The 72,089-nt window shown below is 38.9% G+C and overlaps 5 non-coding genes and 1 pseudogene across 5 annotated transcripts; all 6 read left to right on the top strand.

The window, feature by feature from the left end:
• Window positions 1–2,449: 2,449 nt before the first annotated feature.
• On the top strand, window positions 2,450–2,645 carry LOC131302158 (U2 spliceosomal RNA). The gene has a single exon (XR_009191632.1). It is a non-coding gene; the product is annotated as a U2 spliceosomal RNA (small nuclear RNA).
• A 19,872-nt stretch (window positions 2,646–22,517) lies between these two features.
• LOC131302170 (U2 spliceosomal RNA) lies at window positions 22,518–22,721 on the top strand. The gene has a single exon (XR_009191642.1). It is a non-coding gene; the product is annotated as a U2 spliceosomal RNA (small nuclear RNA).
• A 10,028-nt stretch (window positions 22,722–32,749) lies between these two features.
• LOC131302190 (U2 spliceosomal RNA) lies at window positions 32,750–32,943 on the top strand. The gene has a single exon (XR_009191659.1). It is a non-coding gene; the product is annotated as a U2 spliceosomal RNA (small nuclear RNA).
• Window positions 32,944–35,982: 3,039 nt separating this feature from the next.
• On the top strand, window positions 35,983–36,194 carry LOC131302193 (U2 spliceosomal RNA; annotated as a pseudogene).
• Window positions 36,195–51,159: 14,965 nt separating this feature from the next.
• Window positions 51,160–51,355, top strand: LOC131302187 (U2 spliceosomal RNA). The gene has a single exon (XR_009191657.1). It is a non-coding gene; the product is annotated as a U2 spliceosomal RNA (small nuclear RNA).
• A 16,613-nt stretch (window positions 51,356–67,968) lies between these two features.
• LOC131302182 (U2 spliceosomal RNA) lies at window positions 67,969–68,172 on the top strand. The gene has a single exon (XR_009191652.1). It is a non-coding gene; the product is annotated as a U2 spliceosomal RNA (small nuclear RNA).
• Window positions 68,173–72,089: the final 3,917 nt, after the last annotated feature.

Here is a 72,089-nt window from a genome sequence, read left to right as displayed (position 1 = left end):
GTGTCCCTCCCTTTTCAGCCCATCAACCCTGCGACGGTGTGAGCATTAGTACCACTAGCCAATTGAAGATAACCTACCAAGTGAAAAGAATGTTTGAGTTTGGAACAAAACCAAATACTGACAACGATTTATTCAATGAATTATTCTTGAAAAGAATGCCATGATTGATGAGAAATAATTTGATGATGAGTAATTTTACATTCTATATGAAATCCTCAATGAAGTAATTGATTCGAGATCAATCCAAGTTGTTCAATGAAATCTTCATGGATGGAACTCTTGGAAGCCCTTCGTACTGGCTTCATGTGTGTCTCTTTTGCTTGAAAAATCCTTATCAAAGGTTGGCCTTTCATAGTCTCCAGGTAACTAGGACTAAAAAAAACCACTGCAAAAAGATGCATCACATGCGCCTTAGGCGTGCATCCTGCTTTGCGCTCCTTTTGTAGGACACATTTAAGTTGCGCACCGGCTGGGCACACCCAAAATTTCTTTTTGGCCAGCCAGCTTTACAACTGTTGTTCCATAGGTTCAAGTTAATGTTTCTCAGGCGCAATTGAATTGCTCCCTGGGCACATCCTATTTTCCCTCTTTTTGTAATGCGCCTTGGGAGCATTCAGTTTTTCTTTTTTGATGTAATGAACAACTGAAACAGACATTCAATTTTTCAAAAAACAGCCAAGAGGCATAACTAATGCACCAATATTTCACATAGACATCAGTCATTCTGAATCAAAACACAGTTATAGTTGTTGCCAAACAATGTATCATTCTGATTAATTCATTCTTCCACAAAAAATACCAATCAGAAGCAAGAATATCGCTTGGTTTAATGTGGGGAAAGAGAAACTGTACATTCAACTCCCATTTATGGTTGGATTTCGCCATCATTTAGTACTTTAAAACACTAATTATTGATGAATAATGGGTCTTTATCCAATTTAAAATGAGAAACATACACGTGTTTTACCGGAATGAATCATATTTTGACCCATCGAGGGTAAAATGGTCACTTCAATTGATGTATAAATTATTTTTTTTATCCAAACTACTTGGGATAGAAAGTAAATTGGATAAGCTTTCTAACGGTTCAAACCACGCGCAAATTGGAGTTCGGGGGTGTCCGGGGCAAGTCCGCAAAGTTTGAGCAGCATTAATGCGTCTGAGGCGCAATATTCCGAGCCCAGGCGCATTTGAATGCGCCCCGGGCGCATCTTGAACTGGCACAACAAGTCCCAACTTTGCGGACTTGCCCTAGACACTCCCGAACTCCAATTCGCTCGTGGTTTGAACCATTAGAAAGCTTGTCCAATCTACTTTCCTACCGAATTGGTTTCGATGAAAAATAATTTGTACATCAAAATCCATGACCATTTTACCCACAATTGGTCGGGAAAAAATTATTTCAATAAAACGCTCATATTGTTTTCATTTTGAATCAAATTAAGACCAATTATATAATAATAAATATGGCTTTCACTGTATTAAAACATGATGGAAACAAACAATTAAAATAATGAAGATTGATTTATGTAAAGGTTGTCAAAAGGTGAGTGATTCAAAGATCATCAAAGCAACAAAGGCTAAAGTAGGTTTTCACGCTCATTTACACATTCTAAGTTCCATTTGATGCCCACATCCCTAGTTCTAGGGTATTCGTTCATTCTGTAAGAGTGCCCGGCCACTAGATTCATTGGGCTCACCACACTTCATTAAATAATCAAAAATCGTTTGATCATCAGGATTCACCCAGGGCAAGACTTGTGGTGAGGGTGAGAGATAACCTGAGGGAGCCGAGCTCAGAGGGGTGCTCCTCAAGAGAGTTTTTGGTATTGTTATTGCGTATGATCCTATAATAGTTGAGTTTCTCTCAATTTGTGTGTGAATGTTTGGTTTTGATCCTCGACGCACTACACGACCATGAGACATAAAGGATTTGATGTCAACAAGGTTTCTGCAGATTAGGCTCTCTATGTCTAGAGAATTTCCCTAGAAAATTATTTTGTTCCTCTCACACCACATGTGGTAGACGGTTACAGAAAGAGGTTACAGAAAGAGAAAACTTGAGAAAGTATTTAGCCATGGTCGAACACCTAGCCAGGCTTCTCATCCGAGGAATGATATAGCGCTCATTATCAAAGGAAGAAAGACGTTCAACCTTGACCCCTAATAATGGATGGGAAACCAGCTATCTATAGGGTTAATTTAGATGGGGAGTTTTATGCTAAGCAATCTGCTACTCAATAAATTCAGCAGTTACTACAATGTAATTGGGATACATAGATTCACAAGGTGCTCATAGGCTTCAAACAACCGAGTCGAACTGACGGCACAAACCAAGTAGTGCAAAACCTAGTTTGTAACTTCGGGGTTTGTTTCCCACATCGACTAAGCAGAAAAACGAGGAGAGAAAACGTGACTATAAATTAAGTAGCCCAAGAGAAAAGAAGACATACCTTTCTCGGCCTTCTGGCGAAGATCAAGTGTATTATCTGTTCTTATTAGTTTAATATCTAATATGTGGGCCATTGGCTCACTCTTTAATAAATTAATTTTTTTCAGGGGGAGGGCCCACTACTTTACGTCTAATTGGGTCTCTCATGCGTCGCCTTGGTGTTGCACTATTGTCTTGGCCTGGCGCACCCCACCCAAACCAAGTTCAACGGTTTCTGCTACTTCATGTCTAGAACCAAATAAGTTGGCTTGACATCTGCAGATGTGTCAACCATTTACTGTCTAAAACTCAGTAAAAAATAAATTAAAAATATTGGTTGCATCACGTGCGCCTCAGGTGCCATTCGAGTGTGACCAAGCGCATGTAAGTTGCGCCCGGTCTCATCAACATGTCATGTCCAATTTGGTTTTTTTTTTTTTTTTGTGTTGTTCTCAAAAGGAGATGAAGGAGCTATTTATTCTCAAAGTCGTTTTCTATTCCTTTTTCTCCTACTACACCACCATCACTTTATCAATGTCTTTATCCGTTGTGGCGGCACTAAAGATCATAGTAAAGATCATAGTTGTAATGTGGTGGCAGTAGAATGAAATAAAGAAAAATCCGTTAATCCTTTTCGGTGTTCTCGTTTGGAAATATTTTCAATTTTTGTTATGTTGGAAGTTAAAGCAAGACAACAAAATATGAATTTGAAAATATTTAAGCCCCGCGTTGAGAGAATGTCAGTGATGAAACGGTTTTTCCTACGCTTTGATGAAGTTTGGATACTCTATGAACACTGTGAAACACTTAAGCAAATAAGAAATTACTTTGAATAGTAACTTGATTACCAAATCGAACGTAGAACATGTTTTAGCCTTAGTGGCTTCGGTGATTTTTGTAGTTGTCTTGTTTCTATCCACTTTTCAGGAACGAAACGCAAATTTTTTTATGGCTGGATTCTGCCAACTTTAGTACATTAAAATCACTATTTATTCATAAACAATGGGCCTTGATCCAACTTAAAATGAGAAACATACACGCATTTTACCCGGAATGAATTATATTTTGACCCATCGAGGGTAACATGGTCACTTCCTTTGATGTACAAATTATTTTTTATCCACACTACTTTGGATAGAAAGTAAATTGGACAAGCTTTCCAATGGTTCAAACCATGCGCAAATTGGAGTTCGGGGGTGTCCGGAGCAAGTCTGCAAATTTTGAGCAGCATTAATGCGTCTCAGGCGCAATCCTTCGAGCCCACGCGCATTTAAATGCGCCCCGGGCGCATCTTGAATTGGCACAACAAGTCTCAACTTTGCGGACTTGCCCCAGACACTTCCGAACTCCAATTCGCTTGTGATTTGAACCGTTAGAAAGCTTGTCCAATCTAATTTCCTACCGATTTGGTTTCAGTGAAAATTAATTTGTACATCAAAATACATGACCATTTTACCCTCAATTGGTCGGGAAAAAAACTATTTTAATAAAACGCTCGTATTATTTTCATTTTTAATCGGATTAAGACCAATTATATAATAATAAATATGGCTTTCGCTGCATTAAAACAAGATGGAAACGAACAATTTAAATTATGAACTTTTAATTATGTAAAGTTGTTAGAAGGGAGAGTGATTCAAAGATCATCAGAGCGACAAAGGCTAAACTACGTTTTCGCGCTCACTTGCACATTCTAAGTTCCATTAGATGCCCACATCCCCTGTTCTAGGGTATTTCTTCATTCTGTAAGAGTGCCCGGCCACAAGATTCATTGGGCTCACCACACTTCCCCAAATAATCAAAAACCGTTTCATCATCAGGATTCACCCAGGGCAAGACTTGTGGTGAGGTTGAGAGATAACCTATGGGAGTTGAGCTCAGAGGGCTGCTCCTTAAGAGATTTTTTCGTAATGTTATTGCGTATGATCCTATAATAGTTAAGTTTCTCTCAATTTGTGTGTGAGGGTTTGGTTTTGATCATCAATGCACTACATGACCATGAGACATAGAGGATTTGATGTTAACATTGTTTTTGCAGGTTAGGCTCTCTATGTCTATAGACTTTCCATAGAAAATTGTTTTGTTCTTCTCACACAGTAGATGGTAACTGAAAGAGAGAACTTGAGAAAGTATTTAGCCATGGTCGAACACCTAGCCAGGCTTCTCATCCGAGGAATGATATTATCGAAATATCTTGATCATCATCTTTTAAGGGAAGGAAGAAAGACGTTCAACCTTCACCCCTATTAAAGGATGGGAAATCATCTATCTATTGGGCTAATTTAGAGGGGGTATTAACCTAAGCAATCTGATACTCAATCAATTCAGCAGTTACAACAATGTAATTGGGATACACGAATTCACGAGGTGCTCATAGGCTTCGACGATTTTTGTAATTGTCTTGTTGCTATCCACGCAAATTTTTTTATGGCTGGATTCTGCCATCTTTTAGTAGTCTAAAATCTCTATTTTTTATATACAATGGGTCTTGATCCAACTTAAAATGAGAAACATACACGCGTTTTACCGGAATGAATCAAATTTTGACCCATCGAGGGTAAAATGGTCACTTCATTTGATGTACAAATTATTTTTTTATCCAAACTACTTTGGATAGAAAGTAAATTGGACAAGCTTTCTAACGGTTTGAACCACGTGCAAATTCGAGTTCAGGGGTGTCCGGGGCAAGTTCGCAAAGTTTGAGCAGCATTAATGTGTCTCAGGAGCTAACCCAGGCGCATTTAAATGCGCCCCCGGCGCAGCTTGAAATGCCACAACAAGTCCCAACTTTGCGGAATTGCCCCGGACACTCCCGAACTCTAATTTGCTCGTGGTTTGAACCGTTTGAAAGCTTCTCCAATCTACTTTCCTACCAAATTTGTTTCGATGAAAATTAATTTGTACATCAAAATACATGATCATTTTACCCTCAATTAGTCTGGAAAAAAATTATTTCAATAAAACGCTCGTATTGTTTTCATTTTGAATTGGATTAAGACCATTTATATAACAATAAATAAGGCTTTCACTATATTAAAACATGATGGAAATGAACAATTAAAATAATGAAGTTTTATTTATGTAAAGGTTGTCAAAGGGAGAGTGATTCAAAAATCATCAGAGCGACAAAGGCTAAAGTACGTTTTCGCTCTCATTTACACATTCGTTTTCGCTCTACTTGGCTAATTTAGAGGGGGTGTTTATTCTAAGCAATCTGATACTCAATAAATTCAGCAGTTACTACAATGTAATTGGGATACATGGATTCACGAGGTGCTCATAGGCTTCGGCGATTTTTGTAGTTGTCTTGTTTCTATCCAATTTTCATGAAGGAAATGCAAATTTTTTTATGGCTGGATTCCGCCATCTATTAGTACTTTAAAATCTCTATTTATTCATATATAATGGGTCTTGATCCAACTGAAAATAAGAAACATACTCGCGTTTTACCGAAATGAATCATATTTTGACCCATCAAGAGTAAAATGGTCACTTCTTTTGATGTACAATTGATTTTTTTTATCCAAACTACTCTTGATAGAAAGTAATTGGACAAGTTTTCTAACGGTTCAAACCACGCGCAAATTGGAGTTCGGGAGTGTCCGGGGCAGGTCCGCAAAGTTTGAGTGGCATTAATGCGTCTCAGGCGCAATCCTTCTAGCCCAGGCGCATCTTGAAATGCCACAACAAGTCCCAACTTTACGGACTTGCCCCAAACACTCCAGAATTCCAATTCGCTCGTGGTTTGAACCGTTAGAAAGCTTGTCCAATCTACTTTCCTATTGAATTGGTCTCGATGAAAATTAATTTGTACATCAAAATGCATGACCATTTTACCCTCAATTGGTATGGAAAAAAATTATTTCAATAAAACGCTCGTATTATTTTCATTTTTAATCGTATTAAGTCTAATTATATAATAATAAATATGGCTTTCACTATATTAAAACATGATGGAAACCAACCATTAAAATAATGAAGTTTTATTTATGTAAAGTTTGTCGAACAGAGAGTGATTCAAAGATCATTAGAGCGACAAAGGCTAAAGTATGTTTTCGTGCCCATTTACACATTCTAATTTCCATTTGATGCCCACATCCCCAGTTCTAGGGTATTCGTTCATTCTGTAAGAGTGCCCGGACACAAGATTCATTGGCACACCACCCTTCATTAAATAATCAAAAACCGTTTCATCATCTGGATTCACCCAGGGCAAGACTTGTGGTGAGGGTGAAAGATAACCTGAGGGAGTCGAGCTTAGAGGGGTGCTCCTCAAGAGAGTTTTTCGTAATTTTATTGCATATGATCCCATAATAGTTAAGTTTCACTCAATTTGTATGTGAGTATTTAGTTTTGATCCTCGACGCACTACACAACCATGAGACATAGAGGATTTGATGTCAACACGGTTTCTGCAGGTTAGGCTCGCTATGTCTAGAGACTTTCTCTAGAAAATTATTTTGATCGTCTCACACCCCATGTGGTAGACGGTTACTGAAAGAGAGAACTAGAGAAACTATTTAGCCATGATTGAACACCTAGCTAGGCTTCTCATCCGAGGAATGATATTATCGAAATATCTTGATCATCATGTTTTAAGGGTAGGAAGAAAGACATTTAACCTTGACCCCTATTAAAGGATGAGAAATATCTACAGGGCTAATTTTGAGGGGGGGTTTTATCCTAAGCAATCTGATACTTAATAAATTCAACAGTTACTCCAATTTTTGTAGTTTTCTTGTTTCTATCACGCAAATTTTTTGATGGCTGGATTCCACCATCTTTTAGTACTTTAAAATCTCTATTTTTTCATATACAATGGGTCTTGATCCAACTTAAAATGAAAATCATGCACGCGTTTTACCAAAATGAATCATATTTTGATCCATCGAGGGTAAAATGGTCACTTCTTTTGATGTACTAATGATTTTTTTATCCAATCTACTTTGGATAGAAAGTAAATTGGACAAGCTTTCTAACGGTTCAAACCACGCGCAAATTGGAGTTCGGGTGTGTCCGGGGCAATTCCGCAAAGTTGGAGCAGCATTAATGCGTCTCAGACGCAAACCTTCAAGCAGGCGCATTTAAATGCGCCCCGGGCGCATCTTGAAATGCCACAACAAGTTCCAACTTTGTGGAATTGCCCCAGACACTCCTAAACTCCAACCAGCTATCTACATGGCTAATTTAGAGGGGTTTTTATTTTTATTTTATATTAAGCAATTTGACACTCAATAAATTCAGCAGTTAGACACACGGATTCACAAGGTGCTCAGAGGCTTCAAACTATCGAGTTGAGTTGACGGCACAAACCAAGCAAAATATGTGAAAAAGCAGAAAAAATTAGTGTGTTACTTTGGGGTTTGTTTCCCACATTGACTAAGCAGAAAAACGAGAAGAGAAAACATGACCATATACTGATATGTTATATGTGGGCTATCGGCTCACTCCTTATTAAATTAATTAATTTTTTGAGGGGGAGGACGCACTGCACTAGCAAGCTACTGGGGTCTCTCATGCGTTGCCTTGGTGTTGCACTATTGCCTTGACCTGGCGCATCCCACCCAAACCAAGTTCAAAAGCTTTTGCCACTTCGTGTCTAGAACCAAATTAGTTGACTTGACATATGCAAATGTGTGTAATTGTGAATCAATCGTTTAATTGCGGGGCTAAGGTCTCTTTCAAGTTGTGTACTCTATAGTTTTTGTAACTTGGGTTTGGTTTTCATGAATTTAACTTACCCAAAAAGTATACCATATTCGTCAGAGTGTACCTTATTCGTGTTGGAGTTAAAAACTTGTCAACCTGGCCCCTATAACTTTATGTGGGGTTCGAGTCATTTAATAGGCCATGCCCGAAATCTCAACCTCCAATTCTCATAGCATAAAAGACTCTACAGCCTTCAATTAGAAGGCCAGTGTTGCTACAAGCAAATAATAAGCTCAAGATCGAAGGTCATACTATTCGGCTCCATACCTTCTTCCACCATTTGACGAAAAATTTGCAGGGCTTCGAAACCTAGCCCATGTGCTCCACTGCCCTCGATTATCGATTTTCGTGTCACGAGTTCTTTATTTATCACCCTGTCACAACATAGTTTAGCATAAGAAATGCTTTAACATCGATCATGCGTACATGTTTAGGATAAGCATGGATAAACTGGGATGATTTGGGATTATCAGTAAAACTGAAACTGATTTAACAATCCTTATAAGGTTTGGAAACTATGGGGTCCATGATCTCCTACACAACTTGCAAAGCATTGAAGAACAAATTATGAATCATGTATACCTAAGAATCAAAAAGTATGTCAATGAAATCTTCATGGATGGAACTCATGGAATCACTTCGTATGGGCTTCTTGTCCCCTTCTTATGCGTTCACAATCCTTATAATGTTATAAGGATTGCCTCTCTTTTTTTAGCCTGCCAATTCAGAATAGAAAAACTCAGTAAGAAACAAATTAGAAACATTTGTTGCATCACATGCGGCCCAGGCACAATGTGCCCCCAGCGCATTTAAGTTGCGCCCGGGCGCATCCACATTTTCTCTCTTTTTGTAATGTGCCTCGGTGCGTCCTATTTTCTCTCATTTCATAATGCGCTGCAGGTGCATTTGAATTGCTTCTCGGGAGCATTTACTTTTTTCTCTTTTGATGTAATGAACCACTGAATAACAAGCCAACATGCTCGAAAGTGGCAAAATGTTTTAACTGTGAACTCCATAATTCTGGTTCCAAATACAAATTCACTTTGTGTCACTGGGGAAAGTCGTAAGTGGATCATTAATCAACTGATATTGTTGAAGAAAAAGATATCTGAAAGCATGACAATAAGTTTTAACACAGCGGCATTTGTAAACGAATCCTTCACATACAGTACCCAGTACCCTTCCTGCAATTTTTTTTTGGTTGCTTATCCACTTTTTCTTCCCCTCGATGTACCGTTATCGAGCTTTTACAAAATCATCTTTTGCCAAGCAAAAAAAGAACTATGCCAAACTATCAAATAAATTAATGCGTTTGAAATTGGAGAGAAGTCATGCAAGCAATGGTTGTGGCAAAATAGTTGCAGAGCTAGACAATGGCTAATGCAATATTTTTATTGCTTTCATGGGAAATCAAAAGTCACAATCCAACATGACAATTGGCAAACAATAGCTTAAGTGTAGTTAACATGATCTTGGAAACTTCTATAGTTACCATACATGTAGGTATTACCAAGTTTCAGATTTTCAGTGAAAAGAAACAAAAGGCTTAAAAAGCATCAAATGTAAACAACTTCTTGAACATTACTAAGTGTACTAGCAAGCATTATTGGGTTCCAAATCCAAGAGCCTTCAGCTGCATATTCCCCTTTTTTTTTTGTTCCTATTGAACTCTACAGGCTGCTAATAGCGCTTCCCAAATACTACCTCATAGAAAAGCCACTAGTTTCATAACCATACCGAAAGCCTCGTTGAGCTTCCCAGACCGACTCAACAAATCCACAATACAAGTGTAATGATTTAGATCAGGTTCCATTCCGAATCTCCATTTCATGGCATAAAAGACTCTACAACCTTCTGTATATTTTGGCCCTCCAATCTATATTTATTAGTCTTTTATTTTTGTTAACTGATTGTTATTATTTGTTGTTATGTATAAAGGTTGCTCGAGCTCGATTTTCAAGATTTTGGGTAAAGACGGAAGTTAGCAAAAGTTTTGGGTCAAAGCGCGAAGTAGATGAAATCCAAGGGCCTCTATGTGATTCTTCCTTTCAATTCCTATAAAAACAACTTTTTACCCTACTGAGGGGGGTAGGCAGCTTTGGTACGAAAGAAAAAAGAAGAAAAAAAAAGTTGCTGCCGCAGCACTGGAACGAACAGGGGCTGCCGAGATCTTTTTTGGATGCAAAAACCGGAACGGAGAACAGCGCTGCTGTTCCGAGGATTTATTCAGAGTTTTGTTTCTTTTTCCTTTGAAGTCTTTAAAGTTTTGTTCAAATCTCTGCATTCTGGTAAATCGTATTAATTTATGTTCTTTATTAAAATTATTCATTGGTATTCAATTAGTTGTTATCTTTTGTTTATTTTTTTAATCTCACATAATACAAGCATGTTTCAAGTTAGGGTTTCCTTTATTTTAAATGCAATGATTAGCGAGTAGTCATTTAGGTAGGGTTGCGGGGTAATTAGCACGCCGTGATCAGTTCGGGCATTGCTCCTATTTTCAAATGATGAAAAGAACGATTTTAGATTGAAAAATACTTCCCATGGACAAACTCGGGCATTGTCGGAGCCCTTGTGAACGGGAGACTGGGGGTCCAAAACCCATTCTTCGCTGCGCATGACTAAACAGCGACCATAAGGTTTCGCATCTTGCGGGGTATTTTTTCAATCCAAAATTGAACGTTTCTAAGAACACCAAATGGAGCAGGTTGATCTGGACTGGTTACGAGTGCTACGAACCCTACGACCAGACCTTCTTTTAATTATCTGAAAAGTTCAATTATTTTGTAAGTTTAGTTAATCTTAATCAAAACGACAAAGGGTGGCTACCTAAGAGCCATTTTAATCAGTAACAACCTGAGTTTTTAAGCAACACACATCACTGTCTCTGTGGATTCGACTCCGGACTTACCGGATATTGTGCTACGTCGGTCTCCGCCCTACGCTTGGGGCAACCCATTAATTTAGGATTAGAAAATTGTCAAGCATTTTTGGCGCCATTGCCGGGGACGGTAACATGTGTTAAAGAATTCGGGTAGTTAGTTTTATTTTTATTTTTATTTTTAGTTTTGTTTGAGTCATTATAGGTAGCGGTGCGCAATCCTCCATTGTAGGAAAGCAATCACCACTAAAGCCTAAGTACTATAGAGACAATACCAGGCGTCTCGTAGCCTTTGAGAGAGAGCCGAGAGTAATCGTGGAGGGAGAGTCTTTTAGTGGTGATTCTTTTGATATCGGTGGCCTTTTCACTGATTTAATAATTGAGCCACCAATAGCAGAGCCACCGATGTCGATGCGTGCACACATACATCCTGAGAGGACCACTCATCTCGGTCCAATAGTTCTACTGACCGAGACGGTGGAAGCACGTAATGCTTTCACCATAAAACCTGGTACGCACAATGCCCTTCCCCTATTTTATGGGAAGGAGAATGAGGATCCGTATGAGCACGTCCGTCATTTTGAGGGGTTGGTGCACACCCTGGCCACCACTACTCAGTGGGAGAATGCTTGCCTTAAGCTTTTCCCAGCCTCGCTCAGGGACAATGCGGATAAGTGGCTGCGGATGCAGAAGCCACAATCTCTCTGGACGTGGGCTGCTGTCCGAGATTTATTTTACAAGAAATATTTCTCAGAAAGTAAATCGAAGTACCTGACTCGCCAAGTCCAATCGTATAACCAGAAAGAGGGCGAGTCATTTTTAAGCTGCTGAGGATTTGCTGTTGTCCTTACTGCATCATGGTTTCGTGAAACACCAGTTGGTGTCATTTTTCTATTTGGGCTTGAATGTTGCTACGGTCCAACAAATGGAGTACCTCTATAAAGAGGAGGATTTTCTAGATAAGTCCGCGGACGATGCATGGGACTTTCTCGACGAATTGGCTGAGAAATACCGAAGTTGGGAACCTTCCGACCTCAGTGATAGGGCTATGGCTGCACAGGGACCCAGTGGTTCTAGCGTTTTTCCATCGAGTGTGCGAGAGCATAATGTCCAGTCTCAACTGGACAAAATGGCTGAGCAATTAGAGGATTTGAAACTTAAGCAAGTCCAACAAGTGAACGAGGTGAGAGTCGAGGAGGTGTGCGCATAGTGTGACTGTCCGGGGCATCCAGTCACTGCTTGCCCTGCATTTCCCATAGTTAAGAAAGCCTACCATAGCAATCAGGCTGAGGTAAATGCGATTAACCAACATTGGGACCCGTACTCAAATTCCTACAATTTAGGGTGGGCCCATAACTCACTTTTGGGTTGGAGGGATCAAAAAGTCCCGGTGCAACCCCAAGTACCACCTCAGCAGCAGATTCAGCAGTTCCGGCCTCCTCAAAGCCAAATGACCCAGTTCTGTTACCCCCCTCAGCAGCAGCAGGGGTTTGGTCCTTCATCTTTTGGACCACCCCCTAGCATTAACAATCCCCCGCGGGATAAGCAGATTGATGAGATGATGAAGGCTCTCATGCAGTCTCAAATTAGTTTTACTGAGCAAACCAAGCAGGCAATTGGTGACATAAGGACCCAATTGACCCAGTTGACGACGGCAGTTGGACAAGTCCAGCAGGAGAAGGGAAAGTTTCCTTCTCAACCTCTAGCTAATGCCACCGGTACTCATTATGTGGGCAATTCTTCTGGCCCAAGTAATCCGAATCTCAGTCTGGAAGAGGCTAAGGCGATCACCACTCTCAGAAGTGGGAAGGTGATCGACAAGAACTTACCCCCAAAGCATAAATTGGTGCCACCCTCGGTGCCGGTAGCTATTCCAGCAGTCATTCCAGACTTGGGAAATGTTCCTGAGGTAGAGAAAGACGCGAAGTCTCCTGAAGTGGTGGTGCCTGCTCATGCAGCACCCACGACTCCAATGCCACCCGTTGCTCCATATCCAAATCGCTTGGTGGCGAAACCTAAGGCCAATGTGAACTTCCAGATTCTTGAGTTATTCAAGAAAGTTCAATTTCCTATCTCGTTGATGGAAGCCATTGATGTCATTCCTCAGTTTGCAAAGGTTTTGAAGGATCTGTGCACTTCAAAATGAAAGACTAAGAGTCAGGACAAAGTGCTCCTGACGGAGCAGGTGAGCTCCATTTTCCAAGCCGATATCCTAACCAAGTGCAAAGACCCTGGTTGTCACACCATCCCTATAACTATCGCAGGCCAAAAATTTGATAAGGCTTTACTGGATTTAGGGGCGAGTGTCAACTTGCTCTCTTATTCAGTATACTTAAAGCTAGGCTTAGGCAATTTGAAAGCCACACCGGTCACGCTACAGTTGGTTGACCGGAGTATGAGAATTTCAAAAGGGGTGGTGGAAGATGTTTTAATTCAAGTGGGCAAGTTTCTTTTTCCAGTTGACTTCATTGTCCTGGATACATGCCCAATACCGGAGGTCTTCGAGAAGACCCCTATGATCCTTGGCCGTCCATTTTTAGCCACCTCCAGTGCTGTCATGGATTGCAAAACTGGACAAGTCCAATTGTCGTTTGGGGACTTGAAAATGGAGGTGAAAATGTTTAATGCAGATAGCCGAGTCAAGGATGATGAAGGAGTGTATGAGGTGAGTTTGATCCACACGCTGGTGCAAGAGCATGTCGATAATATTTTGTATAAGGATCTTCTGGAGATAGCCAAGGAGGCGTCATTCTTAGATTCTCCAGAATTACGGAGTTTGATAGAAATGCTTGCAATTGAGAATGTCTGTGGCACTATTTGGGACTCAGTTCTTGACCAGCTGGGTGCCCCATTGTCTTAAGTTTCGACGGGTAGCTTTTGCGTACCACTCTCTTCATTAAGAAGTGGACCCGGCTCCTAGCGATAGGGGTACCCATCATTGACTTGGGTTTTGGGTACAATCCTTGTTTACTTATTCTTTTATTTCTTGTTAATAAGTAAAATCCAAAAAAGAAAAAAACAAAAGGAAATTGGAAAAGTAAAAAAATTAGCATAATGGTCTGGTATAGCCGCCTGATCGAAGCTATGTATGTAGTACTTAGGAGGTTGGGTCTGACGGCAGGAGCGTAGTTAGCAGCGAGAATTCTGTCTGAACATGTGACTTTAATGTCCAAACTCTGTGGAGATTGCTTCACAAACAGAGTGGTGGGTAAGGAATCTGGAAGCCTCAGAGGGAGTGACAGCCTATTAGATGATGGCACCACTTCTCAAGATATCTTTGAATCCTATGCATACTGTCCTTCCAACAACTAAGGAACCACAGTCTTCGGCCAGGGAGAAAAGTAGTACTCGTATCTTTCGCGTGAAGAAAGTGGATGATTTTTTTTTGTTTTCCTTTTATTTCTTTTTTTATTTTTTTATTTTAGTTATTTTTCTTGCTGTTTTGGAGGCCAATATTTTGCAGGTTGTTCGATCCAAGTTGGGGGGTCTCCCTCTATCTATAGTTTACTCTGCTTAGCCCCTCTTTTTCGAGGTGATATCTATCCTTTCTTTTATATTTATGTCCTATCTTTATTTTTTTCATACTTTCAATGCGGACATTGAATAGTTCAAGTTGGGGGGAGAGATCACTTTGTTCTTTATTTTGTTAAAAAAAATTGAAAAAATAAAAAAAAATGGAGGAATTCTTTTTACATGAGACTGAAAGGGGTTGAGATTGGCTCTTCATTGATTGAGTTGGAGATGTGATAGTCATTGTTTGATTATATTGTGGTGGTATTGTAGTTCTTTTTGCTAGCTTGTCGCGAAGAATTGGTCATGGCATTTATTTTTAGCACATTTGCACTTCACGTCTGTTTGGGCTTTGGTTGCTTGTGAGCTGTGACTTGATTATTCTTGATGGCTAGTTTAGTGGAGGCTTATGCCCCATGTGAATTTAGAGCCTTATCTTTTCTTCAAGTGGTGTCAAATAAAATCTTATTGTCACAAAAGAGCAAATTCGTTGTTGATCTCATTATTTTTGTCATCGAGTGTTGGAAATATTTTCAATTGCCTACTTGTCTCTTGGGTTGGAAAAGTTGCATGGTTGTATTGCCCCTTTGAGAAGATTATAGGCCATCTTTGCTATTTTGAGCCGGTTCGTTTCTTTCATTCACACATTTATCTCCTATCAGCCAATTTGAGCCTCATGCATTACAGTCTTTTTCTTGTTGAACTCCACCATCTATATTGTGTCTTGAGAAGGGTTAGCTAATGATGTGAATGTGAATTATTGAGAAGGGATGAGTGAAATTGTGAATTGAGCTTTGATTGTTGGTGATCTTTTCCATTAAAAAAAAGAAAAAAAGAGGAAAAAAGAGAAAATGGAAGACACCAAATCATTATGGAAATGAGAAACATTTGTTTTTAATATAAGATTGTATTAAAGAGTTAGGAAGAGAGATATGGCGAAGTTGAAAAGAGAAAAAGGAAAAAAAAGAAAAAGAGGGCACGCATTGTTATATTTGCCTATATGATTTATTGTTGGCCTATTCTCGGACACTTGAATGTTTTACCCTAATCTTGAAATACTTTCCCTTACCTAACGTTATAACCGAAATGAAAGTCCTATTTGATCTTAGGGGCAATGGGTTGTGGATTGGTGGATAGAGAGAGTTTCTAATACTTGACATTCCGTTCATGAGATCGTGTATCCACTTTGTAGAGCTTTCTTTTTGTGTCAACTTGTGCAGAGTATTTTGCTTTCAGTTACATATTTCCGACTGCACATATTGAGAGTAATATGCACCTTGTTTCGAGTGATTTCATTTGTTGAGTGCATAAAACAGTGAGATTTGAAGTCGAGACTCAGTCCGGAGAGAACTTTTGGTTATTTTTCACTTGTGACCGAAGCCCTTGTTCACATACGCTGAGTATAGGTGCTGTGACTTATTTTTCTGACTTGATAGTATTTAGAACTGCTTATGCCTGTTATCTCTTTGTGATGGCTTCATATTCTTTGCTTGAGATATTATTGAGCGTCTTGCAAGTTTTGGGGTTTCATGTGAAAGGATTCTTGGTGTTTTGTGGGTGATCACTGCTGAAAACCCTCACGAGACTTCACTCATCCTACCGGGACCGCCTGGGGGTTTAAAAGAACTATCAGTTTCAATTTGTTTTCTTTAGCTGCATTTTTGTTTTCTTTGCTCAGGACTAGCAAAATGTAAGTTGGGAGGTGTGATAAGTGTCAAAATATGTATATTTTGGCCCTCCAATCTATATTTATTAGTCTTTTATTTTTGTTAATTGATTGTTATTATTTGTTGTTATGTATAAAGGTTGCTCGAGCTCGATTTTCAAGATTTTGGGTAAAGACAGAAGTTAGCAAAAGTTTTGGGTCAAAGCGCGAAGTAGATGAAACCCAAGGGCCTCTATGTGATTCTTCCTTTCAATTCCTATAAAAACAACTTTTTACCCTACTGAGGGGGTAGGCAGCTTTGGTATGAAAGAAAAAGAAGAAAAAAAAGCTGCTGCCGTAGCACTGCAACGAACGGGGGCTGCCGAGATCTTTTCTGGACGCAAAAACCGGAACAGAGAACAGCGCTGCTGTTCCGAGGATTTATTCAGAGCTTTGTTTCTTTTTCCTTTGAAGTCTTTAAAGTTTTGTTCAGATCTCTGTATTCTGGTAAATCGTATTAATTTATGTTCTTTATTAAAATTATTCATTGGTATTCAATTAGTTGTTATCTTTTGTTTATTTTTTTAATCTCACGTAATACAAGCATGTTTCAAGTTAGGGTTTCCTTTATTTTATATGCAATGATTAGTGAGTAGTCATTTAGGTAGGATCGCGAGGTAATTAGCACGCCGTGATCAGTTCGGGCACTGCTCCTATTTTCAAATGATGAAAAGAACGATTTTAGATTGAAAAATACTTCCCGTGGACAAACCCGGGCATTGTCGGAGCCCATGTGAATGGGAGACTGGGGTCCAAAACCCATTCTTCGCTGCGCATGAGTAAACGGCGACCATAAAGTTTCGCATCTTGCGGGGTATTTTTTCAATCCAAAATTGAACGTTTCTAAGAACACCAAAATGGAGCACATTGATTTGGACTGGTTAGGAGTGCTACGAACCCTACGACCAGACCTTCTTTTAATTATCTGAAAAAGTTCAATTATTTCATAAGTTTAGTTAATCTCAATGAAAACGACAAAGGGTGGCTACCTAAGAGCCATTTTAATCAGTAACAACCCGAGTTTTTAAGCAACACACATCACCGTCTCTGTGGATTCGACTCCGGACTTACCGGATATTGTGCTACGTCGGTCTCCGCCCTACGCTTGGGGCAACCCATTAATTTAGGATTAGGAAATCGTCAAGCACCTTCACTTAGAAGGAAGGCCAAGAGTGGCTACATGTAGATAATAAGCTCAAGAAGGTCAATACTTTTTTGCTCCAGTCCTTTTTCCACCATTTGACAAACAATTTGCAGGGCTTCAAAACCTAGCCCATGGGTTCCACAGCCCTCAATAATCGATGTCCATGTCACGAGTGCACTATTTATCATCCTATCGACCAGAGTTTCATGCCGCCAATATTAGTATACACTCTACACAACAATGAGGCATTTAAAGATGAGATATCAGCCATAGAATTCGTCAAAAGAAGGGAAAAAAAAAGATATCAGCCACTAGTTCTAAACTTCCATTGCCCATTTGCCGGAATAGTTCTATGGCATTCTCAAAATGTAGGGCATTTTGAGTATGATTCTGAAACTAGTGCTGCTATTCTTAAAGAGAATTTGTCTAAACAATTTGAGCTGTTATATTCATGTACCCGCACTTTGCATAAGAATTCAAGGAATGAAGTTTGGAGAACACAGTGATAAAGTCCATTTTCAGTAGCAAAACCATGCAATTTTTGCCTTGAAAACGATTACCATTCTCCCCAGAAGCTGAAAATACTTCGTACGGGCTTCTTGTGTCTCTCTTATGCTTTAACTATACTTATAATATTTAAAGGATTGTCTTTTTTTAGTCTCCTGCCAATTCGGACTAGAAAAAGTGAGGTAAAAAAATAAATTAAAAATATTTGCTGCATCACATGCGCCTCAGGCGCAATTCAAGTGTGCCCCAAGCATATTTAAGTTGTGGCCGGGCGCATCCACATTTTCTCTCTTCTTGTAAAGTGCCTCAAGCGCAATTTGAATTGCTACTCGGGGGCATTCACTTTTTTTCTCTTTTGATGTATTGAACCACTGAATTCCATGACAACATGCTCAAAAGTGCAAAATCTAACTGTGAACTCCATAATTCTAGATCAACACAAAAAAACTCCATAGTTCATTGGTTCTTGTGTTAGCCCATATTTATTTGTATATGATAAAAATCTTGAACAAAAAATTTGGGCCTCGAGGCACTTTCAAAAGGAAATAGAACAATTTCATCCCTACATATGACATCCATGGCCGGGCTCATAGATTTCTGGCATTTGAGGGTGTGATCGATTTCCAGAAGCAAAACCAAGGATCAAACCTTCGGCTTCAATGCAGCTCCTTCTTGGCTTCTTCAGTAAATCATTGTCGTTCATACATCTCTATAGTTCTTCAACTCCATCCCACCTCTCAACAACAGCTTGAACAGTACAAAGTATGAAGCTCAAATCGTTGTCGTTCATGCATTTTTTTTTCTTGCTTACTACTGGTAAAAGCATGATTAGTGTACGTATGATATGTTTTTGGACATCTTGGCTGCATCTTATTATTCCTGGCAGCATGTTTCGACATCAGGCTACTATGTTTTAAAGTGTGGTTATAGAACATGCTTTTTAGGGTATGATTTTTTTCCGGATATCTTGGCCGCTTCTTATTACACTTGGCCGCATTGTTTTACTCTTGGCGGCTTGTTTTGACACTTGGCCGCTTGTTATTACTCTTGGCCGCTTCTTATTACTCCTCGCCGCTTGTTATTACTCTTGGCCGCTTCTTATTACTCCTGGCCGCTTGTTTTGACACTTGGCCGCTTCTTATTACTCTTTGCCGCGTTTTATTACACTTGGCCGCTTCTTATTACTATTGGTTGCTTGTTTTGATACTTGGCCGCGATTTTTGAAAGCGGGACTAGTATACCCGTCATTGTGGCCAGAGCGTGGGTCTTCTAATGAGGAATTTGGGTTTTAAAGTGGGCCTCTAGGACTTAGTGGACTGAATTGAGCTTACTAGCTGGCCCACCTTATTTTAAGCCAAAACCGATTGAAAAAATCTCAAAAAAAAAAAAAAAAACTTTTAAGAATGTTTCAGTTGGCCCAAAAATCTCATGCGTCGCCTTGGTGTTGCACTACTACCTTGGCCTGGCGCACCCTACCCAAACCAATTCAAAGGTTTTTGCTGCTTTGTGTCAAGAACCAAATTAGTTGGCTAAGGTCTATTTCCCTATTAGTTTGTAGGTGAATCATCAACAGCTGATATGATACTAAATTAATTTTTTGAGGGTGAAGACCCACCTTGCTCTTGGGGTCTTTTGAGTGTCACCTTGGCTTGGTGCACCCCATCCAAACCAAGTTTAAATCACATCAAGGCTGTATGTGTTTTGCGTCAAGGATTTTTTGATGGATTTAAGGAGGAATAGGCAAAGGGAAAAATGAAGTGAAAGCCTGACGTTAAACTTTGGTTTCTCAGTCATTCAATTCCCGTTGATATATCCCATCGAAGATCTTTGATCCAGACCTTCCTTCTGTAGGCCACGCCCCGGATTAAAGCATGTTGTGAACTAGGCGATTTCACAGGTATTGGTTCCTCCTCCTCGTTTGCTAGCAAAAAAAGAGAAGGTTAATTGATACAACAACAGGTACAACACACAAGTATAAGAAGTTGAAAGTTAAACTAGATACGGTTGTGACTTGGAAGTGTCCCTCTCCCTTTTCAGCCCATCAACCGTGCGACAGTGTGAGCATGAGTACCACAAGCCAATTGAAGAAAACCTACGAAGTGAATAGAATGTTTGAGTTTGGAACAAAATTAAAAATTGACAACGATTTATTCAATGAATTATTTTGGAAAAGAATGCCACCATTGAGGAGAAATAATTTGATGATGAGTAATTTTACATTCTGTATGAAATCCTCTGTGAAGTAATTGATTCGAGATCGATCCAAGTTGTTCAATGAAATCTTCATGGATGGAACTCTTGGAAGCCCTTCATACTGGCTTCTTGTGTGTCTCTTTTGCTTGAAAAATCCATATTAAAGGTTGGCCTTTTATAGACTCCAGGTAACTAGGACTAAAAAAACCCACTGCAAAAAGATGCATCACATGCACCTCATGCGCATTTGAATTGCGCCCCAGACGTGCATCCTACTTTGCGCTCCTTTTGTAAGGCACATTTAAGTTGCGCACCGGCCGGGCACACCTAAAATTTCTTTTCGGCCAGCTGGCTTTACAACTGTTGTCTCAGGCGCAATTGAATTGCTCCCTGGGCACATCCTATTTTCCCTCTTTTTGTAATGCGCCTTGGGAGCATTCAATTTTTCTTTTTCGATGTAATGAACTACTGAAACAGACATTTAGTTTTTCATAAACAGCCAAGAGGCATAACTAATGCACCAACATTTCACATAGACATCAATCATTCTGATTCAAAACACAGTTATAGTTGTTGCCAAACAATGTATCATTCAGATTAATTCATTCTTCCACAAAAAATAACAATCAGAAGCAAGAATATCACTTGGTTTAATGTGGGGAAAAAGAAATTGTACATTCAACTCCCATATATGGTTGGATTCCGCCATCTTTTTGTACTTTAAAACACTAATTATTTATGAATAATGGGTTTTTATCCAATTTAAAATGAGAAACATACACCTGTTTTACCGGAATGAATCATATTTTGACCCATCGAGGGTAAAATGGTCACTTCTTTTGATGTACAAATGATTTTTTTATCCAAACTACTTTGGATAGAAAGTAAATTTGACAAGCTTTCTAACGGTTCAAACCACGCGCAAATTGGAGTTCGGGGGTGTCCGGGGCAAGTTCGCAAAGTTTGAGCAGCATTAATGCGTCTCAGGCGCAATCCTTCGAGCCCAGGCGCATTTAAATGCGCCCCTGGCGCATCTTGAAATGTCACAACAAGTCCCAACTTTGCGGACTTGCCCCAGACACTCCCGAACTCGAATTCGCTCGTGGTTTGAACTGTTAGAAAGCTTGTCCAATTTACTTTCCTACCGAATTGGTTTCGATGAAAAATAATTTGTACATCAAAATACATGACCATTTTACCCTCAATTGGTTGAAAAACACATTATTTCAATAAAATGCTTGTATCGTATTCATTTTAAATCAAATTAAAACCAATTATATAATGATAAATAAGGTTTTCACAGTATTATGGAAACAAACAATTAAAATAATGAAGTTTATTTATGAAAAGTTCGTCGAAGGGAGACCGATTCAAAGATCATCGGAGTGACAAAGGCTAAAGTATATTTTTGTGCCCATTTACACATTCTAAGCTCCATTCGATGCTCACATCCCTAGTTCTAGGGTACTCGTTCATTCTGTTAGAGTGTCCACAAGGTTCATTGGGCTCTCCACACTTCATTAAATTATCATAAATCGTTTCATCATCAGGATTCAACCAAGGCGAGAGTCGTGGTGAGGTTGAGAGATAACCAGAGGGCCGGAGTCTAGCTCTCTGGAGATTTTTTTTTGTTTTTGTAATTTTATTCCATATGATCCAATAATAGTTAAGTTTCTCTCAATTTGCGTGTGAGTGTTTGGTTTTGATCCTCGACACACTGCACAAGTCCACTCAATGAATTTTAGTACAAGTTTGTTTCGGTATGTTGCTTTTCATTAAGAAAAAAACAAAGGGAACTCAAAGGATAGCAAAGACTTCCTGAAGCCAGAACTAACTCAATCACATTCTAAGCTATACAGAGCTGCGTATTAAACTCATTATTGGGCAATTTAGATATCTAGAGGGCTATTTTCGAGGGGTTTTTTTTTTATCCCAAGCAGTGGTTTTGCGATGTGCCGGGTGTGGGGGAGTTTGGGTTGGGCCTGGCCAACTTGGTTTGAGCTCCATGGTCAAATTTGGGTAGTTAGGCCCTTAGGTTTTTTTGTTCTTAATGTCTGATCTGGGTTTTTTGACCCACAGGTGTTTCGGGCTTTTCCCAATAGGTGTTCTGGGCTTGTCCCAATAGGTTTTATCCAATTCTGTATTGGATTCTCCTTCCCTCTCCCCCAACTTGATGTACCCTTGTCAAGTTTCTTAATAAAATTTTGTTGTCTATCAAAAAAAAATTTGATACTCAATGGATTAAGTATTACAATGTAAATGGTGGACACAAGGACTCACTAGGTGCTCAGAGGCTTCAAACAACCAAGTAGAATTGACAGCACACACCAAGCAGAATATGTGCAAAAGCAGCAAAACCCAATTTGTTACTTTGGAGTTTTTTTCCACATCGACTAAGTAGAAAAACAAGGAGAGAAAATGTGACTATAAAATAGGCATACCTTTCTCGGCCTTCTAGCTAAGATCAAGTGTAGTAGTTGTTCTTATTAGTTTAATATCTGATATGTCGGCCATCGGCTCACTCTTTATTAAATTAAATAAATTTTTGAGAGGGAGGGCCCACTATAGTAGCTTGCTACTGGGGCGGCCTCTCATGCGTTGCCTTGGTGTTGCACTATTGCCTTGACCTGGCGCACCCCACCCAAACAAAGTTCAACGGTTTTTGTTACTTTTTGTCTAGAACCAAATTAGTTAGCTTGACATCTGCAGATGTGTGTAATTGATAATTTTGTCAACTGTTTAATTGCAGGGCTAAGGTCTCATTGCCTATCAGTATGTTTTGGTGGTTCTATTCTAAACTCTGTAGTTCTCAAGTTGTGAACTCTAGTTTTCATAACATGGTTTTGGTTTTCATGAATTTAACTTACCCAAAAGAAAATACAAACTGACCCCGAAAATACGAAAAACTCTCAGTCAGTTCATTTTGTCAGTTCATTTTGTCAGTAGTTTTCTTTTAGTTATGATCTTAAGAACCCCAAAAAATACAGAATTTTGATCACTTTTTTAGGCCCAAGATTAGAGAGCTCCATGAAAAGCACGAGCATTGTGCCCCCAGGTCCAAGAACCACATATTACTTGTATTTTTCCAACCATTTCTAAACTTTTGAATCATGTATATATACCTGCAAATCAAATATTATGTCATTGAAGTCTTCACGGATGGAACTCACGGAATCACTTTGTATGGGCTTCTTGTGCCTCTCTTATGCTTTTACAATCCTTATAATGTTTAAAGGATTGCCTTTTTTTAGTCTCTTCCAAATTCGGACAAGAAAAACTCAGTAAAAATTAAAAATATTTGCTGCATCCCATGCGCCTGAGGCGCAATTTGGGTGCGACCCAAGCGCATTTAAGTTGCGCCCGGGCACATCCACATTTTCTCTCTTTTTGTAATGTGCCTCAGGCACAATTGAACGTGCCACGGGCGCATCCTATTTTCTATCATTTCGTAATGCGCCTGAGAATTGCTCCTCTGGAGCATTCACTTTGCTGCATCACATGCGCCTCGGGCGCAATTCGAGTGCGCTCCAGGCGCATTTAATTTGCGCCCGGGCGCATCCACAATTTCTGTCCTTTTATAATGTGCCTCAGGAGCAATTGAATGCGCCCCGGGCGCATCCTATTTTCTCATAGAGAGCATTCACTTGGCTGCATCACATGCGCCTCAGGCGTATTTAAGTTGCTCCTGGGCCCATCCATATTTTCTCTCTTTTTTGTAATGTGTCTTGGGAGCAATTGAACGCGGCCCAGGCACATCCTATTTTCTCTCATTTCGTAATGCGCCTCTGGCGCATTTGAATTGCTCCTTGGGAACATTCACTTTTTTCTCGTTTGATGTAATGAACCACTAAATTCCATGCAACTTGTTCAAAAGTGCGAAATGTTTTAGCTGTGAACTTCATAATTCTGGTTCCAAATACAAATTATGCTTCCTCAATGGATGGTTGAGGCTCTAGATTGGATTCTCCACCGACTGGTTTTAGTTGCAAAGGCTGACTGGACACTGGTGTTTAATTGTTTCTTGGAACGCGAATGAGTAGGCTTCGCACTTGTAATTTGCTTCACAACTTTTCCTCTGAGTTATCCAGTACTGGTGCCATTTCCAAGACTAAAGGTAGAGATCCTTCAGCTCAGTCTTATTGCGTACCGGATTGTATTTTTCATGAGGCGGATCAAACATACTACGCGCTAGACAGTTGGGAAGAAAGAGAAGAGCCATATGATTTCATTCCCTCGCTTTTCTATAGATTTGATTTTCGAAACCCAAATCACAGAGGTGCCTTTCCCTATAATCCAAAACCAGATAACCGAACCAAGAAGCTTAGACGGAAGAATTTCAACGAGAAGAACGGCGGATCAGAATACACAAAGAATCAAGACCCCATGTTAAGAGAAGTTCAACCCTTCTGCAATCACCACTAGGCCATCCATGACAAACCATAATGCCATGTTTGACTCGTTGGCTAGAAAAACAGAGAACCTTCACATACAGTACCCTTCTTGCATTTTTTTCTTTTGGATTAGCAACATGTTCCTTATCCACATTTTCTTCCCCTCAGATGTACACTTATCGAGCTTTTATAAAATCATCTTTTGCCAAGAAAAAATAAAATAAAATGCCAAATTGTCAAATAAATGCGTCTGAAATCGGAGAGAGGTTATGCAGGCAATGGTTGTGGCAAAATAGTTGCAGAGTCAAACAATGGTTGATGCGAAACCAAAAGTCACAATCCAACATGACAATTGGAAAACAATATCTTAAGTGTAGTTAACATGATCTTGAAAATTTCTATCGTTACCATACATGTATGTATTACCAAGTTTCAGATTTTCAGTGAAAAGAAACAAAAGGCTTAAAAAGCATCAAATGTAAGGCTATAGACAGTTGACATCAACACTATAATAAGACATCCTGAATTACACACATGTAATGCGCCTCAGGCACAATTGAATCGTGCCCCAGGCGTATCCTATTTTCTCTCATTTTGTAGGGCGCCTCAAGCGCATTTGAATTGCACCTCGGGAGCACTGTTTTTCTCTTTTGATGTAATTTCATTCCTACATATAACATCCAGTGGCTCATAGATTTCAAGCATTTGAGCGTGTCATCAATTTCCAAAAATGAAACCATGGATTGATCCTTTGGCTTCAATGCAGCTCCACCCCGGCTTCGTCATCAAATCGTTGTCATTCATACATCTCCATAGTTCTTGAACTCCATCCTCCCTCTCAACAACAGCTTGAACAGTACTAAGTGTCGTAATAGCTAGCCAGTATTACTGGGTTCCAAATCCATTCGCATTTCTTGGAACGAGTCGAAAGCACCACTTATATTTCTTTCAAAAACATAACCCGCAATCATCATAGTCCAAGAGACCAGATCACATCATTGTATTGCAGAAATACATATCTGATTCAAAACCCATTTTATTTTCCAAACAATGTATTATTCTTCCAAACAAAACCCCAATCAGAACCAAATAATTCTGTCATAGCCTAGTTGCACTGAGAATGGGATTAGAAGGTTTAACAGCTTTCAATTTTCCTTCCATGAGGTTCTGCCCCCTTTACATAAACAAATTTCAAAGGAATGCGCGCGTTTGGTGCTTTTTGGAGCAACTATTAGAAGGTTAACAACAGCTTTCGCTTTGCCTTCCATGAGGTTTTTTAATAAGGGAATTTCAGCCGCAAACTTTGACAAGATGGCTGCAAACTTTTGTATCATGGCCCAAACTTTAACAAGATGACCGTAAAGTCGTGCGTCATGGCCCGTGACTTCGGATTTTTGGTAAAAAATTAGGTCTTCAAATTGGACTTAGCCTACCTCCATTTCAAATGCTATAGAAGCAAATCCAAAACAACCTTTCAAAATTTTTTTTATCACTCCAATTGATGCGTTTTCTTCTTGCTTACTACTAGTAAAAGCGTGATTAGTGTATGGTCTGTTTTCGGACGTCTTGGCCGCATCTTATTACTTTTGGCCACGTCTTATTACTCCTGGACGCATGTTTTGACACCTGGCTGAGATTTTTTGAAAGCGTGGTGACGGAACACACGTTTTCTTCTTGCTTAGTACTAGTAAAAGCAAGAAGGGGGCCGGAGGTAGCCACTCCTCTATAGAGAGAGAAGCTCTCACCTCACACTAAACTGGCCTTTCTCTGAAATTTCGCTACCGATTTTTCGGTACTGATTATTCAAGACGAATATGAAGGGAATTGGGTCTCCATCAAATGAATCAGTGCATTGATCAAGTTCATTGAATTTCAGTTGTGAAATGACTCTTGGGTAGGGGTTGTATGGGTAGTTTCTGAATTGCTTGCAGAAAAGAATCGAACTCATGTTGACCAATAAATCATTTTCTTGAGATTTAAGGCCATGTCAAAATGATGGACCTCATTAGAAGCATTCTTTTTCCATCTAGAAGAGGGACTTAGTCTCTCTTCCTCCGGGCAAATCAGTTGTAGGTGGGTGCATGCTGTTAAGGTTCATTCTGATGATGGTCACTTGTTCCTCGGTTGTTCCAATCCTAGTAAAGAGCTTCAGATCTGATTCTACACTACATACGATATTTCATTCCGGACCTCATTAGCTCTTCGCTTGGTTGTACAAGGAGCATGCCCAAGGGGGCTACCATGCTCATCAGGGGCTTATGCACTCCACGACTTTCTTATGTGATGTGGTATCAAAGATTGAATTTTGCTGCCAACCCTAGTCAGCAAGCTAAAAAAGCCCTTTCCCCTTTTCATAATAACTAGTGTAATGCTCGTGCTTTGCACGTTTCTGCATGCTCATTAATTTAATTGATAGTGAGGAAGTTAATATACATATGTTATTTTTATTCATACCACTAACTGTATACTTTTCGAGTAAGTTTAACGGTTCAATCTCAACAACCATCAATCAAATATCATAAAATGACGAAACCATGATATACTCGAATATTTTGTAGTTATGCTTTAGATAATCAAAATGATACCAAAATCAAATTTTTCCAAAAGGAAAAAGGTCAAGCTACTTCGATTTACCTTCATCTAGGGCTTGAATGGAGCGAAAACAATCACCACATTATGCCCACCAAAGCCGAATGAGTTAGAGATATTGCACGAAATAGGCAAATTTGATTAGTGAATGTTAAAATATTATTTATTCGCAAAGCAATGTTGGAATATGAGGAATTTGGATAACAAAATGTTCAAATATTTGATTATTATATAGGTTGCGAGAGATATATTATCTTCATTGCCAACAAAGCAAAAACATGTAACAAAGGCACTTAAAGGTCCTTGGTTTTTAAACAATAAACAACATGTATGGATTAAGCATTATGCTTCTGTAGTTTCATAATTTTCAGTAAGAGTGACTAAAATACATACCAACATGGACTTCATGTTCTTCACGTTTGAAACAGTGTCAACTGTGATATCAGACTCTAAGTTCTGCAAAACTAGAGAACCATAAGAACATGAAGTGCATCATAAAATTGAATAACTGAGAAAATTTTAGCATAATTAGAGGAATGGGCTTTTGGAGTAGTACACATTGGTTAATGGTTGGACGCAGCCAGCTAGTGTCGATTGCTTTTATGATTGCAATAACTTCCAATCCTCATGCAACTCCAAGCGCATGTATACATTCAACAATATGGATATAGCAATTTCATGCCAATAAATTTATGCAATACTAAATTAAACAACATATGAATTAAGAAAGAGATCAGGACCTTCTGAACAGTGATGAAGACGAATTTGCAGCCGATAACAGAGAGAGAGAGAGAGAGAGAGAGAGAGAGAGAGAGAGAGAGAGAGGTTTTTATATAGATTCAATACCCTTAAATTACGGAAAAGCCTTTTCTTCTTGACTAAGAAAAGGACTTAAAATACCTAAAATACCCCCGAAAAATCTTTTCTTCTTGACTAAGAAAATGAAGACTTAAAATACCTAAAATATCCCCGAAAAACCTTTTCTTCTTGACTAAGAAAATGTGGACTTAAAATACCTAAAATACCCCCGAAAAGCATTTTCTTCTTGACTAAGCAAAGGAAAACAAAAAATACCTAAAATACCCCACGTATTAAATCTACTGTTGCCAAACTACAAGTGTAATTTCATATATTCATGAAATGTCTATGCTTGCCACTCTTCTCCCTTTTGCCTTTAAACTCAATATCAAGCTACATAAAATACCTCAACAGAGAGAGAGAGAGAGAGAGAGAGAGAGAGAGAGAGAGAGAGAGAGAGAGAGGTTTTTATATAGATTCAATACCCTTAAATTACGGAAAAGCCTTTTCTTCTTGACTAAGAAAAGGACTTAAAATACCTAAAATACCCCCGAAAAATCTTTTCTTCTTGACTAAGAAAATGAAGACTTAAAATACCTAAAATATCCCCGAAAAACCTTTTCTTCTTGACTAAGAAAATGTGGACTTAAAATACCTAAAATACCCCCGAATAGCATTTTCTTCTTGACTAAGCAAAGGAAAACAAAAAATACCTAAAATACCCCACGTATTAAATCTACTGTTGCCAAACTACAAGTGTAATTTCATATATTCATGAAATGTCTATGCTTGCCACTCTTCTCCCTTTTGCCTTTAAACTCAATATCAAGCTACATAAAATACCTCAACCTCTTAAATCCATCATTGTCAAATTAAAAGGGCAAATTCATCTTTTTCACAATGTACCTCATTTTCTTCTTGACAAAGCAACATTTGTCATAAATTAAGGGGGGGAAAAGTGAAAAAAGTACTTCAAAAGTCAAAAGTAAGCCATAAATTAAGGGAAAAAAATACAAAATAAGGATAGCCACTCAATTTTCTTCAACAGGATAAGTCCAAAATACCCTCAAAAGCCCAATACAATCCCTTTAAAAACTACAAGGGCAAATTCATCTTTTCATGATGTGGCTATGCCAAACACAATTCCCTATTTTGCCCTCCAACAAAATACCAAACTACAAAAATACCTCTTTCATCATAAATAAAGGAGGGCATTTATGTCAAATCAAATTATGGCTATGCTTGGTGTAGCCACTCTCCGAACAAACTACAAAGGCAAATCGGTCATTTCACCTAGTGGCATGGCTTGCCATCCTACATTCTTTAATTACAAGTGTATTGATTGATAATGTCACATACCAAAACTACCCAAACACCAACACTTGCAAGGGCAAAATGAAAAGAAAAAGTTTGGAGGGCAATAATATAATTTCACACCATGCCTTGGCTTACCATGCTAGGTTCTTTTATTACAAGTGTATTGATAAGTTCACTATTGTCTCTCAAATAGGAAGGGATTCCGGGATTCTTTAAGTTCTAAGAGGATCTGCCTTTGCTTGTGTCTCCACCTGTGCCCATGCCTATGCCTCAAGTACCTGGCTTTCTTCTTTATTAATGGCAGAACAAGGCGCCGGTCTTGCCGGTACTCCATTGTATAGGTATGCAATTTCAGAAAGCTAACTTGAGCTATGGTGAATTCTCTCACATATTGCTGATATGAACTCAAGTAATCGAGCAGCATTTCGGATTTCGGGGATTTCCACGGTAGATTAGGGATGAAATTTGCTGCAGGAAAATTAGTGGAAATTATGATGGATACGTGAAATTGAAAAAAAAAAAATCATGTATAAATCTAACTGTGAGAGAAGACCAAAGACTTCTTCATGGTAAATTGCATTTTCTTCTTGCTTACTACTAGTAAAAGCGTGATTAGTGTATGGTCTGTTTTTGAAGATTTTGGCCGCATCTTATTACTTATGGCCGCATGTTTTGACACATGGCCGCGGTTTATTGAAAGCGTGGTTACAGAACAAGCGTTTTATTGTATGGTCTGTTTTAGGACATATTGGACGCGTCTTATTACTCTTGGACGCATGTTTTGACACTTGGACGTGATTTTGTGAAAGTGTGACCAGTATGCCCGTAATCGTGGCTGGTGCGTTGGGCTTCTAGTGAGGAATTGGGTTTTGAAGCGAGCCTTTAGGACTTTAGTGGACTGAATTGAGCTTGACCAGTTGGCCCACCTCATTTTAAGCCAAAACACATTAATCTTTCAGTTGGCCCAAAATATTTTCATGGCTTCCCCTTTTACAAGATTAATGTTTCCCTTACTTTTTTTTTGTGGTCTTTATTCAATTTTCTTTTGCGTTGGTAAGTTTTGCGTCAAAGTTTTTTTTTTTTATGGATTATTGGTTCATTTCGACGAGAGAAATCGGAGAACTATAAAATTATGACCCAAACTCAAATATTATTTAAAAAAAAGCCAAGAAAAAGTTTGAAAAGTTTGAATATTGTTTGGCCTTTTTTGGATTTTTCTGCAAAAAAATTGAGTTTGGGTCATAATTTTCCACTTTTCCAACTTATCTTGTCGAGACGAAACAATAGTTTACAAAAATTCGACGCAAACTAAGAAATTCGAAAAAAAATTGAATAAAGACAAAAAATATTCCTTTTGGCAAGAAAATTAAAATGTCTGCGCAGTTTCATTTAACATTTTAATAGAGAGATCATGACCAGTCCAAACAAGCAAACACCACAATCTTTGAGCCCTTCCAATTTCTTGCCTGAATGGAGTCAATGGATCCCAACCAACTCAAAATCGAAGCAAATTGTCGTCGTACCATCTTCATAATGAAGCATGTTACTATGGCCCCTATTGACCCACTGCTATATAACTCGTTTTATCTCCATTTTATTCTAGAATTCAAGTTCATTTTACCAAGTACAAGGATGCATTTGCAAATCCAAACAATTTTTCAAAAGGAAAATCTCAATTCTCAGAAGGAAGACGTTTGCTTTACTTTTGGAGTTTCGAAAAATGCTCGATCGGTTGAATTATTGTATAATAAAAAATGAAACGAAGAGGCACAACGAAATGATCAAAAGAGTGAAGCATAAATGAACACACAAATGCAGGAGAGGATCCGGAGTAAGCAAGAACGAGATTGGTAGCTCCTTCCCCTCTATAAATAATCCAATCATCTGCATCTTTTCGCTCTAACGCCACCTCCATCCACTGCAAGGATTCGGAATCAATACACTACAAAGTGAAAAAAAACATCTAAATGCATTATAGTACTCCTAGACGTATACATACACATACCAGTTCCTATTTGCCTGCAGATTTCTAAGAATTTACTATTGGAATTGCAACAAAAGCCAATAACAGTGAAAGCACATCAAGGAATTATGTTTCATCAAAGTGAACTCTCGTGTTTCTGACCCAGTTTACGAGAACAATAATTCTAACACCACATCCATTTACACACCCACACACACACACACTCACAACAAGGGTGGGGCCCACACACACTGGGTGTGTAGTGTGTGCGGGCTCCACCCTTGTGAGTGTGGGTGTGTGAATGGGTGTGTAAATGGGTGTGGTGGTAGAAGGACTCTTATGGAATCACTTCGTACGGGCTTCTTGTGCCTCTCTTAAGCTTTAAAATTCTTATAATGTTTAAGGGACTGCCTTTTTTAGTCTACTGCCAATTCGAACTAGAAAAACTCGGTAAAAAACGAATTACAAATATTTTGGAACTTATAGCTCCTTGTAATGTTTAAGGGATTGCCTTTTTTAGTCACCTTATAATGTTTTAGGGACTGCCTTTTTTTTTTTTCCAGGGAGTGTTCTTGATAGTTCATGAAGAGGCGAAAATGATTTATAGCTGCAGAGTAAACTCTGTTTGGAACTTAATTAAGGCTCTGTTTGGAACCTATATGGACAAGAAGGGAAAATAATTTTTCCTTTGTTTGGTTTGAGCTAGATGAAACAAAAAGGAAAATAACAAAACAAGGAAGAATTTTCTTCAATACTTTCCTCCCCACTTTCCTTTCCTTTCCTTTCTCTAAGTTCCAAACAGAGCCGAAATAAAGAGGAAAGTTAGAAGAAAAGTTTTGAGAAGAAATTAGTAGAGAAAATTGAACTTTTTTAAAAAAAAAAATTCGTACTCTTTTTTCAAAAAAATTTGCTACATAATTTATTAAAAGTGCTAGATACTCCAGAGTGTTGAATAACTAAAGTGTGGCTCACCTATCTAATCAAAGTCCATGCTCGCTACTCACCCCTGAAATAAATCAAGTTACTGCATCACTAGATATATCTTCTTGCCCTTTTCTCTCCCCATTCATAAATCCCTCCACAAATATGTAGTCTAAATTCAAACTATTGCGCTGAATATCAACATATCTTGATCACCATGTTTTAGGGGAAGGAAGAAAAAAGAGAGTAGCAAGATGTTCAACCAGCCACGAGGCCTTTAGCCAAATGGCATCAAGAGGATGTGCTTTAAGTGCTAGGAAAAAGGAAGTTGGGAGTTCTACACCCCTCCATGGTTTTAATCTAGCTATTTAACATTAATAACTTTCACCAAGAAAAAATAAGACATTCAACCTAGACCCCTGAAAGGATGGAAAATCAGCTATCCACGTGCCTAATTAGAGTTTTTTTTTTTTTTTTTCTGATCCTAAACAATCTGATGCTCACTAAATTCAGCATGTACAACTGTAATTGGGGCACAAGGACTCACGAGGTGCTCAAAGGTTTCAAATGGACGGCAAAAACCAAGCAAAATGTGCAAAACCATGTTGGCGGTTTTCCCACATTGACTAAAAAGAAAAAAGAGGAGACAGAACGTGACTATAAAACAAGCAGCCCAACAGAAGAGAAAGCGTACCTTTCTTGGCCTCCTGGCTAAGATCAAGTGTAGTATCTGTTCTTGTTAGTTTAATATCTGATATGTGGGCCGGCTATTGGTTCACTTTTTATTAAATAAATTAATTTTTTGAGGGGGAGGCCCACTACAGTAGCAATGGTATCTCTCATGCGTTTCATTGGTGTTGCAGCCTTGGCCTGACGCACCCCCCCGAACCAAGTTCGAAGGTTTCTACTAGTTTCAGTACTTTCCTACCGAATTGGTTTCGATGAAAATTAATTTTTACATCAATATACATGACCATTATACCGTCAATTGGTGGGAAAAAAATTATTTCAACTATTACTTTCATTTTTAATCGGATTAAGACCAATTGTATAATAATAAATATGGCTTTCACTGTATTAAAATATGATGGAAATGAACAATTAAAATAATGAACTTTTATTTATGTAAAGTTGGTCGAAGGGAGAGTGATCATCAGAACGACAATGGCTAAAGTATGTTTTCATGCTCATTTGCACATTTTAAGTTCCATTTGATGCCCACATCCCCAGTTCTAGCGTATTCGTTCATTCTGTAAGAGTGCCCGGCGACAAGATTCATTGGGCTCACCACACTTCACCAAATAATCAAAAACCGTTTCATCATCCGGATTCACCCAAAGCAAGACTTGTGGTGAGGTTGTGAGATAACCTAAGGGAGTTGAGCTCAGAGGGGTGCTCCTCAAGAGAGTTTTTCGTAATGTTACTGCGTATGATCCTGTAATAGTTAAGTTTCTCTCAATTTATGCATGAGTGTTTGGTTTTGATCCACGATGCACTACACAACCATGAGACATAGAGGATTTGCTGTCAACAAGGTTTTTGCAGGTTGGCCTCTCTATGTCTAGAGACTTTCCCTAGAAAATTATTTTGTTCCTCTCACACGGTCGACGGTTACTGATAGAGAGAAATTGAGAAAGTAGTCGGCCTTGGTCGAACACCTAGCCAGGCTTCTCATCCAAGGAATGATATAGCGCTCATTATCGAAATATCTTGATCATCATGTTTTAAGGGAAGGAAGAAAGACGTTCAACCTTGACCCCTATTAAAGTATGGGAAACCATCTATCTATAGGGCTAATTTAGAGGGGGGTTTTATCCTAAGCAATCTGATACTCAGTAAATTCAGAAGTTACTACAATGTAATTGGGATACACAGATTCACGAGGTGCTCATAGGCTTCGTCGATATTTGTAGTTTTCTTGTTTTTATCCAGTTTTCATGAATGAAACGCAAAAATTTTTTATGGCTGGATTTTGCCATCTTTAAGTACTTTAAAATATCAATTTATTCATATACAATGGGTGTTGATCCAACTTAAAATGAGAAACATACAAGCGTTTTACCGGAATGAATCATATTTTGACCCATCGAGGGTAAAATGGTCACTTCATTTGATGTACAAATGATTTTTTATCCAAACTACTTTGGATAGAAAGTAAATTGGATAAGCTTTCTAACGGTTTAAACCACGCGCAAATTGGTGTTCGGGGGTGTCCGACGCAAGTCCGCAAAGTATGAGCAGCATTAATGCATCTCAGGCGCAATCTTTCAAGCCCAGGCGCATTTGAATGCGGCCCGGGCGCATCTTGAAATGCCACAAGAAGTCCCAACTTTGCGGACTTGCCCCAAACACTCCCGAACTCCAATTCGCTCTTTGTTTGAACCGTTAGAAAGCTTGTCCAATCTACTTTCCTACCGAATTAGTTTCGACCAAAATTAATTTGTACATCAAAATACATGGCCATTTTACCCTCAATTGGTCGGGAAAAAAATTATTTCAATAAAATGCTCGTATTGTTTTCATTTTGAATCGTATTAGGACCATTTACATAATAATAATAAATAAGGCTTTCACTGTATTAAAACATGACGAAAACGAACAATTAAAAAAATGAAGTTTTATATATGCAAAGGTTGTCAAAGGGAGAGTGATTCAAAGATCATCTGAGTGACAAATGCTAAAGTATGTTTTCGTGCTCATTTACACATTCTTAGTTCCATTTGATGCCCACATCCCAAGTTCTAGGGTATTCGTTCATTCTGTAAGAGTGCCCGGCCACAAGATTCGTTGGGCTCATGACCCTTCATTAAGTACTCAAAACCATTTTCATCATCAGGATTCACCCAAGGCACAACTTGTGGTGAGGGTGAGAGATAACCTGAGGGAGTCGAGCTCAGAGGGATTCTCCTCAAGAGTGTTTTTCATATACATCATCACAAAAATTCATATATAAACCATAAAATCTCATGTATTGGGCCACAAAAATTCATAAGAGTAAGCTACAAAATTCATAAAGGTGTACCGTACACACTTTCGTAAGATGAGCCACAAAAACTAATAAAGTGAGCTACAAAAAGTCATAAAAATCAGCCACAAAATTCGTAAATGATGGTGTGCATTTTAGTTTTTTCTGTTCTGGTAATTATCTACACATCATGATCATATATTTCTCAGAGTATTTGAGTGTTGGGCAATAATCGGTTTGGCGGTTTTGTTTCACGGTAAAAAAGTGGACGTAAAGATCGATCATTGTATTTTGAGGAAATAACATCATCCAACTTGGTTCTAAAGGAGATGTATCGTTCATAAGAAGAGTGCGGTTCTGCTTGCCTAAACCACCCCAAAGCTTTTCTAATATATATTTCGTTGAGTGCAATGATTTGTCGCATAGCCAAATAATATATGAGATATGAAAAATAAATTTTACTGTAATTATTAATAATGCGTACGTACCTTGGATAACAAATTGTAGAATTGTGAATAGTTGAAGTGTGGCTCACCTACCTAATTCAAATCCGCGATCACTGCTCACACTTTAAATAAATCAAATTTTCTTGCTCTTTTCTCTCCCCGTTCATAAATTCCTGCACAAATATGTACTCTAAAAAACATTTGGATTAGAACAATCAGCGCAAACCATAGCACTCATTATCGAAATATCTTGATCACCATGTTTTAGGGGAAGGGAGAAAAAGAGAGTAGCTAGACGTTTAACCTTGACGCCTAATAAAGGATGGAAAACCAGCTATCTACACGGCTAATTTAGAGGGGTTTTTTTTATATTACGCAATTTGATACTCAATAAATTCAGCAGTTAGACACACGGATTCACAAGGTGCTCAGAGGCTTCAAACAACCAAGCTGAGCTGACCTAACGGCACAAACCAAGCAAAATATGTGAAAAAGCAGAAAAAAATCAGTGTGTTACTTTTAGGGGTTTGTTTCCCACGTTGACTAAGCAGAAAAATGAGAAGAGAAAACAAGAGCATATACTGATATGATATATGTGGGCTATCGGCTCACTCCTTATTAAATTAATTTTTTGAGGGGGAGGACCCACTACATTAGCAAGCTATTGGGGTCTCTCATGCGTTTCCTTGGTGTTGCACTATTGCCTTGACCTGGCGCACCCCACCCAAACCAAGTTCAAAAGCTTTTGCTACTTCGTGTCTAGAACCAAATTAGTTGACTTGACATATACAGATGTGTGTAATTGTGAATCAACTGTTTAATTGCGGGGCTAAGGTCTCTTTCAAGTTGTGTACTCTGTAGTTTTTGTAACTTGGGTTTGGTTTTCATGAATTTAACTTACCCAAAAAGTATACCTTATTTGTCAGAGTGTACCATATTCATGTTGGAGTTAAAAAGTTGTCAACCTGGCCCCTCTAACTTTTTGTTGGGTTCGAGTCATTTAATAGGCCATGCCCAAAATCTCAACCTCCAATCCTCATGGCATAAAAGACTCTACAACCTTCAATTAGAAGGCCAGAGTTGCTACAAGCAGATAATAAGCTCAAGATCGAAGGTCATACCATTCGACTCCATACCTTCTTCCACCATTTGACGAAAAATTTGCAGGGCTTCGAAACCTAGCCCATGTGCTCCACTGCCCTTGATTATCGATTTCTGTGTCACGAGTTCTCTATTTATCACCCTGTCACACCATAGTCTAGCATAAGAAATGCTTCTACATCGATCATGCGTACATGTTTAGGATAAGCATGGATAAACTGGGATGATTTGGGATTATCAGTAAAACTGAAACTGATTTAACAATCCTTATAAGGTTCGGAAACTATGGGGTCCCTGATCTCCTACACAACTTGCAAAGCATTGAAGAACAAATTATGAATCATGTATACCTGAGAATCAAAACGTATGTCAATGAAATCTTCATGGATGGAACTCATGGAATCACTTCGTACGGGCTTCTTGTCCCCTTCGTATGCTTTTACAATCCTTATAATGTTCAAAGGATTGCCTTTTTTTAGTCGCCTGCCAATTCAGACTAGAAAAACTTAGTAAGAAACAAATTAGAAACATTTGCTGCATCACATGCGCCCCAGGCGCATTTAAGTTGCGCTGTGCATCCACATTTTCTCTCTTTTTGTAATGTGCCTCGGGTGCGTCCTATTTTCTCTCATTTCATAATGCGCCGCAGGCGCATTTGAATTGCTTCTCGGGAGCATTTAATTTATTCTCTTTCAATCTAATGAACCACTGAACAACAAGCCAACATGCTCGAAAGTGGCAAAATGTTTTAACTGTGAACTCCATAATTCTGGTTCCAAATACATATTCACTTTGTGTCACTGGGGAAAGTCGTAAGTGGATCATTAATCAACTGATATTATTGAAGAAAAAGATATCTAAAAGCATGACAATAAGTTGTAACACAGCGGCATTTGTAAGCGAATCCTTCACATACAGTACCCAGTACCCTTCCTGCAAATTTTTTTTTGGTTGCTTATCCACTTTTTCTTCCCTCGATGTACCATTATCGAGCTTTTATAAAATCATCTTTTGCCAAGCAAAAAAAGCAATGCCAAACTATCAAATAAATTAATGCATTTGAAATCAGAGAGAAGTCATGCAGGCAATGGTTGTGGCAAAATAGTTGCAGAGCCAGACAATAGTTGATGCAATATTTTTATTGCTTTCATGTGAAATCAAAAGTCACAATCCAACATGACAATTGGCAAACAATAGCTTAAGTGTAGTTAACATGATCTTGAAAACTTTAAGGTCAGCAAAAACATGATCTTGAAAACTTCTATAGTTACCATACATGAAGGTATTACCAAGTTTCAGATTTTCAGTGAAAAAAACAAAAGGCTTAAAAAGCATCAAATGTAAAACACTTCTTGAACATTACTAAGTGTAATAGCAAGCATTATTGGGTTCCAAATCCAAGAGCCTTCGGCTGCATATTCCCCTTTTTTTTTTGTTCCTATTGAACTCTACAGGCTGCTAATAGCGCTCCCCAAATACTGCCTCATAGAAAAGCCACTAGTTTCAGAAGCATACCAAAAGCCTCATTGAGCTTCCTAGACCGACTCAACAAATCCACGATACAAGTGTAATGATTTAGATCGGGTTCCATTCCGAATCTCCATTTCATGGCATAAAAGACTCTCCAACCTTCACTTAGAAGGAAGGCCAAGAGTGGCTACAAGTAGATAATAAGCTCACGAAGGTCAATACTTTTCTGCTCCAGTCCTTTTTCCACCATTTGACAAACAATTTGCAGGGCTTCGAAACCTAGCCCATGGGTTCCACAACCCTCAATAATCGATGTCCATGTCACGAGTGCACTATTTATCATCCTATCAGCTAGAGTATCAAGCCACCAATATTAGTATACACAACAATAAGGCATTTAAAGTTGAGATATTAGCCACAGAACTCGTCAAAAGAAGGGGGGAAAAAAAAGATATCAGCCACTAGTTCTAAACTTCCATTGCCCATTTGCCGGAATAGTTCTATGGCATTCTCAAAATGGAGGGCATTTTGAGTATGATTCTGAAACTAGTGGTGTTATTCTTAACGAGAATTTGTCTAAACAATTTGAGCTGTTCTATCCATGTACCCGCACTTTGCATAAGAATCCAAGGAATGAAGTTTGGAGAACACAGTGATAAAGTCCATTTTCAGTAGCAAAACCATGCAATTTTTGCCTTGAAAATGATTACCATTCTCCCCAAAAGCTGAAAATACTTCGTACGGGCTTTTTGTGTATCTCTTATGCTTTAACAATCCTTATAATATTTAAAGGACAATCTTTTTTTAGTCTCCAGCCAATTTGGACTAGAAAAAATGATGTAAAAAAACAAATTAAAAATATTTGCGACATCACATGCACCTCAGGTGCAATTCGAGTGTGCCACAAGCGTATTTAAGTTGCGCCAAGGCGCAACCACATTTTCTCTCTTTTTGTAATGTGCCTCAGGCGCAATTTGAATTGCTACTTGGGAGCATTCACTTTTTTCTCTTTTGATGTAATGAACCACTGAATTCCACGCCAACGTGCTCAAAAGTGCAAAATCTAACTGTGAACTCCACAATTCTGGATCAACAAATAAAAAACTCTATAGTTCATTGGTTCTTGTGTTAGCCCATATTAATTTGTATATGAGAAAAATCTTGAACAAAAAATTTGGGCCTCGAGGCACTTTCAAAAGGAAACAGAACAATTTCATTCCTACATATGACATCCACGGCAGGCTCACAGATCTCTGGCATTTGAGGGTGTGATCGATCTCCAGAAGCAAAACCAAGGATCAAACCTTCAGCTTCAACGCAGCTCCTTCTTGGCTTCTTCAGTAAATCATTGTCGTTCATACATCTCCGTAGTTCTTCAACTCCATCCCACCTCTTAACAACAGCTTGAACAGTACAAAGTATGAAGCTCAAATCATTGTTGTTCATGCGTTTTTTTCTAGCTTACTACTAGTAAAAGTGTGATTAGTGTGCGTAAGATATGTTTTCGGATATCTTGGCTGCAGCTTATTACTTTTGGCAGCATGTTTCGACATCTGGCCTCTATTTTTTAAAGCGTGGTTACGGAACACACGTTTTAGTGTAAGATCTTTTTTTCAGATATCTTGGCCGCGTCTTATTACACTTGGTAGCATCGTATTACTCCTGGCCGCTTGTTATTACTCTTGGCCCGGTCTTATAACTCTAGGCAGCTTCTTATTACTACTAGCCGCTTGTTTTGACACTTGGCCGCTTGTTATTACTATTGGCCGCGTATTATTACACTTGGCCGCTTCTTATTACTCCTAGCCGCTTGCTTTGACATTGGACCGCTTGTTATTACTCTTGGCCGCTTCTTATTACTCTTGGCCGCTTCTTATTACACTTGGCCACTTCTTATTACTCCTGTCCGCTTGTTTTGACACTTGGCCGCTTGTTTTGACAATTGGCCGCTTGTTATTACTCTGGACCGCGCTTTATTACACTTGGCCGCTTCTTATTACATTGGCTGCTTGTTTTGACACTTGGCCGCGATTTTCTGAAAGCGGGACTAGTATACCCGTCATCGTGGCCAGAGCGTGGGTCTTCTAATGAGGAATTTGGTTTTTGAAGTGGGTCTCTAGGACTTAGTGGACTAAATTGAGCTTACCAGCTGACCCACCTCATTTTAAGCCAAAACCCATATCAAAAATCTCAAAAAAAAAAAAAAACCTTTTAAGAATGTTTCAATTGAAGGGGAAGGCCCACCTTCCCCTTGGGGTCTTTTGAGTGTCGCCTTGGCTTGGTGCACCCCATCCAAACCAAGTTTAAATCACATCAAGGCTGTACGTATTTGCGTCAAGGATTCTTGGATGGATTTAAGGAGGAATAGGCAAAGGGAAAAATGAAGTGAAAAGCCTGACGTTAAACTTTGGTTTCTCAATCATTCCATTCCCCTTGATATATCCCATCAAAGATCTTTGATCCAAACAAAGCCTAATAGAGTTCAACAAGTTGAGCATGAAAGGAGAAAAATAGTGCAGACCTTCCTTCTATAGGTCACTCCACGGATTAAAGCATGCTGTGAATTAACTAGCCAATTTCACGGGTATTGGTTCCTCCTCCACGTTTGCTAGCAAAAAAAGAGAAGGTTAATTGATACAACAACAAGTACAACACACAAGTATAAGAATAGAAGTTGAAAGTTAAACTAGATATGGTTGCGACTTGGAAGTGTCCCTCCCTTTTCAGCCCATCAACCGTGCGACGGTGTGAGCATTAGTACCACTAGCCAATTGAAGATAACCTACCAAGTGAAAAGAATGTTTGAGTTTGGAACAAAACCAAATACTGACAACGATTTATTCAATGAATTATTCTTGAAAAGAATGCCATGATTGATGAGAAATAATTTGATGATGAGTAATTTTACATTCTATATGAAATCCTCAATGAAGTAATTGATTCGAGATCAATCCAAGTTGTTCAATGAAATCTTCATGGATGGAACTCTTGGAAGCCCTTCGTACTGGCTTCATGTGTGTCTCTTTTGCTTGAAAAATCCTTATCAAAGGTTGGCCTTTTATAGTCTCCAGGTAACTAGGACTAAAAAAAACCACTGCAAAAAGATGCATCACATGCGCCTCAGGCGTGCATCCTGCTTTGCGCTCCTTTTGTAGGACACATTTAAGTTGCGCACCGGCCAGGCACACCCAGAATTTCTTTTTGGCCAGCCAGCCTTACAACTGTTGTTCCATAGGTTCAAGTTAATGTTTCTCAAGCGAAATTGAATTGCTCCCTGGGCACATCCTATTTTCCCTCTTTTTGTAATGCGCCTTGGGAGCATTCGGTTTTTCTTTTTTGATGTAATGAACTGCTGAAACAGACATTCAATTTTTCAAAAAACAGCCAAGAGGCATAACTAATGCACCAATATTTCACATAGACATCAGTCATTCTGAATCAAAACACAGTTATAGTTGTTGCCAAACAATGTATCATTCAGATAATTAATTCATTCTTCCACAAAAAATACCAATCAGAAGCAAGAATATCGCTTGGTTTAATGTGGGGAAAGAGAAACTGTACATTCAACTCCCATTTATGGTTGGATTTCGCCATCGTTTAGTACTTTAAAACACTAATTATTGATGAATAATGGGTCTTTATCCAATTTAAAATGAGAAACATACACGTGTTTTACCGGAATGAATCATATTTTGACCCATCGAGGGTAAAATGGTCACTTCAATTGATGTATAAATTATTTTTTATCCAAACTACTTGGGATAGAAAGTAAATTGGATAAGCTTTCTAACGGTTCAAACCACGCGCAAATTGGAGTTCGGGGGTGTCCGGGGCAAGTCCGCAAAGTTTGAGCAGCATTAATGCGTCTGAGGCGCAATCTTCCGAGCCCAGGCGCATTTGAATGCGCCCCGGGCGCATCTTGAACTGGCACAACAAGTCCCAACTTTGCGGACTTGCCCCAGACACTCCCGAACTCCAATTCGCTCGTGGTTTGAACCATTAGAAAGCTTGTCCAATGTACTTTCCAACCGAATTGGTTTCAATGAAAAATAATTTGTACATCAAAATACATGACCATTTTACCCACAATGGGTCGGGAAAAAATTATTTCAATAAAACGCTCATATTGTTTTCATTTTGAATCAAATTAAGACCAATTATATAATAATAAATATGGCATTCACTGTATTAAAACATGATGGAAACAAACAATTAAAATAATGAAGATTGATTTATGTAAAGGTTGTCAATGGGTGAGTGATTCAAAGATCATCAAAGCAACAAAGGCTAAAGTACGTTTTCACGCTCATTTACACATTCTAAGTTCCATTTGATGCCCACATCCCTAGTTCTAGGGTATTCATTCATTCTGTAAGAGTGCCCGGCCACAAGATTCATTGGGCTCACCACACTTCATTAAATAATCAAAAGCCGTTTGATCATCAGGATTCACCCAGGGGAAGACTTGTGGTGAGGGTGAGAGATAACCTGAGGGAGTCGAGCTCAGAGGGGTGCTCCTCAAGAGAGTTTTTCGTATTGTTATTGCGTATGATCCTATAATAGTTGAGTTTCTCTCAATTTGTGCGTGAATGTTTGGTTTTGATCCTCGACGCACTACACGACCATGAGACATAAAGGATTTGATGTCAACAAGGTTTCTGCAGATTAGGCTCTCTATGTCTAGAGAATTTCCCTAGAAAATTATTTTGTTCCTCTCACACCACATGTGGTAGACGGTTACAGAAAGATGTTACAGAAAGAGAAAACTTGAGAAAGTATTTAGCCATGGTCGAACACCTAGCCAGGCTTCTCATCCGAGGAATGATATAGCGCTCATTATCAAAGGAAGAAAGACGTTCAACCTTGACCCCTAATAATGGATGGGAAACCAGCTATCTATAGGGTTAATTTAGAGGGGGAGTTTTATGCTAAGCAATCTGCTACTCAATAAATTCAGCAGTTACTACAATGTAATTGGGATACATGGATTCACAAGGTGCTCATAGGCTTCAAACAACTGAGTCGAACTGACGGCACAAACCAAGTAGTGCAAAACCTAGTTTGTAACTTCGGGGTTTGTTTCCCACATCGACTAAGCAGAAAAACGAGGAGAGAAAACACGACTATAAATTAAGTAGCCCAAGAGAAAAGAAGACATATGTCACGCCCCGCCCCGCAAACGGCACCCAATGTGGGCCCGAGTCGACGCGACCACGTGACATTCCACACCAAAACCGAACCACACCTCACAACCTGTCAGAATAACACCCAGCGGAAGACTTATCACCTTAACATAAAAATGAGTCGACGTATCGACCAACCAACCACGATCTCGCACAACTAAACAACAATATAGTTTTACAATACTTTAAAAATTTTACACTTTAATACATCCACCAACGACTTATTTATAACTTACATAAATCAACTTTTTAGTTTACTACCTACAACCAACTCGTTCATCCACATCATCTAATGCTAGCCCAAACACTTCTCAACACGATGACCGGTAGTGGACCCACTCTACGCAACCTGCTACCTGGCAGACCAAAAAGGAAAGCCAGAGTGTGTGAGATATAGAAATGCTCAACAAAATATAGCAACAACCGAATAAATAACAACCAAAATATAAATTCTCAACATATCTGAGATACTCAAATGTACATAACAGATATAATCACCACATCCTCCAATTACAACATAACAGTAATATCCAACAGCTAAAAGATAATCTCAACTTGTCAACAGTTTATCGAAAAATTAAGAGCAACACCGGGCACATAGCCAATAATTTAAGGCATAAAGCCTTTTGGCATTAAGCCAATCACCGGGCACACAGCCAATAGTTTAAGGCATAAAGCCATATGGCATAAAGCCAATCACCGGGCACACAGCCAATAGTTTAAGGCATAAAGCCTTTTGGCATAAAGCCAATCACCGGGCACTAAGCCAACAATCAAGTTCAATTCAATATAGAACAACATATATGAATCAAACACTCACATATCATAAGCTAAACAACAATAGCATGATATACACTCACCATTACAGCAATATCTCATTAAAGATAACCATATCGAAAGCTTACTACGATTAGCAAGATATACACTCACCACCACAGCAACATTTTATTGGGAAGAACCATATCAGACACACTCACCTTGTATCGATCGAGGTACGCCAAACTTACAGTTTCGGAATCTCTCCAATTGATCGGCTTGTTACCTAACCACAAGCTAACCATATCAGTTTATTGAACGCTTAAACGTCAAAACTACCTCCTAACAATACTCTATAATACCAACAATAGATTAACAATACTTAACGCATACTAACATGTCTATCTCAAAGGTTTAGAAGTGTCCCTAAACAAGCGTAACACTCAAACACCACATAACCCCTACATTTGGTTTGAAATCTATGACCAGCCTGTCGTATTCTGCTTATAACTTCTTATAGGGTTAAAACCAGATTATGAAACCACCACCATTAGAAAGTACACCTCCGGTACATGAATTTTGATATAAAATTTGTCCTAAACAGAGTCTGAATGACCAGGATACGCTCAAATGAAGTTACATATCTAAAGCAGAATTCACAGTTTTCAGCAGAACAGTCTGCGATCGAAAGCTCATTAAAAATCACATACTCAATATTTTCCAATAATTCCAACACCAAAACATCACCAATTGATCCATGTTTAAGACTCATGAGAACCCATGTCCACCCAGCATGCTTAATCTTGAGGAATTTCATGACGAACACAAGCCAAAAGCTGTCCAGAATTTCAGAAGTACCAAAACCTGAACTTTAATTCAAAAACTGCTATAATCTAGAAAGAACCACGACACAACCCATACATATTCAGAAAGATATACGAGTCTAGTTTCGGAATCAAGAAACGGTGCGTAAAACCGATACCCGAGCAAGAAGTTATGCCCGTTTTTCCAACACGTGTCTGTGCTGTCTGCACAGACGCGAATCAGACACCAGTTCAGTCCACGAATTTTGTAGGCCAAACCACTTCGAGTTATTTTCTGAAAATTTAACACGATGCAATAGACTCACAGATGAACCTTCAGGATTTTTTTTCAAGAATTTAGAAGATTTCTAGGTACCTTGAATAAATTCGTCAAAAATAGAACAGTTTCAATTTGGTTCAACACAGTTATGCATATTCATATCATACCCCGAATTTTCTGAAATTAAACCCAATTCCAACCTCAAAAACCCTTCTCCCATGAATTCAATTCACCTCTAACTAGATGCCAGGTAGGGAATTGAACAACAAAATCATAAATTCAAGTAAAGAAGATCATGAATTACCTTACAAAGTTTCCAATTCAACCTAGCTCTCACTTCCCCTTTCTCTTCTCCTTCTTCCACCGGCTGATCTCTCTCTCTCTCTCTCTCTCTCTCTCTCTCTCTCTCACACGTTGGAACCTCTCCTGATGGGTTTTCTTTCTTTTCTTTTGTTTTAAAAGGAAACACACACACACCACCTCACACAAACACACGGCACACATGCACCACTCTAATAAAAAAATCGCACTTTAGTCCTTTAGGTTATTAAATATAACATTTAAGCACCTCAATTAAAAAGGACGTTACACCCTCCCCCTCTTAGGAAATTTCGTCCCCGAAATTAGAACCACCAACCTCACACTAGCGACAACCAAACTATAAGGTTACCCAAACAGTCTTGTCCCATGACCAATTCCAGCAGCACAATCATCATAAATTGCTAACTACACAACTTCATAACACCTTGATATGTGCAGCACCTTTCAAAAGATAATGCATACGGACAAAACCTCAAACCAGCCACTTTTTCAAATACACTGTTGTAATCCACTCTCATTCACCTTCATCTCCAACCAAATCTCTCATTTGTTAACTATGTCTTTATCACACAAAACATATAGGAAAATAACACCCTTATGATTCATATTTTCAAAACTTCTTTGTTTCACATCAACTTTCAACAAAAATAATTATATGAGTCTCGCAGGTACTAACATAATACCAATTCGTCCTCTAAAAAAAAAAACCTGTGGCCCTCAACTCTCATCACGGTACCAAATTCCTAAACCACCATGACCACCACATCAACACACATTCTCAATACATGAGTATTACCTTTAGAAAAGTAATTTTAACCTCGTATTATCAACCAGCACATTATCGCAGCTTGATTTACCAACAAACATCAATCTCAAAACAACATTATATGTGTATTATATAATCATACTCCACTAACCATTTTATCACTTAGGTACACCAAAACAATCACATCTATCCCACACAAACAAAACCTCAAGAAATTTGTATATACTACTGGTATACAATCTAACCCAACACATATTAATACGAATCGACAACTCACTTAACTTACTAACCATCAACCCATCACAAAACCTATTGCCACAGTAGCCTAATTATCACTTAAGATTTCTCCTCTAATCTCAGCAACCATTTGTGCTTCATTTAACCCATTTTCTCCATGCACTCCCTCATAGACCCCAACATCATCCACCCTAACATTTCAAACGCCTAATTGTACCATATCACTTGTCTTACCATCCTCTAGATGGATCTAGATGAATCCATTACTCCATCAGAATCAAAAATCCCAACTCTATTCCATATCCCACTGTCAACTCTATACCATCTCCGAATTCTGTTTCAGAAACCCGAACTCAGTTTTGTTGTAACGTGTCCCTTCAAAACAAGGTTAGTCCACAACATATATATCATTGATGGCATGCGAATATGACAATATGTAAGATGTATCATGATTTGATAGGCACGTTGCCTATTTCATCACAACACCACTGACACTCCAGTCGACTGGACTGACTCTGACACGAAGCCACAATGCATGATCATGTTATCAAATCAAACAATAAATAAAACTTATACCTGTCCCATTCTCTCAGAATGGTTTCCAAGATCACCTGCAATCTGTTTCAATTTCACTTCCGCAAAGTTAACCCATTTCTCATCTGATCCTTGCAACGGTTTATAGACATTGCCCACTTTCTCAACACTATTCAATCACAGTCAAATTTGTACCTCTCTATCTTGCACCATTCAAACCCCACTAAACAAATTACAGCCTAAAAACAGCTCCCTCTTTGTAATACCAACCATTCACAATTACCATTTGTATCTGCTCCTATTTTCCAACTAATTTCCGTCACCCAGAACGTGACTCTCAATCCCTTCCAAACTCACTACTCTGACCATTAGGCAACCATTTCACCCATTAACACTACATCCGACGACTATCTCACCAACCTTTTAACACTCATTCGTATAGGTAATAAGATATCGAATAATACTCACCTACACTTATCACCTGATAGACAACCAAAACAATACACTTGTTCACATAGAACCAATATAACCATCTTCACATAACTATAAATCATTATTCTTTCCATCTACATTTATCAACTTATATCACATACACCCACCACATGTATCCACATATTCAATACCTTACATGTCACTTAAGAACACATAATCAACTGCAAATAGTACATAGATACACATCACTACTTATTCAAATTCCTATAAGTAACATTATAACGTTACCAAATACACCCAAATCAAGGCAACACAAAATCGCCATCTGTAAGATTCTCAACTTCCACCTTATTTGATCCTTTTAACTAAATGAAAGTATGTACAACCCCACATCATTTCCTTAGGCACTATGCCCAAAAACATTACTACATTAGATGTGTACATACCCACAATTCCTTCTTCTTCTTTTTTTAGAAAGTTCAATGTTCTCCACACTCGCTCAACTCATTTCAAAAGTTTTCAACTTTCATAACAGTTAATACTTCACACACAACGGGTAAATAACAACCATATCAAACCTTGTATCTAGTACTACATATATCTTTATATGTGTGTCACCTCCTTCGCGTGCACATACTAGACACGTACCCAACCACACATCAATGAAGCAATATAGCTTCCAAAGATTCACACCCCCCTTTTTTTTTTTTAAGATCTCCTCAAATTCACCACAAAACCTACAACTTTAATGCTAATATTTCAAATTCAAATTAGCCCTCACTAGTCTGTAAACCCAACTTTCAAGAGTCTCCTCACCAGTAACCTACACTATAGCAAGGTTGACACACCACATAACAATACAACCTTCTCACTACAACATAAATTGCATTTTACAAAACATATAATTACTCTAACTGCACCTTAAGCATTAATAACAAAGTGATTAAGTTTAACCACACATCTACTGTTACTTACACCTGACGTCATTCAATATTGAAAATACCTATCACCATATCCAGCAAAGCCTGGGCTCCTTGACATGCATTAGCACATACTCTCCATAATGCCATGAACCATTCAGTCCATTTACTTCTAACACACAGAACACAGCCCACATAAGACACTGCTAGTGCAAGCACAATCTACCATGGAATAATTACCATTTGCTGCTCCATGAACTGAGCCATATCAATAACCTGTTTCAACAATTCAAACCACCACCAAAAACATAGTGCTAAGTATTAAATACGGACACGTACTCGACAGACACAACACCATATGGTCCACTACCAAACCCCCAATCGACTCTTAACACAGAGACTAGATCGTACTAGCTCTGATACCAAGCTGTCACGCCCCGCCCCGCAAACGGCACCCAATGTGGGCCCGAGTCGACGCGACCACGTGACATTCCACACCAAAACCGAACCACACCTCACAACCTGTCAGAATAACACCCAGCGGAAGACTTATCACCTTAACATAAAAATGAGTCGACGTATCGACCAACCAACCACGATCTCGCACAACTAAACAACAATATAGTTTTACAATACTTTAAAAATTTTACACTTTAATACATCCACCAACGACTTATTTATAACTTACATAAATCAACTTTTTAGTTTACTACCTACAACCAACTCGTTCATCCACATCATCTAATGCTAGCCCAAACACTTCTCAACACGATGACCGGTAGTGGACCCACTCTACGCAACCTGCTACCTGGCAGACCAAAAAGGAAAGCCAGAGTGTGTGAGATATAGAAATGCTCAACAAAATATAGCAACAACCGAATAAATAACAACCAAAATATAAATTCTCAACATATCTGAGATACTCAAATGTACATAACAGATATAATCACCACATCCTCCAATTACAACATAACAGTAATATCCAACAGCTAAAAGATAATCTCAACTTGTCAACAGTTTATCGAAAAATTAAGAGCAACACCGGGCACATAGCCAATAATTTAAGGCATAAAGCCTTTTGGCATTAAGCCAATCACCGGGCACACAGCCAATAGTTTAAGGCATAAAGCCATATGGCATAAAGCCAATCACCGGGCACACAGCCAATAGTTTAAGGCATAAAGCCTTTTGGCATAAAGCCAATCACCGGGCACTAAGCCAACAATCAAGTTCAATTCAATATAGAACAACATATATGAATCAAACACTCACATATCATAAGCTAAACAACAATAGCATGATATACACTCACCATTACAGCAATATCTCATTAAAGATAACCATATCGAAAGCTTACTACGATTAGCAAGATATACACTCACCACCACAGCAACATTTTATTGGGAAGAACCATATCAGACACACTCACCTTGTATCGATCGAGGTACGCCAAACTTACAGTTTCGGAATCTCTCCAATTGATCGGCTTGTTACCTAACCACAAGCTAACCATATCAGTTTATTGAACGCTTAAACGTCAAAACTACCTCCTAACAATACTCTATAATACCAACAATAGATTAACAATACTTAACGCATACTAACATGTCTATCTCAAAGGTTTAGAAGTGTCCCTAAACAAGCGTAACACTCAAACACCACATAACCCCTACATTTGGTTTGAAATCTATGACCAGCCTGTCGTATTCTGCTTATAACTTCTTATAGGGTTAAAACCAGATTATGAAACCACCACCATTAGAAAGTACACCTCCGGTACATGAATTTTGATATAAAATTTGTCCTAAACAGAGTCTGAATGACCAGGATACGCTCAAATGAAGTTACATATCTAAAGCAGAATTCACAGTTTTCAGCAGAACAGTCTGCGATCGAAAGCTCATTAAAAATCACATACTCAATATTTTCCAATAATTCCAACACCAAAACATCACCAATTGATCCATGTTTAAGACTCATGAGAACCCATGTCCACCCAGCATGCTTAATCTTGAGGAATTTCATGACGAACACAAGCCAAAAGCTGTCCAGAATTTCAGAAGTACCAAAACCTGAACTTTAATTCAAAAACTGCTATAATCTAGAAAGAACCACGACACAACCCATACATATTCAGAAAGATATACGAGTCTAGTTTCGGAATCAAGAAACGGTGCGTAAAACCGATACCCGAGCAAGAAGTTATGCCCGTTTTTCCAACACGTGTCTGTGCTGTCTGCACAGACGCGAATCAGACACCAGTTCAGTCCACGAATTTTGTAGGCCAAACCACTTCGAGTTATTTTCTGAAAATTTAACACGATGCAATAGACTCACAGATGAACCTTCAGGATTTTTTTTCAAGAATTTAGAAGATTTCTAGGTACCTTGAATAAATTCGTCAAAAATAGAACAGTTTCAATTTGGTTCAACACAGTTATGCATATTCATATCATACCCCGAATTTTCTGAAATTAAACCCAATTCCAACCTCAAAAACCCTTCTCCCATGAATTCAATTCACCTCTAACTAGATGCCAGGTAGGGAATTGAACAACAAAATCATAAATTCAAGTAAAGAAGATCATGAATTACCTTACAAAGTTTCCAATTCAACCTAGCTCTCACTTCCCCTTTCTCTTCTCCTTCTTCCACCGGCTGATCTCTCTCTCTCTCTCTCTCTCTCTCTCTCTCTCTCTCACACGTTGGAACCTCTCCTGATGGGTTTTCTTTCTTTTCTTTTGTTTTAAAAGGAAACACACACACACCACCTCACACAAACACACGGCACACATGCACCACTCTAATAAAAAAATCGCACTTTAGTCCTTTAGGTTATTAAATATAACATTTAAGCACCTCAATTAAAAAGGACGTTACAACATACCTTTCTCGGCCTTCTGGCGAAGATCAAGTTTATTATCTGTTCTTATTAATTTAATATCTAATATGTGGGCCATTGGCTCACTCTTTAATAAATTAATTTTTTTCAGGGGGAGGGCCCACTACTTTATGTCTAATTGGGTCTCTCATGCGTCGCCTTGGTGTTGCACTATTGTCTTGGCCTGGCGCACCCCACCCAAACCAAGTTCAACGGTTTCTGCTACTTCATGTCTAGAACCAAATAAGTTGGCTTGACATCTGCAGATGTGTCAACTATTTACTGTCTAAAACTCAGTAAAAAATAAATTAAAAATATTGGTTGCATCACGTGCGCCTCAGGTGCCATTCGAGTGTGACCAAGCGCATGTCAGTTGCGCCCGGTCTCATCAACATGTCATGTCCAATTTGGTTTTTTTTTTTTTTTTGTGTTCTCAAAAGGAGATGAAGGAGCTATTTATTCTCAAAGTCGTTTTCTATTCCTTTTTCTCCTACTACACCACCATCACTTTATCAATGTCTTTATCCGTTGTGGCGGCACTAAAGATCATAGTTGTAATGTGGTGGCAGTAGAATGAAATATAGAAAAAAACTGTTAATCCTTTTCGGTGTTCTCATTTGGAAATATTTTCAATTTTTGTTGTGTTGGAAGTTATAGCAAGACAACAAATATGAATTTGAAAATATTTAAGCCCCGCTTTGAGAGAATGTCAGTGATGAAACGGTTTTTCCTATGCTTTGATGAAGTTTGGATACTCTATGAACATTGTGAAACACTTGAGCAAATAAGAAATTACTTTGAATCGTAACTTGATTACCAAATCGAATGTAGAACATGTTTTAGCCTTAGTGGCTTCGGTGAGTTTTGTAGTTGTCTTGTTTCTATCCAGTTTTCAGGAATGGAATGCAAATTTTTTTATGGCTGGATTCTGCCAACTTTAGAACTTTAAAATCACTATTTATTCATAAACAATGGGCCTTGATCCAACTTAAAATGAGAAACATACACGCATTTCACCGGAATGAATCATATTTTGACCCATCGAGGGTAACATGGTCACTTCCTTTGATGTACAAATTATTTTTTATCCACACTACTTTGGATAGAAAGTAAATTGGACAAGCTTTCCAACGGTTCAAACCACGCGCAAATTGGAGTTCGGGAGTGTCCGGAGCAAGTCCACAAATTTTGAGCAGCATTAATACGTCTCAGGCGCAATCCTTCGAGCCCACGCGCATTTACATGCGCCCCGGGCGCATCTTGAATTGGCACAACAAGTCTCAACTTTGCGGACTTGCCCCAGACACTCCCGAACTCCAATTCGCTCGTGATTTCAACCGTTAGAAAGCTTGTCCAATCTACTTTCCTACCAATTTGGTTTCAATGAAAATTAATTTGTACATCAAAATACATGACCATTTTACCCTCAATTGGTCAGGAAAAAAACTATTTCAATAAAACGCTCGTATTATTTTCATTTTTAATCAGATTAAGACCAATTATATAATAATAAATATGGCTTTCGCAGCATTAAAACGAGATGGAAATGAACAATTTAAATTATGAACTTTTAATTATGTAAAGTTGGTAGAAGGGAGAGTGATTCAAAGATCATCAGAGCGACAAAGGCTAAACTACGTTTTCGCGCTCATTTGCACATTCTAAGTTCCATTTGATGTCCACATCCCTTGTTCTAGGGTATTTCTTCATTCTGTAAGAGTGCCCAGCCACAAGATTCATTGGGCTCACCACACTTCCCCAAATAATCAAAAACTGTTTCATCATCAGGATTCACCCAGTGCAAGACTTGTGGTGAGGTTGAGAGATAACCTATGGGAGTTGAGCCCAGAGGGCTCCTCCTCAAGAGATTTTTTCGTAATATTATTGCGTATGATCCTATAATAGTTAAGTTTCTCTCAATTTGTGTGTGAGGGTTTGGTTTTGATCATCAATGCACTACATGACCATGAGACATAGAGGATTTGATGTGAACATTGTTTCTGCAGGTTAGGCTCTCTTTGTCTATAAACTTTCCCTAGAAAATTGTTTTGTTCTTCTCACACAGTAGATGGTTACTGAAAGAGAGAACTTGAGAAAGTATTTAGCCATGGTCGAACTCCTAGCCAGGCTTCTCATCCGAGGAATGATATTATCGAAATATCTTGATCATCATCTTTTAAGGGAAGGAAGAAAGATGTTCAACCTTCACCCCTATTAAAGGATGGGAAATCATCTATCTACTGGGCTAATTTAGAGGGGGTATTAACCTAAGCAATCTGATACTCAATAAATTCAGCAGTTACAACAATGTAATTGGGATACACGGATTCACGAGGTGCTCATAGGCTTCGGTGATTTTTGTAATTGTCTTGTTTCTATCCACGCAAATTTTTTTATGGCTGGATTCTGCCATCTTTCAGTACTATAAAATCTCTATTTTTCATATACAATAGGTCTTGATCCAACTTAAAATGAGAAACATACACGCGTTTTACCGGAATGAATCAAATTTTGACCCATCGAGGGTAAAATGGTCACTTCATTTGATGTACAAATTATTTTTTATCCAAACTACTTTGGATAGAAAGTAAATTGGACAAGCTTTCTAACGGTTCAAACCACGTGCAAATTGGAGTTCGGGGGTGTCCGGGGCAAGTCTGCAAAGTTTGAGCAGCATTAATGCGTCTCATGCGCAAACCCAGGCGCATTTAAATGCGCCCCGGGCGCAGCTTGAAATGCCACAACAAGTCCCAACTTTGCGGAATTGCCCCAAAAACTCCCGAACTCCAATTTGCTCGTGTTTTGAACCGTTAGAACACTTGTCCAATTTACTTTCCTACCGGATTTGTTTCGATGAAAATTAATTTGTACATCAAAATATATGACCATTTTACCCTCAATTGGTCTGGAAAAAAATTATTTCAATAAAACGCTTGTATTGTTTTCATTTTGAATTGGATTAAGACCATTTATATAACAATAAATAAGGCTTTCACTATATTAAAACATGATGGAAACGAACAATTAAAATAATGAAGTTTTATTTATGTAAAGTTGGTCTAAGGGAGAGTGATTCAAAGATCATTAGAGCGACAAAGGCTAAAGTACGTTTTCGCGCCCATTTACACATTCTAAGTTCCATTTGATGCCCACATCCCTAGTTCTAGGGTATTCATTCATTCTGTAAGAGTGCCCGGCCACAAGATTCATTGGGTTCAGGACACTTCATTAAATACACAAAAATCGTTTCATCATCAGGATTCACCCAGGGCAAGACTTGTGGTGAGGTTGAGAGATAACCTGAGGGAGTCGAGCTCGGAGGGGTGCTCCTCAAGAGAGTTTTTGGTAATGTTATTGCGTATAATCCTATAATAGTTAAGTTTCTCTCAATTTGTGTGTGAGTGTTTCGTTTTGATCCTCGATGCACTACACAACCATGAGACATAGAGGATTTGCTGTCAAGAAGGTTTCTATAGGTTAGGCTCTCTATGTCTAGAGACTTTCCCTCGAAAATTATTTTAATCCTCTCATCCAAGGAATGATATAGCGCTCATTATCGGAATATCCTGATCATCATGTTTTAACGGAAGGAAGAAAGACATTCAACCTTGACCCCTATTAAAGGATGGGAAACCATCTGTAGACACCCCAATCTAATTTCCTGATCGTTTTACTTCGTTTTTCGGTTGCTTGTTTCCCCAAATGATGATTCAGGTCGAAAACAGTTTTGAGAGAATGAAATGGCTTGAGCTTGGTGTGTGTGGAACCCATCTTTAACCCTAAAAAGACCCTTAAAATCAAACCCTGACCTCAGTTTTAAGAATCGCGCGACCCAGTGGATCCCTCGCGCGATGCTTTACTTGCCAGGTGGTGGTCAAAGTCAAAATTTTGACTGTTGACCTTGGCGGGGCTAGTTTAACACTCGCGCAATGGTACCCGTCCCTCGCGCGATTGTTAACACCTATCATTTTCACTTTTTTCCAGCTCGATTGCGTGATGATCAGGGGTCTATGGGCCTGTGTAACCCCGTTTCGTCGACTGAACAGCGTTCTGCAGGGTTGTCCTTGCACCACCTCTCCCCCACTCTCCCATCACCTTTGGCACCCCACTTCTCCACCAAGTAATTGCAACCAGCCTTGTTGGCTAGTTGCATTGCCTTGCTTAGCCACCAACCAACACTTCTTTCTATAAGTACCCCCCATGATCCATTTTTCAAAGGGTTACCAAAATTTTCAAAGAAGAAGAAGGAAATACAAGCCCAAGCACTTCATACTTCACCTATCCCCACACAATTACTGTCCAAGCCACACCACCTCATTCAAGCCATCTTCAAGACACTCAAGTAAAGGTATAATACCTTTCTGTTTACTGTTTTGGACCCCTGAGGGGAGCTGGCAAGGCCAAGGCTGGTAATCAATACCAGTTCTGGTCTTAAAGCCAGCAAAGTTACAAGTTACCGTGGACAAGCACTCCCACGCGCGAGGTACCCACTCTATTGTGCGATTGTTCTGGTCAGCGTGATATGGTTCTCGTGGGGATGGGATCCTTGTCCTCGTTCATTTACAGTCTTATACTTTCCTATGAAGAATATTTAGGGTGTTTCACTGTTATGCATGTTAAAATCTGTAGGTTAGCTTGTTCTTTTTATTTCTTTACTTGCTTTGGAATGCTCTTGGGTTGCTTTTGAATATGTTTCAGAGCCCAGGCATGCAAAGCAATTCTTGGAAATCTAGTTAGGACACTCGCGCGATGAACTAACTCCATCGCGCGATGGTCATCCTGTTTCCAGTGGTTGCCCTTGCATCAACAGTTAAGATCCAGGCTTTCGCTTTAACATCCCCACTGTTTAGGGATTGCATCTCATTTCTGTTAAGTCTTGTTTGTAATAATCATTTACTTTCAGCATACATAAACTGCTTGGTTTGTCCTGGGTGTGCACTGGTCCATTCCAGAGCCCAGAAGGAGGTAAAATCTAACCTGTTGGTAAGATGGCAATACACGCGCGTTGGATTGGGAGTGTCGCGCGACGGACAGGCTTGCATGTGCGAACTTCCGTGCATGCAAGCTGGCCGTTGTTTATGACAAACTCAAACCAAGGCACTGTTTTGGGCATCCGATATCAATATTAGGTTTTATCTCATTTATTTCTTGTCATTTCATCCATCCATGCTATTATCTATCACACCCTGCAATATGTTACAGTTTTAATCCCCGATTAACTGTTCCCCCGCCCTAATTGGCTAAAAATTGATTAATCAAACAGAATCTCAAATAGACATCTTTCGCAAATGCCTAAGTAGAGACCGATCTCCGGATTGGGCGAGAGGGGTGCCATAAAACCCTTCCCCTCTCGTAACCTGGCTCCCGAACCCAGATATGGTTATGACGGACTGGTTCTTTAAACTTTTTCAAATCAAACAGCGCGGCGCGGCAAGTGCTTCGAAATATGGTTTCTTGGGTGTCGAACCTTCAAACCTGAGTGGCGACTCTGTATCTGGCGAGCGCTTGACGTCCAGCTTAAAAAGCGCTCCCGCGAACAGGCTATCCCTCTTCGGGAAGGGAAAGGAATCCTTTTCCGGAGAAGGAAAAAGGGCACGCATGCCCACACCATCTATCTATTGGGCTAATTTAGAGGGGGTGTTTATTCTAAGCAATCTGATACTCAATAAATTCAGCAGTTACTACAATGTAATTGGGATGCATGGATTCACGAGGTGCTCATAGGCTTCGGCGATTTTTGTAGTTGTCTAGTTTCTATCCAATTTTCATGAAGGAAATGCAAATTTTTTTATGACTGGATTCCGCCATCTTTTAGTACTTTAAAATCTCTATTTATTCATATATAATGGGTCTTGATCCAACTGAAAATAAGAAACATGCTCGCGTTTTACCGAAATGAATCATATTTTGACCCATCGAGAGTAAAATGGTCACTTCTTTTGATGTTCAATTGATATTTTTTTTATCCAAACTACTCTTGATAGAAAGTAATCGGACAAGTTTTCTAACGGTTCAAACCACGCGCAAATTGGAGTTCGGGGGTGTCCGGAGCAAGTCCGCAAAATTTGAGCGGGATTAATGCGTCTCAGGCGCAATCCTTCGAGCTCAGGCGCATCTCGAAATGCTACAACAAGTCCCAACTTTACGGACTTACCCCAGACACTCCCGAATTCCAATTCGCTCGTGGTTTGAACTGTTAGAAAGCTTGTCCAATCTACTTTCCTACCGAATTGGTTTCGATGAAAATTAATTTGTACATAAAAATACATGACCATTTTACCCTCAATTGGTCGGGAAAAAAATTATTTCAATAAAACACTCGTATTATTTTAATTTTTAATCGTATTAAGTCCAATTATATAATAATAAATATGGCTTTCACTATATTAAAATATGCTGGAAACCAACCATTAAAATAATGAAGTTTTATTTATGTAAAGTTGGTCGAACAGAGAGTGATTCAAAGATCATTAGAGCGACAAAGGCTAAAGTACGTTTTCGCGCCCATTTACACATTCTAATTTCCATTTGATGCCCACATCCCCAATTCTAGGGTATTCGTTCATTCTGTAAGAGTGCCCAGCCACAAGATTCATTGGCACACCACACTTCATTAAATAATCAAAAATCGTTTCATCATCAGGACTCACCCAGGGCAAGACTTGTGGTGAGGGTGAGAGATAACCTGAGGGAGTCGAGCTTAGAGGGGTTCTCCTCAAGAGAGTTTTTCGTAATGTTATTGCGTATGATCCTATAATAGTTAAGTTTCACTCAATTTGTGTGTGAGTATTTAGTTTTGATCCTCGACGCACTACACAGCCATGAGACAGAGGATTTGATGTCAACACGGTTTCTGCAAGTTAGGCTCGCTATGTCTAGAGACTTTCTCTAGAAAATTATTTTGATCGTTTCACACCCCATGTGGTAGAACACCTTGCCCGGCTTCTCATCCGAGGAATGATATTATCGAAATATCTTGATCATCATGTTTTAAGGGTAGGAAGAAAGACATTTAACCTTGACCCCTATTAAAGGATGAGAAATATCTACAGGGCTAATTTAGAGGGGGGGTTTTATCCTAAGCAAGCTGATACTTAATAACTTCAACAGTTACTCCAATTTTTGTAGTTTTCTTGTTTCTATCTAGTTTTCATGAATGAAACGCAAATTTTTTTATGGCTGGATTCCACCATCTTTTAGTACTTTAAAATCTCTATTTTTTCATATACATTGGGTCTTGATCCAACTTAAAATGAAAACCATACACGCGTTTTACCAGAATGAATCATATTTTGATCCATCGAGGGTAAAATGGTCACTTCTTTTGATGTACTAATGATTTTTTATCCAATCTACTTTGGATAGAAAGTAAATTGGACAAGCTTTCTAACGGTTCAAACCATGCGCAAATTGGAGTTCGGGTGTGTCCGGGGCAAGTCCGCAAAGTTTGAGCAGCATTAATGCGTCTCAGGAGCAAAACTTCGAGCCCAGGCGCATTTAAATGCGCCCCGGGCGCATCTTGAAATGTCACAACAAGTCCCAACTTTGCGGAATTGCCCCAGACACTCCGAAACTCCAATTTGCTCGTGGTTTGAACCGCTAGAAAGCTTGTCCAATCTACTTTCCTACCAAATTCGTTTCGATGAAAATTAATTTCTACATCAAATTACATGACCATTTTACCTTCTATTGGTCGGGAAAAAAATTATTTCAATAAAACGATCATATTGTTTTCATTTTGAATCGGATTAAGACCATTTATAAAATAATAAATATGGCTTTCACTGTTTTAAAACTTGATGAAAACAAACAATTAAAATAATGAAGTTTTATTTATGTAAAGGTTGTCAAAGGGAGAGTGATTCAAAAATCATCAGAGCGACAAAGGCTAAAGTACGTTTTCGCTCTCATTTACACATTCTTAGTTCCATTTGATGCCCACATCCCCAGTTCTAGAGTATTCATTCAATTTTTAAGAGTGCCCGGCCACAAGATTCATTGGGCTCACGACACTTCATTAAATACTCAAAAACCGTTTCATCATTAGGATTCACCCAAGGCAAGACTTGTGGTGAGGGTGAGAGATAACCTGAGGGAGTCGAGCTCAGAGGGGTGCTCCTCAAGAGAGTTTTTCATATACAACACCACAAAAATTCATATATAAACCATAAAATCTCATATATTGGGCCACTAAAATTCATAAAAGTAAGCCACAAAGTTCATAAAGGTGTACCGTATACACTTTCGTAAGATGAGCCACAAAAACTACTCAAGTGAGCGACAAAAAGTTGTAAACTTCAGCCACAAAATTCGTATATGATGGTGTGTATTGTAGTTTTTTCCGTTCTGGTAATTATCTACACATCGTGATCATATATTTCTCAGAGTAATTGAGTGTTGGGCAATAATCGGTTCGGTGGTTTTGTTTCACAGTAAAAAAGTTGACTTAAAGATCGATCATTGTATTTTGAGGAAATAACATCATCCAACTCATTGGTTTAAAAGGAGATGTATCGTTCAAAAGAGAAGCGCGGTTCCGCTTGCCTAAACGACCCCAAAGCTTTTTTAATGTATATTTCGTTGAGTACAATGATTTGTCGCATAGCCAAATAATATATGGGCTAACAGAAGAACCAATGACCTCTGGAGTTTTTGTTTTTTGTTTGATCTAGAATTACGGAGTTCACAATGAAAACATTTTGCACTTTTGAGCATGTTGGCATGGAATCCAGTGGTTCATTACATCAAAAGAGAAAAAACTAAATGCGCCCGATGAGCAATTCAAATGCGCCTAAGGTGCATTGCAAAATCAGAGAAAGTATGGATGCACCCAGATGCAACTTAAATGCATCTGGGCCGCACTCGAATTGTGCCTAAGGAGCATGTGATGCAGCAAATCTTTTTGATTTATTTTTTATTGAGTTTTTTTTGTCCGAATTGGCAGTAGACTAAAAAGGCAATCCTTTAAACATAATAAGGATTGTTAAAGCATAACAGAGGCACAAGAAGCCCGTACAAAGTGCTTCCTGTTAATGGGCAACTCCTTCGGGAGTTGCTGAGTAGGCCGGCCGTGAGGTGAGAGGAGAGTAATGTGAGGAAAAATAGAGACGTTGGGGGTAAGTGAAAAACATGGTGAGCCAAGTGTTAGGATCTCGAGGAGAGTTTTTCATCTCACATTGTAACCTCTTATTTTTCGTATAGTGGATTATCTCTCTCTCCCGTCGACGTATACCCTAGTTTGGGGAACCATGTATTTTCTTGTCTGTTGTTTCCTTGTTTATTGCGTGTTTAATTTTTTCGATTACGCTTCTGTTTGCACGTGGGATTGATTTAGGGGAATAATGCCAACAATTCCAAGGTTGTTCAAGTATAAAGAGAGGCACAAGAAGCCAATACTTAAAGAACCCAACCTTGAAGAAGTTTCGAGTAAGTTTTTTGTTTTGTTCTCAAAAGGAGATGAAGGAGCTATTTAATCACAAAGTCGTTTTTCTGTTCCTTTTTCTCCCTCCCATATTCCCCAGCTATTTGCATACCCCGTAGATAATAGAGGGGATGGTGTTGGCAATGGTATGCGCAGCACTATGCTGTGCACCTCTGAGTGACTAAGTTATTGGATCGTACATCCGATGGCTCAAATCTCATCTCGGCAATAAATGGCTCTAGATTGTTGATTGCATCTGAGCCGTCAGATGCACGATCCAATGGCTCGAAAATGCGCAGCACGGTACTGCACAATACCAACCCAATTCTATACCGAATACCCATATGTAATTTATAGAGAATCATTCCCAATGCAGAGAGTGTCACTCGGTTTTCTGTAATTCAGAGAATCCAATTCTTCCAACGTTAAAAAAGAAGATGAGATATGAAAAATAAATTTTACTGTAATTATTAATAATGCGTCCGTACCTTTGGATAACAAATTGTAGAATTGTGAATAGTTGAAGTGTGGCTCACCTACCTAATTCAAATCCGCGATCACTGCTCACACTTTAAATAAATCAATTTTTCTTGCTCTTTTCTCTCCCCTTTGATAACTCCTCCACAAATATGTAGTCTAAAAAACATTTGGATTAGAACAATCTGCGTAAACCATAGCACTCATTATCGAAATATCTTGATCACCATGTTTTAGGGGAAGGGAGAAAAAGAGAGTAGCAAAACATTCAACCTTGAACCCTAATAAAGGATGGGAAACCAGCTATCTACACGGCTAATTTAGAGGGGTTTTTATTTATTTATTTCATATTAAGCAATTTGATACTCAATAAATTCAGCAGTTAGACACACGGACTCACAAGGTGCTCAGAGGCTTCAAACTATCGAGTTGAGCTGACGGCACAAACCAAGCAAAATATGTGAAAAAGCAGAAAAAACCAGTGTGTTACTTTGGGGTTTGTTTCCCACATTGACTAAGCACAAAAACGAGAAGAGAAAACATGACTATATACTGATATGTTATATGTGTTATATGTGGGCTATCAGCTCACTCCTTATTAAATTAATTTTTTGAGGGGGAGGACCCACTACATTAGCAAGCTACTGGGGTCTCTCATGCGTTGTCTTGGTGTTGCACTATTGCCTTGACCTGGCGCATCCCACCCAAACCAAGTTCAAAAGCTTTTGCCACTTCGTGTCTAGAACCAGATTAGTTGACTTGACATATGCAAATGTGTGTAATTGTGAATCAACCGTTTAATTGCGGGGCTAAGGTCTCTTTCAAGTTGTGTACTCTGTAGTTTTTGTAACTTGGGTTTGGTTTTCATGAATTTAACTTACCCAAAAAGTATACCATATTCGTCAGAGTGTACCATATTCGTGTTGGAGTTAAAAAGTTGTCAACCTGGCCCCTCTAACTTTATGTGGGGTTCGAGTCATTTAATAGGCCATGCCCAAAATCTCAACCTCCAATCCTCATGGCATAAAAGACTCTACAGCCTTCAATTAGAAGGCCAGTGTTGCTACAAGCAAATAATAAGCTCAAGATCGAAGGTCATACTATTCGGCTCCATACCTTCTTCCACCATTTGACGAAAAATTTGCAGGCCTTCGAAACCTAGCCCATGTGCTCCACTGCCCTCGATTATCGATTTTCGTGTCACGAGTTCTCTATTTATCACCCTGTCACACCATAGTCTAGCATAAGAAATGCTTTTACATCGATCATGCGTACATGTTTAGGATAAGCATGGATAAATTGGGATGATTTGGGATTATCAGTAAAACTGAAACTGATTTAACAATCCTTATAAGGTTCAGAAACTATGGGGTCCATGATCTCCTACACAACTTGCAAAGCATTGAAGAACAAATTATGAATCATGTATACCTAAGAATCAAAAAGTATGTCAATGAAATCTTCATGGATGGAACTCATGGAATCACTTCGTATGGGCTTCTTGTCCCCTTCTTATGCTTTCACAATCCAACATGACAATTGGCAAACAATAGCTTAAGTGTAGTTAACATGATCTTGGAAACTTCTATAGTTACCATACGTGTAGGTATTACCAAGTTTCAGATTTTCAGTGAAAAGAAACAAAAGGCTTAAAAAGCATCAAATGTAAACAACTTCTTGAACATTACTAAGTGTAATAGCAAGCATTATTGGGTTCCAAATCCAAGAGCCTTCAGCTGCATATTCTCCTCTCTTTTTTTTGTTCCTATTGAACTCTACAGGCTGCTAATAGCTCTTCCCAAATACTATCTCATAGAAAAGCCACTAGTTTTATAACCATACCAAAAGCCTCGTTGAGCTTCCCAGACAGACTCAACAAATCCACAATACAAGTGTAATGATTTAGATCGGGTTCTATTCCGAATCTCCATTTCATGGCATAAAAGACTCTACAGCCTTCACTTAGAAGGAAGGCCAAGAGTGGCTACAAGTAGATAATAAGCTCAAGAAGGTCAATACTTTTTTGCTCCAGTCCTTTTTCCACCATTTGACGAACAATTTGCAGGGCTTCAAAACCTAGCCCACAAGTTCCACAGCCCTCAATAACCGATGTCCATGTCATGAGTGCACTATTTATCATCCTATCAACCAGAGTTTCAAGCTGCCAATATTAGTATACACTATACACAACGATGAGGCATTTAAAGATGAGATATCAGCCACAGAATTCGTCAAAAGAAGGGAAAAAAAAAGATATCAGCCACTAGTTCTAAACTTCCATTGCCCATTTGCCGGAATAGTTCTATGGCATTCTCAAAATGGAGGGCATTTTGAGTATGATCCTGAAACTAGTGGTGCTATTCTTAAAGAGAATTTGTCTAAAGAATTTTAGCTGTTCTATCCATGTACCCGCACTTTGCATAAGAATCCAAGGAATGAAGTTTGGAGAACACAGTGATAAAGTCCATTTTCAGTAACAAAACCATGCAATTTTTGCCTTGAAAACGATTACCATTCTCCCCAGAAGCTGAAAATACTTCGTACAGACTTCTTGTGTCTCTTTTATGCTTTAACTATACTTATAATATTTAAAGGATTGCCTTTTTTTAGTCTCCTGCCAATTCGAACCACTGAATTCCATGCAAACATGCTCAAAAGTGCAAAATCTAACTGTGAACTTCATAATTCTAGATCAACAAAAAAAAACTCCATAGTTCATTCGTTCTTGTGTTAGCCCATATTTATTTGTATATGATAAAAATCTTGAACAAAAAATTTGGGCCTCGAGGCACTTTCAAAAGGAAACAGAACAATTTCATTCCTACATATGACATCCACGGCCAGGCTCATAGATTTCTGGCATTTGAGGGTGTGATCGATTTCCAGAAGCAAAACCAAGGATCAAACCTTCGGCTTCAAGGCAGCTCCTTCTTGGCTTCTTCAGTAAATCATTGTCGTTCATACATCTCCATAGTTCTTCAACTCCATCCCACCTCTCAAAAACAGCTTGAACAGTACAAAGTATGAAGCTCAAATCGTTGTCGTTCATGCGTTTTTTTCTTGCTTACTACTGGTAAAAGCATGATTAGTGTACGTATGATATGTTTTCGCATCTTGGCCGCATCTTATTACTCCTGGCAGCATGTTTCGACATCTGGCCACTATTTTTTAAAGTGTGGTTACTGAACATGCGTTTTAGGGTGTGATTTTTTTTCGGATATCTTGGCCGCGTCTTATTACACTTGGCCTCATCGTATTACTCCTGGCCACTTGTTTTGACACTTGGCCACTTGTTATTACTCTTGACCGCATCTTATTATTCTTGGCCGCTTCTTATTACTCCTAGCCGCTTGTTTTTACACCTAGCCGCTTGTTATTACTCTTGGCCACGTGTTATTAAACTTGGCCGCTTCTTATTACTCCTGGCCGCTTGTTTTGACACTTGGCCGCTTGTTATTACTCTTTGCCGCGTTTTATTACACTTGGCCGCTTCTTATTACTATTGGTTGCTTGTTTTGACACTTGGCCGCGATTTTTTGAAAGCGGGACTAGTATGCCCGTCATTGTGGCTAGAGCGCGGGTCTTCTAATGAGGAAGTTGGGTTTTGAAGTGAGCCTCTAGGACTTAGTGGACTGAATGGAGCTTACCAACTGGCCCACCTTAGTTTAAGCCAAAACCCATTGAAAAAATCTCAACAAAAAAAAAACTTTTAAGAATGTTTCTGTTGACCCAAAAATCTCATGCGTCGCCTTGGTGTTGCACTACTACCTTGGCCTAGCACACCCTACCAAAACCAATTCAAAGGTTTTTGCTGCTTCGTGTCAAGAACCAAATTAGTTGGCTAAGGTCAATTTCCCTATTAGTTTGTAAGTGGATCATCAATCAGCTGATATGATACTAAATTAATTTTTTGAGGGGGAAGACCCACCTTGCTCTTGGGGTCTTTTGAGTGTCGCCTTGGCTTGGTGCACCCCATCCAAACCAAGTTTAAATCACATCAAGGATTTTTGGATGGATTTAAGGAGGAATAGGCAAAGGGAAAAATGAAGTGAAAAGCCTAACGTTAAACTTTGGTTTCTCAATCATTCCATTCCCGTTGATATATCCCATCAAAGATCTTTGATCCAGACCTTCCTGGCCACTCCACAGATTAAAGCATGCTGTGAACTAGCCGATTTCACGGGTATTGGTTCCTCCTCCTCGTTTGCTAGCAAAAAAAGAGAAGGTTAATTGATACAACAACAGGTACAACACACAAGTATAAGAAGTTGAAAGTTAAACTAGATACGGTTGCGACTTGGAAGTGTCCCTCCCTTTTCAGCCCATCAACCGTGCGACAGTGTGAGCATGAGTACCACAAGCCAATTGAAGAAAACCTACGAAGTGAATAGAATGTTTGAGTTTGGAACAAAATTAAAAACTGACAACGATTTATTCAATGAATTATTCTCGAAAAGAATGCCACCATTGAGGAGAAATAATTTGATGATGAGTAATTTTACATTCTGTATGAAATCCTCAGTGAAGTAATTGATTTGAGATCGATCCAAGTTGTTCAATGAAATCTTCATGGATGGAACTCTTGGAAGCCCTTCGTACTGGCTTCTTGTGTGTCTCTTTTGCTTGAAAAATCCATATTAAAGGTTAGCCTTTTATAGACTCCAGGTAACTAGGACTAAAAAAACCCACTGCAAAAAGATGCATCACATGCGCCTCATGCGCATTTGAATTGCGCCCCAGACGTGCATCCTACTTTGTGCTCCTTTTGTAAGGCACATTTAAGTTGCGCACCGGCCGGGCACACCTAAAATTTCTTTTCGGCCGGCTGGCTTTACAACTGTTGTCTCAGGCGCAATTGAATTGCTCCCTGGGCACATCCTATTTTCCCTCTTTTTGTAATGCGCCTTGGGAGCATTCAATTTTTCTTTTTCGATGTAATGAACTACTAAAACAGACATTTAGTTTTTCATAAACAGCCAAGAGGCATAACTAATGCACCAACATTTCACATAGACATCAATCATTCTGATTCAAAACACAGTTATAGTTGTTGCCAAACAATGTATCATTCAGATTAATTCATTCTTCCACAAAAAATAACAATCAAAAGCAAGAATATCGCTTGGTTTAATGTGGGGAAAAAGAAATTGTACATTCAACTCCCATATATGGTTGGATTCCGCCATCTTTTTGTACTTTAAAACACTAATTATTTATGAATAATGGGTTTTTATCCAATTTAAAATGAGAAACATACACGTGTTTTACCGGAATGAATCATATTTTGACCCATCGAGGGTAAAATGGTCACTTCTTTTGATGTACAAATGATTTTTTTATCCAAACTACTTTGGATAGAAAGTAAATTTGACAAGCTTTCTAACGGTTCAAACCACGCGCAAATTGGAGTTCGGGGGTGTCCGGGGCAAGTCCGCAAAGTTTGAGCAGCATTAATGCGTCTCAGGCGCAATCCTTCGAGCCCAGGCGCATTTAAATGCGCCCCTGGCGCATCTTGAAATGTCACAACAAGTCCCAACTTTGCGTACTTGCCCCAGACACTCCCGAACTCGAATTCGCTCGTGGTTTGAACTGTTAGAAAGCTTGTCCAATTTACTTTCCTACCGAATTGGTTTCGATGAAAAATAATTTGTACATCAAAATACATGACCATTTTACCCTCAATTGGTTGAAAAACACATTATTTCAATAAAACGCTTGTATCATATTCATTTTAAATCAAATTAAAACCAATTATATAATGATAAATAAGGTTTTCACAGTATTATGGAAACAAACAATTAAAATAATGAAGTTTATTTATGAAAAGTTCGTCGAAGGGAGACCGATTCAAAGATCATCGGAGTGACAAAGGCTAAAGTATATTTTTGTGCCCATTTACACATTCTAAGCTCCATTCGATGCTCACATCCCTAGTTCTAGGGTACTCGTTCATTCTGTTAGAGTGTCCACAAGGTTCATTGGGCTCTCCACACTTCATTAAATTATCATAAATCGTTTCATCATCAAGATTCAACCAAGGCGAGAGTCGTGGTGAGGTTGAGAGATAACCAGAGGGCCGGAGTCTAGCTCTCTGGAGATTTTTTTTTGTTTTTGTAATTTTATTCCGTATGATCCAATAATAGTTAAGTTTCTCTCAATTTGCGCGTGAGTGTTTGGTTTTGATCCTCGACGCACTGCACAAGTCCACTCAATGAATTTTAGTACAAGTTTGTTTCGGTATGTTGCTTTTCATTAAGAAAAAAACAAAGGGAACTCAAAGGATAGCAAAGACTTCCTGAAGCCAGAACCAACTCAATCACATTCTAAGCTATACAGAGCTGCGTATTAAACTCATTATTGGGCAATTTAGATATCTAGAGGGCTATTTTCGAGGGGTTTTTTTTTATCCCAAGCAGTGGTTTTGCGATGTGCCGGGTGTGGGGTAGTTTGGGTTGGGCCTGGCCAACTTGGTTTGAGCTCCATTGTCAAATTTGGGTAGTTAGGCCCTTAGGTTTTTCTGTTCTTAATGTCTGATCTGGGTTTTTTGACCCACAGGTGTTTCGGGCTTTTCCCAATAGGTGTTCTGGGCTTGTCCCAATAGGTTTTATCCAATTCTGTATTGGATTCTCCTTCCCTCTCCCTCAACTTGATGTACCCTTGTCAAGTTTCTTAATAAAATTTTGTTGTCTATCAAAAAAAAATTTGATACTCAATAGATTAAGTATTACAATGTAAATGGTGGACACAAGGACTCACTAGGTGCTCAGAGGCTTCAAACAACCAAGTAGAATTGACAGCACACACCAAGCAGAATATGTGCAAAAGCAGCAAAACCTAGTTTGTTACTTTGGAGTTTTTTTCCACATCGACTAAGTAGAAAAACAAGGAGAGAAAATGTGACTATAAAATAGGCATACCTTTCTCGGCCTTCTAGCTAAGATCAAGTGTAGTAGCTATTCTTATTAGTTTAATATCTGATATGTCGGCCATCGGCTCACTCTTTATTAAATTAAATAAATTTTTGAGAGGGAGCGCCCACTATAGTAGCTTGCTACTGGGGCGGCCTCTCATGCGTTGCCTTGGTGTTGCACTATTGCCTTGACCTGGCGCACCCCACCCAAACAAAGTTCAACGGTTTTTGTTACTTTTTGTCTAGAACCAAATTAGTTAGCTTGACATCTGTAGATGTGTGTAATTGATAATTTTGTCAACTGTTTAATTGCAGGGCTGAGGTCTCATTGCCTATCAGTATGTTTTGGTGGTTCTATTCTAAACTCTGTAGTTCTCAAGTTGTGAACTCTAGTTTTCATAACATGGTTTTGGTTTTCATGAATTTAACTTACCCAAAAGAAAATACAAACTGACCCCGAAAATACGAAAAACTCTCAGTCAGTTCATTTTGTCAGTTCATTTTTGTGAGTAGTTTTCTTTTAGTTATGATCTTAAGAACCTCAAAAATACAGAATTTTGATCACTTTTTTAGGCCCAAGATTAGAGAGCTCCATGAAAAGCACGAGCATTGTGCCCCCAGGTCCAAGAACCACATATTACTTGTATTTTTCCAACCATTTCTAAACTTTTGAATCATGTATATATACCTGCAAATCAAAATATTATGTCATTGAAGTCTTCACGGATGGAACTCACGGAATCACTTTGTACGGGCTTCTTGTGCCTCTCTTATGCTTTTACAATCCTTATAATGTTTAAAGGATTGCCTTTTTTTAGTCTCTTCCAAATTCGGACAAGAAAAACTCAGTAAAAAAACAAATTAAAAATATTTGCTGCATCCCATGCGCCTGAGGCGCAATTCGGGTGCGACCCAAGCGCATTTAAGTTGCACCCGGGCACATCCACATTTTCTCTCTTTTTGTAATGTGCCTCAGGCACAATTGAACGTGCCACGGGCGCATCCTATTTTCTATCCTTTCGTAATGCGACTGAGAATTGCTCCTCTGGAGCATTCACTTTGCTGCATCACATGCGCCTCGGGCGCAATTCGAATGCGCTCCAGGCGCATTTAATTTGCGCCCGGGCGCATCCACAATTTCTGTCCTTTTATAATGTGCCTCAGGAGCAATTGAATGCGCCCCGGGCGCATCCTATTTTCTCATAGAGAGCATTCAGTTGGCTGCATCACATGCGCCTCAGGCGTATTTAAGTTGCTCCTGGGCCCATCCATATTTTCTCTCTTTTTTGTAATGTGCCTTGGGAGCAATTGAACGCGGCCCAGGCGCATCCTATTTTCTGTCATTTCGTAATGCGCCTCTAGCGCATTTGAATTGCTCCTTGGGAACATTCACTTTTTTCTCGTTTGATGTAATGAACCACTAAATTCCATGCAACTTGTTCAAAAGTGCGAAATGTTTTAGCTGTGAACTTCATAATTCTGGTTCCAAATACAAATTATGCTTCCTCAATGGATGGTTGAGGCTCTAGATTGGATTCTCCACCGACTGGTTTTAGTTGCAAAGGCTGACTGGAAACTGGTGTTTAATTGTTTCTTGGAACGTAAATGAGTAGGCTTCGCACTTGTAATTTGCTTCACAACTTTTCCTCTGAGTTATCCAGTACTGGTGCCATTTCCAAGACTAAAGGTAGAGATCCTTCAGCTCAGTCTTATTGCATACCGGATTGTATTTTTCATGAGGCGGATCAAACATACTACGCGCTAGACAGTTGGGAAGAAAGAGAAGAGCCATATGATTTCATCCCCTCGCTTTTCTATAGATTTGATTTTCGAAACCCAAATCACAGAGGTGCCTTTCCCTATAATCCAAAACCAGATAACCGAACCAAGAAGCTTAGACGGAAGAATTTCAACGAGGAGAACGGCGGATCAGAATACACAAAGAATCAAGACCCCATGTTAAGAGAAGTTCAACCCTTCTGCAATCACCACTAGGCCATCCATGACAAACCATAACGCCATGTTTGGCTCGTTGGCTAGAAAAACAGAGAACCTTCACATACAGTACCCTTCTTGCATTTTTTTTTCTTTTGGATTAGCAACATGTTCCTTATCCACATTTTCTTCCCCTCAGATGTACACTTATCGAGCTTTTATAAAATCATCTTTTGCCAAGAAAAAATAAAATAAAATGTCAAATTGTCAAATAAATGCGTCTGAAATCGGAGAGAGGTTATGCAGGCAATGGTTGTGGCAAAATAGTTGCAGAGTCAAACAATGGTTGATGCGAAACCAAAAGTCACAATCCAACATGACAATTGGAAAACAATATCTTAAGTGTAGTTAACATGATCTTGAAAATTTCTATCGTTACCATACATGTATGTATTACCAAGTTTCAGATTTTCAGTGAAAAGAAACAAAAGGCTTAAAAAGCATCAAATGTAAGGCTACAGACAGTTGACATCAACACTATAATAAGACATCCTGAATTACACACATGTAATGCGCCTCAGGCACAATTGAATCGTGCCCCAGGCGTATCCTATTTTCTCTCATTTTGTAGGGCGCCTCAAGCGCATTTGAATTGCACCTCGGGAGCTCTGTTTTTCTCTTTTGATGTAATTTCATTCCTACATATACATCCAGTGGCTCATAGATTTCAAGCATTTGAGCGTGTCATCAATTTCCAGAAATGAAACCATGGATTGATCCTTTGGCTTCAATGCAGCTCCACCCCGGCTTCTTCATCAAATCGTTGTCGTTCATACATCTCCATAGTTCTTGAACTCCATCCTCCCTCTCAACAACAGCTTGAACATGAACAGTACTAAGTGTCGTAATAGCTAGCCAGTATTACTGGGTTCCAAATCCATTCGCATTTCTTGGAACGAGTCGAAAGCACCACTTATATTTCTTTCAAAAACATAACCCGCAATCATCATAGTCCAAGAGACCAGATCACATCATTGTATTGCAGAAATACATATCTGATTCAAAACCCATTTTATTTTTCAAACAATGTATTATTCTTCCAAACAAAACCCCAATCAGAACCAAATAATTCTGCCATAGCCTAGTTGCACTGAGAATGGGATTAGAAGGTTTAACAGCTTTCAATTTTCCTTCTATGAGGTTCTGCCCCCTTTACATAAACAAATTTCAAAGGAATGCGCGCGTTTGGTGCTTTTTGGAGCAACTATTAGAAGGTTAACAACAGCTTTCGCTTTGCCTTCCATGAGGTTTTTTAATAAGGGAATTTCAGCAGCAAACTTTGACAAGATGGCTGCAAACTTTTGTATCATGGCCCAAACTTTAACAAGATGACCGTAAAGTCGTGCGTCATGGCCCGTGACTTCGGATTTTTGGTTAAAAATTAGGTCTTCAAATTGGACTTAGCCTACCTCCATTTCAAATGCTATAGAAGCAAATCCAAAACAACCTTTCAAAAAAAATTTTATCACTCCAATTGATGCGTTTTCTTCTTGCTTACTACTAGTAAAAGCGTGATTAGTGTATGGTCTATTTTCAGACGTCTTGGCCGCATCTTATTACTTTTGGCCACGTCTTATTACTCCTGGACGCATGTTTTGACACCTGGCCGAGATTTTTTGAAAGCGTGGTGACGGAACACACGTTTTCTTCTTGCTTAGTACTAGTAAAAGCAAGAAGGGGGCCGGAGGTAGCCACTCCTCTATAGAGAGAGAAGCTCTCACCTCACACTAAACTGACCTTTCTCTGAAATTTCGCTACCGATTTTTTGGTACTGATTATTCAAGACAAATATGAAGGGAATTGGGTCTCCATCAAATGAATCAGTGCATTGATCAAGTTCATTGAATTTCAGTTGTGAAATGACTCTTGGGTAGGGGTTGTATGGGTAGTTTCTGAATTGCTTGCAGAAAAGAATCGAACTCATGTTGACCAATAAATCATTTTCTTGAGATTTAAGGCCATGTCAAAATGATGGACCTCATTAGAAGCATTCTTTTTCCATCTAGAAGAGGGACTTAGTCTCTCTTCCTCCGGGCAAATCAGTTGTAGGTGGGTGCATGCTGTTAAGGTTCATTCTGATGATGGTCACTTGTTCCTCGGTTGTTCCAATCCTAGTAAAGAGCTTCAGA

The sequence above is a fragment of the Rhododendron vialii genome, chromosome 9a (genome assembly GCF_030253575.1).
Source record: "Rhododendron vialii isolate Sample 1 chromosome 9a, ASM3025357v1".
Classification (NCBI taxonomy): Eukaryota; Viridiplantae; Streptophyta; class Magnoliopsida; order Ericales; family Ericaceae; genus Rhododendron; species Rhododendron vialii.
This window is presented reverse-complemented; position numbering and strand designations above follow the sequence as displayed.